The 63,476-nt window shown below is 41.8% G+C and overlaps 3 protein-coding genes across 6 annotated transcripts in view; 1 reads left to right on the forward strand and 2 right to left on the reverse strand.

The window, feature by feature from the left end:
* LOC125709950 (vimentin-like) overlaps positions 1–2,438 on the reverse strand; it is a 2,527-nt gene extending 89 nt beyond the window's left edge. The window contains exons 1-2 of the mRNA XM_048979041.1: positions 1,872–2,438; positions 1–1,320 (exon numbers count right to left, since the gene is read on the reverse strand). The exon at positions 1–1,320 is cut by the window's left edge and continues 89 nt beyond it. Coding sequence (XP_048834998.1) covers positions 644–1,320; positions 1,872–2,334 — 1,140 coding nt within the window. The 5' untranslated portion in view covers positions 2,335–2,438 and the 3' untranslated portion in view covers positions 1–643. The remainder of the gene's footprint in view (positions 1,321–1,871) is intronic.
* Positions 2,439–7,291: 4,853 nt separating this feature from the next.
* On the reverse strand, positions 7,292–29,436 carry LOC125710009 (alpha-synuclein-like). The gene is made up of 7 exons (XM_048979159.1): positions 29,329–29,436; positions 16,974–17,219; positions 16,408–16,553; positions 16,059–16,088; positions 14,003–14,145; positions 9,370–9,456; positions 7,292–7,857 (listed from the first exon to the last, which is right to left on the reverse strand). The coding sequence occupies exons 3-7, from the start codon at positions 16,526–16,528 to the stop codon at positions 7,831–7,833; spliced, it is 408 nt and encodes a 135-aa protein (XP_048835116.1). The 5' UTR covers positions 16,529–16,553; positions 16,974–17,219; positions 29,329–29,436; the 3' UTR covers positions 7,292–7,830.
* LOC125709911 (multimerin-1-like) lies at positions 22,299–30,633 on the forward strand. Of its 4 annotated transcripts, none has more exons than XM_048978908.1 (8): positions 22,299–22,774; positions 24,401–24,520; positions 24,624–24,730; positions 24,820–24,924; positions 25,255–25,428; positions 25,994–27,940; positions 28,688–28,834; positions 29,171–30,633. In XM_048978908.1, the coding sequence occupies exons 1-8, from the start codon at positions 22,317–22,319 to the stop codon at positions 29,581–29,583; spliced, it is 3,471 nt and encodes a 1,156-aa protein (XP_048834865.1). In that variant the 5' UTR covers positions 22,299–22,316; the 3' UTR covers positions 29,584–30,633. The 4 variants fall into 4 exon arrangements, with proteins under 4 accessions (XP_048834865.1, XP_048834874.1, XP_048834892.1 ...); XM_048978917.1 differs by having other exon boundaries at positions 28,691–28,834; XM_048978935.1 differs by having other exon boundaries at positions 25,327–25,428.
* The last annotated feature ends 32,843 nt before the right edge of the window (positions 30,634–63,476 follow it).

Genomic DNA, 63,476 nt, shown 5'->3' on the forward strand with positions numbered 1-63,476 from the left:
TTGGGAGTGATATCTCGCAGTTCACTGTCAGCTGTATGGACAGAAAAGCAGGATGAAATCTCTGTCCGACATGAAGAAGGATACAGTGGGCTGACGGCTAGTTGGCTTATAGGCAGTTCTTTCAGTGTTTGAGGGCTGGAGGGGTCTTCTCCACAGAAGAGTAGAAAATTACGTTTATTCTGCAAAGACTTCAGAAGAAAGGTTACACTCATGCTTTAAAAGCAGTGGGTACTTGCGGAAAATTGCGTGTAACTGGGGCACTGCGAATCATTTTCGACAATGTTCCAGGTTCCAGCTATTCTCTCAGAACAACATTTCCTTCTAATTCCTGGTCCTACACTGTTGAGATTCTCCAGCTGTCTGCACTGCTTCAGTTTTGGAGTTATTATGGAGTTATTAGCCAATCGGTAAAAGGACAATGTATATGCTCACGTACTTAGAGAGTTTGACCTTGAAATGGCGAGTTTTGGAGTAGCTTTCACTGTCATGTTTCGGATTAACCTTGCTAACTGGAATTTACGAGGCACACTTGCATTGAAAATGTGCTGCAAAAGCAAGACAAATATTGTCATAGCTGATAAAAAACACCTACGGCCAAACATAAATTTATAATGCAGTACCACAAAACCACCACAAAGGGGCACTATTCATTTGTTATTTTCTCTGAGGAAATCCCCAGCCGTTTCTCCTCGCTTTCCAGCAGCTTCTTGTACATGGCTATCTCTGCATCCAGCTTCAGCTTAATATTTAGTAGCTCCTTGTAATCCTGGAGGTACTTGCTCATCTCAATCTTGGTTTCGCAGATCTGGGTCTCAAGCTGGATAATAATATTCTGCAGATTGGATGCCTTGTCCAGGTGACTCGCTTCCATGTCCTCCAGCTGCTGTTCCAGAGCTGCATTGCGGGCTCGCATTGCATCGATTTGGTTCTGGAGGTCCATGATTTGGTTGTGGAAGGTGTGGATCTCTTCCTTCATCGATTGCACCTTTTCGTCACTCTTGCCGGCACGCTCTTTGAGTGTGTCAAACTTGCCCTTGTACCACTTCTCGGCCTCCTGCACGTTGCGTGCCGCCATCTGCTCAATCTCCGCCCGCACGTTGCGCAGGTAGCCAGCCAGGTTGGGCTGCTCCGAGTCCAGTTCTGTTGTTACCCTGGAGTCCTGAATCTGCTTCTTGAGGTCGGCCACCTCCTCATCATGCAGCTTCTTCAGGAACTCGATCTCTGCCACCAGCTCCTCCACGCGACTCTCCAGATCAGCCTTTTCCAGGGTGGCATTGTCCACGTCTCGATGGAACTCTTTGAGGATCCTTTCCGCTTCCTCTGACATTTCAGATCAGATCAGGGATTAGATCATATGCTAGAGCAAACTTCATTCAGTGCTGTTGTCTGAGTCTCACTAGTACTATTCAACCAAGGGACCCTAAAGCTATTATTTCAATCACTCCATTCTGTGCCGTAACAGATGCAAAGGAGGATTTCTTTAATAAATACCTTGTTGTTTTAAGTTGGGTTTGACTGTGCTTAATTAAATGATACTTGCCTGTGATAATGATGCGTATGTTCTACTAATTAAATTGAATGTAGTGTTTTTAAAATTCACTTCTTGTTGATGAATGCATATTTGCATAGATTTGTTTTAAAGATTATAACCAGAGGTGGAAAGTTAAGATGCAGTAACTACAAATCCAAGTTGAGGATTTTGTTTCAAGCAGCCAGTTGAGTAGTCTGTGAGTGTGGCTGTTTATACTCAACCTGTTGGATGAAACAAAACCTTGGTACTTTGTACTTTCTGGACCTGAACTTTCCACCTCTGATTATAACTTACTTTACTATGTTGCTTCTGAAGTAAAGGCACATTTCTGGTGGTTTACCTTTGAGGACCAGCTCCTCCTCAAGCTTCAGCCTCCACATCTCCACCTCCTCCTCATAGTAGCCCCTTTCGATATCTGCAGCCCCCTTTTCGCCGGTCAGGGTCTCAATCTGGGCTCTCATCTCGCTGAATTTGCGGTCATACTCTTGGCCGATGCCGGTGGGCGCCCCCTTCTGCTGGCCCCGCAGGGTGTCCAGCTGGGCGCGTAGAGATGCATTCCGCTGCTCCAGCAGTTGCACCTTCTCGATGTAGCCAGCGAAGCGAACGTTCAGCTCCTGCATCGCCTCTTTCTCATTGGTGCTGTGCCAGTGAATCTTGGTGCCCAACTCGACAGCGGCTCCCGGGCTGCCTGGGCGACCACGGGTGAACGAGGACGCCCTGCATCGGGCGGGTGAGGGGCTCTGCACACGCACCCTGCTAGTGCCGCCAACCGACATGCTCAGCCGTGTATGGGTGCTTCTCATGGTAGCGTGGAAATGTCTTGGTTAAGAGGTATTTGATGGAAGAAAAAGATGTGATGGTAAGATATTAAGCCTTTCTGTGCTCCCTGCCTGGCAGCCCAAGATGTGTGTCCCTGAAAATCGCTGCTGGTTCTTTATACTGGCAGCAGGGAATGTCGCGCGCATCCTCGAAAGTCTACCAGGTTTCAGACGTCTGTTAAATCTGAAATGTGACGGTTTGACTAGTATGACTAATAGGACTAATTAAATGCTGCAGCCTGGTTGCCTGAACTAGCTCTCTCACCTGAATGCCACATAGCTGGTGGCTGAATTATCTGGAAAAGTGAAGCCAGGCACTATGTAGGACACTCTTACAGGGAGTGAATGACCTCGCCGCGCCCACTGTGTTATGCTCACGGGGGAAACACCACGACAACTCAAGGAAAAGTTTTTCCATGTCACCCTTTTGTTTCTTTTTGTGTGTGGAGCAGCGTTCAGGCGTGAATCGAAATGTGACAAAGGGAAATGTCTCCAAAAATAGCAGGATGCTTCCTTTGAGGAGATATACTCCCGAGGACATAGACGAGGGCAGCACTGCAATCGTCAGCCTTTTTACTGCTGCAGCATAAAATAAGATAAGATAAAAATGACACGAAGCTCTCCTGCCGTTGTTTTAGATACTCAGCTCCTTTATATTTTCAAAAGCACTGTGCATCTTTATAAGGACAAATTAAACGTTTTGTTTTTCCATTTTCATGCAGGACAATAATAGCTACTTGTTGTAATACATGCGATAAAAGAAACTAGACTTATTATTATTGCAGTCGTTGTTAATTTTGTAAGGTGATTGGGTATAACACTTCTTTAGTCTAAACAATTATTGAAATGTAACCATTAATGAGGGCTTAACGGCGTTTCATTTGCAGTTTGCATGTTAAAATAAGGTACAATCCAGTGTGATCTGTGGTGTGAAGAGAAACCTATCAGGCAGTGCGATGCTCATAGCAGCAGGGATAGATAGGGCTGTGGTCCATCCTCAGTGTCGGGCTGCTGCCTTCTTTTAGCCAGATGCTAATTGACAAGTGGGCACTGAAGCCCCAGTAAGCTCAATCGGGCTGTGTGACATAAGCTTTTCCCCGGAGCTTTGGCCTGGGGCTACAGCCAGATTTGCAATAGATCCAACAGCATAATCATCAGCGGCCTGCTTGTACCAGTCGTGTCCATTGACAGGCAAGTGTTACAAAGCCAGTTTTACAGATGGCCGTCTCAGAGCAGCTTGTTGTACAATGACTGATGTGTTACAAATGAATGGTATGACAGATTAGACTTCGGGTCTAATCCGAGTGCCATAATCTATAGGGAATATAATTTGAAGTCAGTTGCGCCGTTCCGTCCTTACAAAGTGCAGAGGTCTGAACAAATAAATGTGCTGCTACCTTTTTTCATTGGTGCTTGTGGGATTATTTATGACATTTTGTAGCTACATCAGTCACCGAACAGTCACCAAAAATTGATTCTTCCAATCAATTTTGTCTGAGATGTAGTACAAAGAACACAAATGTTTCTGAATGAAGAGGGTTGAGGATAATGGTAGGTAGGTACAGTAGGTAGGCTGGTAGGTAGGTAGGTTGGTAGATATACATCTATGTTCTCAGGAGGGAAATCACTTTTCTGCAGTGAGCCTGAATACACACAACAGGTTTAACAATGACACAGCAGCAACACAATAAATACATACAGTGAAATCCAATAAATACAATATAAAAGATATGTAACTATATGAAAAATATAGCAATAAACTGGAATTAGTTGAATCAAATACGAAGACAATCAGTCAGAGAGGGGCATCATGAAGGTGGATAGCAATTGGCATGAAATAATGTCGATATCGATAATGTAACAGATCTTAACTTGGAAAGCAAATGTGGGAATGTTGGCGTGTATGTTTGTAGCAATGACATTGATTGGATGTCTTATAACTAGACCCATTGATGGCTTGTGATGTTCTCTTGTTGGTTGCCCATGGCTGCCCAATGTGAAATTAAAACATGTGCACGTTCCCCCTTTCCAGCATTAACCAACCCAGAGTTTTCAGTCAGGGCAACGAACTTGAAATATCTTTCACAGTCTATGTGGCGGCGTTGAGTATCATATTGGGAAATCTTTCGGAAGAGTGTTTCCCAAAGCTATCGCTAATGCCTGGTGTAGAAGCAGCTGCGTAGCTGAGCCCAGCGCCAACGCAGGGTCTGCTAGGTTAATATTTCCTGGCTGGGGGGCAAAAATAATGCAAGCGGGACCACTTACTCATTCATAGTCATGATTCTTTTCAAACTAATGAAAAGACATGGCTGTAGAAGTACAAAAAAGTATACTACCTATTACCCAGTTAGCCAGTGCAGAAAAATGCCATTACATTTGGTTTAAATTGGTTGTAAAGGATTTGTAAAATAGATCAATATAATTTTAGCATAAATGTTTCTGTATTTGGCCGTGGCATCCCTTCCTGGGTACACCTATGCCTTCTCTGCTCCTCAGCTTGAGATTGGGTCCAGGTCTCTCACAACCCCGACTGGGATAAACATCTGGAAAAGAGATGGATGGATTAGCTATTTCTGAAGGGCTGTGTTGTCTTGACTCAAGCTTACACAAAACAACTATCCAGGAAATTGAGATGTAAAAGAATGTGAGTATGATTTTCTTCATTTCAATCATACGAGACGTTAATGGTCAACATCACCACTGGTCAATGTCAAGGAGGTAATAAGTGACCCAACTTGCCGGAACCTCAAGGAGAGCAAATGCGGCTGTGATGTATCTTACCTTAATGGTTCCTGTGGAAACAGCTCTAAATGTAATGGAGAAGCCACATTGCAAAAACGCTGCAGTCCCAAGGTGGCGGTTTACGGGCACATTGATAGAGGAGAGAGATGTGACCGGATCACTGTGATTGAGCCTCTGACTGTTCATCATGCCTCACCGTTATAATCAAACATACCGAGAAAGACTCATAGTTTTGCTTGTTTGCTTGAAATTGTTCTCCTTATCTATAGCAAGAATTAGTATTAATATTAGTATTAATAGTATTAGTATGTAGTTCTTTTTCAACCAATCAACTATTGATTTTAATGAACAAAAGTTACGTTTACATTTTTATTAAGTTTTATATTATATTATATTTCTTTATGTTACTTTGTATATTATGGTACTTGATATGTTATTATGAAAGATTTCTAAATTTCTAAGTACCCTGAGGGTCCGTCCAAGGAATCCTGCAAACTCAAGAAACCTGTAGCATCTTGCGGTCCCTTAATAGCTTGTGATTCATTTCAAGCGAATGTAACTCATGCTAATTAGAGGATCCCCCAATATCGTGCAGAATTTTGCACAGCCGGTCAAACTTCTGTAGTGTTTGTTCGTGTCTTTGACACATTGATGTTACCTAAAGTGATTTTTTTCCCCCCGCAGGTCTCATATAAAATGTTTACACTGCAAGCTTTTCCTTCAGACCAAAACGAAAAGATGAACATGTGTCCTTTGGATCAGATGCTAACTTCCATGTCAAAATGCGATGTAGGCGTGGATAAATGAAGCCCTTCTTTTTTTATTTGGCTGAATATCTAAGTATTAATTTGACATCAAATGCTCTCTATACGTCTTTGTTCCTTTCTATTGCTGCCTGACAGAGAGTCACAATGACACTGCTATCATAACCAAATGGCAGCCCAAATTTTCCACGCAGTGCGTGACACACAACTGGGTCAAACAAACTACTTTCAAATTCATTCATGGACAAAAAACATGAATCAGTGAGCCAGTACTGGTTTTATGTTTGAATTTCCCTTTTTCCATATTTTCCGTGTCTTTCACAAAGCAGGACTGTGCTTTCAAGTGAGCCTTTCATTACTTTTGTATTGATTTAGGAGAATCCCAGCCTACCATGGACATCTGTGCAATGCCAGCGTCACACCAGCTGGCAACAAAACACATTTCATTATTGAAGCTTAGAAGAAGGCTTGTAATAATATTATGGCAGCCTTTTAATGAGCTAATCCATCTTTTTCTTCTGAGCATCTCTGTTTCTTGTCGTTCCTGTCTGGTAGCTGGCCCATGAATGTGGCCCTTGAATGTGGCCCCTGAATGCGCTGTGCCACTTGGACTTGGCCCTGTTCAATGTTCCTGATGAAAATCATGCAGGCCTCAAGTTCTCCCATTGTCTTTCTGAACATGTGCCTCCTTCATTTCCTCCTAAGACAGCAAACTACTGCAGCCGCAGGCATATTTGCCTGTGAAAAGGTGCTTTGTGATCCTGCATTTCTCCATAAGCATGCACTTATTGTCTCTTTCTCTCTCTCTCTCTCTCTCTCTCTCTCTCTCTCTCTCTCTCATGATTCAAAATTGGATTGTAAATGTACATTTTAGATGCGCACACCATTAATTAGTTTACACCTAATACATTGACTGAAATGCTTAAATTTAACACTAGAATAATATATATCAGTTCTTAGCTATTATTTTGTTTGGATGCGGAATGTTCCGAACAAGCGGGGCCAATGGTTGCCTCTCGGGTCAAAATCACATCCGAAAAGACCGGAACGCTGCAGTATTACAACCAGGGTTGTGGTTTGATTTTTATATATTTATATTCTACTGGAAAAACCTTACTGTTACATGGCCACAAAAAGTATTAAGGCATTTGTGTGCTGAGGGTGGACATTTTTAATCTTAATTGATCTCCAATGAAAATCCATTCTGAAATAGAAGTCCTTTGTCACAGAGAATCACGTGTGACTATCCGTGACAAATCTTAAGGCACTAGTGCATGCTTGGTCCTCTAAAGCTCTCACACTTACCCTGGGGTCAAATTGACCCCAAAGGCCCATGTCAGGTGACTTCTCATAGTAACGTAATTGTTGTAGGAGCATGTAGGAGTTAAACCACAGCTAAGAATATACTTGGCAAAAATGCAAACAGGTAAGTCGAATAGATTTAACACTTTATTTATAAACACTTAAAAACATAAAACAACTCCCCTGTCCCCATTTACTGCTCCATGTCAGTGATTTGAATACGCACACCACTCTGCATTTCAGTTTGCACATTTACCTGTCATTAATGTAGTGCTATTTCATTACATAAGTGCATTACATTGACATAAGTCACAGACGTAAAAATATAACCGATCTTGCATGAAATCAATAGACACTTAGGTTTCTGTTATTCGGATTAATTTTAAAGCCACGAATTCCCAAGGAACACGATTACCAACTTGCAGCCAGGCACTCACCTCAGTAGGAGGTAGGGGGCGCCAAACCAGCAGCAGGTCCACAAGGACGAACAGCATATACAGAGGGGAGACGTCAGTGCACGTACGGACGTGCACCGGAACATATACACACGCACGCCCACGCACACACAGTACACGCGGTACACTGGACTGGGACGAGGAGCGCGGCTGGGCGGAGCACGCTAGGCCGCCATAAAGTGGAATGTTTCTTGTGCCTGTTTGAGTTGCTGCTTGACCTAATCCTGGTAGCCCTGATAGCCCTCCTGAAAAAGGGAGAAAAATAAGCAAATCAGCATCGCACTTTATCCTGGGAATGTAAGCCTTCACACTAACTAAGCAGAAAAGCTTCAGTTATCCCGAGACATTGCGTAGCTGGTACAAAATAGACGAATGACTGTTTAAATATACAGGCAGTCCCTGGGGTAAGAAGGTGTGATGGACAAGTCGTACTTACAACCTAATAGCCGATTTTACTAAAAACTCAGGGCAAATACAAAGGTTCATGAAAACAAACGCACGATCTACTTCGTGATGCTCATGAAAACGTTGCACAGCTTCAGCGGGCTGTTGGCTCGAGATACAGTACAGCACTGCATATAGTTTTTTTTATTACTGTATTATTATGTAATGTATTATTACTGTTCCAACTTGCCTATAAATTCGACTTTAAGACCGTTTCAGGGAAAAGATCTCATTTGTATCTTGGAGACAGCTTGTCCTGTAACATTATAGATACAGGGCTACTGTCTGACTATCTGCTGAACTAACTTACCTTTAGGCACTGAGTTAAAATAGTGTAAAGATAATGACGTGAGTCAGATTTTCTTGGCTTCTTTTAGATGATAATCACCATTGCATTGTAACACTTCTGTTCGTTGGGTAACCATGTTCACTCACAGTTATGTCTTCAGATTTTTGCTTCTATATACTGGTCTTATAAGGCTTCTCACTCCCACAAAGAGGAACCGGTTCATAAACGCTACATTTGTAACAGGAAAGCCCATTTGAACGGCTTCCGGTTTTGGAAAGGGTACTTATTACAGAAGCAAATGTATTATTATATGGATACGATGGAATGCAGCCGTGGGAACTGCTTTGCCAATGGGGCACATCATGTGCAACGATAAGTAAGACATAGACTGCGTGTTTATGGTCTTGGTGGGGATTAACTCCATAAACACAGACCTCGGCAGGGCACTCGGCTGTCACTGACAAACTTCACAGCCTATTGCCTATGAAACCGGGCTTAGGGGTGCAACAATGGCATTGAAGAACAGCATGCAGATGAGCAATGCATTCCTGTTCATCACCCTGCTTTGGTTCTACAGGCAACTGTTCCAGTTTGTTGTACTCCTTGCAAGGGCGTTGGTTTGGTTTCTAACTTCAGTAGAGATCAAATCAGCACTAAATCCCCCTAAACACACACAGTATACTGTACCTATAGTACTGATAGAGACCAGAAATTGAAAGTTCTGGTTCAGAAAGTATAAATCCAGACCATGATCAGTTGAGTACCCTGTGCCTGTAACTCTTTATACTTTATTGGTTGAATGAAACATAATCTCGGTCTGGATTTGTATTTTCTGAACCTGAACTTTCTACCTGTGGTAGGGACATGAGCCTACTATCCAAACCCAAACCTATGCCCTCGTCTCCTTCTCATCAGAAGGCCAAGAGGACCATTTCTGATTTCTGAATTCAAAGCGGGGATGGAGTTGGTTGACGGAGTCGCATCTTCTATTTTACCTGCTGAGCCCACCTGAACTTAAGCTCACCTCAGGTACACCGCCATAGCTGTTGTCAGGATCCACCTGTAGCTCGCCTGTGTTCTCCACCAAGGCCTCCTCGGACATCATTTCATCCTGCCAAAAAAAAGCCAGGCAGGGCATAAGAAAAAGCACAGTGAACTATGTCACCTTATTGGGCAATAATCAATCCTGTCCCACAGATTGGCTGTTCCCCATTAACTTTTAGTACCTCTCATTCAACCAAATAAGAATTTCTCTCTTAAGTAAAAATAGTATTTGACTATCTATACTGATGAAAATGAAAAATATATGTGCATCATATTGGCATAAAAGTTTTGTGGTCGTTGTCTTTGTCGCTTATCTAGAAGGCTTATGGGGTCTCAACAGTTGGGTTCCTATGCTTGGTTCCTTGTGAAATAACCATGGAATCTGCAGGGGGCCTTTGACCTAGAGGAAAATACAATGGTGTGGAACATTTCTACAGTTAAAAAAAGAGTAACAGCCCAAAGGTCACGCAGTCGCTTCCTGGCTCTGCACCCTTGGTGGAAACAAGTGATATGGACAAAAACACATGCCTCCTTTCTGTCAGAACTGGAGATGTACAGAGGCTGTAACTAGGACAGGAGGACCCCAGAGAATCCCAGAGGTTCTCACTGCTGCCCTCGGCCTCACATAAGTTTCCAGGGGAAAGGGTAGTGAGTAACTGATTGGCCAAACCAAGGCCTGTCAGCATTCTTCATATTGTTGTACATATTTTTTTTTTGCCATTTTCTAATTCATCCAATTTCTGCAACCATTTGTCCCATTCAAGGCTGCAGGGGGTCCGGAGCTTATCCCAGAGGCTACACGCGCAAGGCAGGGAATAATCCAGGATGGGGCACCAACCTATTGCAGAGCACACCCACACACCATTCACTCACACATGCACACCTACAGGCAATTTGGTAACTCCAAAATATAGGACTCATGCAACTGAGTCCAGGTGAAAACTGAATTTTGGACAAACAAAAAAGCAATACAATACAATACTGTACCAGGCCTCTCGCCTTACTGTTGGCCCATACATGCTCCATAAAGGTTGAACTGTGTCATGATGTGGTCCTGGAGAGCAGTTAACCCTCCAAAGATATTCTTGCTCTGCAGTAGTTCTTTGTGTATTTACACAGAGCTTCCCAAACATGCCCTGAAAAGTCTCCCCTTGCCTGATGGTGGTTGGGGTTATTAAGAAAAATCAACCTTCAAAAATGCACTAAATGGCAGCTCTGAATGAATGTGCAATTTCAGGCATGGAAGCATCCACAGCTGTTACAAAGATGGTATTTGTATTAGTGATGGGCACCATTGCACACACCACCCAATGAAGATTTACGGTTAGTTTGTTATTCTGTTATGGTGCAAATTAGTTAGAATATGAATGAGAGCTGAGAAAATGTAAGAGTCATAAATTATACCGGGTGCTAATTATTTTATTTAACTATTTCTGTGGGCGTTTGCCCTCTTGCAATATGGTACATGAATATATAGATCTAGTCTGGCTATGGGTCTTTTACTGCTAGTGTTCAAACAACTTTGCCTGTAAATCCAAATCATTCAATATGTGCCGCGTCATGCTGGTAACTTAGGCTCTGTGGACAAACTGCAGATACTGTACACCCTAAAAAGAAAGGTATCCTATTTAAGGACACGTAAAATATTGAGCGGTTTCTCCATTTCAACACCGGAAAGGTAAGCAAACGAGGTCCGAGTCCAATTTTAGCTGTATGGATTTTTCTCGCTCGCTCCACGGGGATTGTTATTAGCAGAGAGTCATTTAAATGTCAGAGCACTCGATGACTTTCACTCCATCTTCAGAGTGAGATAATGGCACCCGGTGAAAGTGAACACCCAGCTCTTTGCACATGGGTGAGATTCCACACACACATATTTAAAGGCTGTAACTCATTATGCAGAGGTAAGTAAACAGGAATTTTCAGGCTGCTTAGAAGGGGACACAGACCCCACTGAGAAGAAGGCAGCATTTATTTAAATAAGTCATGCAGCCCCTGTGCTCACTTGCCTCACGTGAGATCTGGGTGTCCCCGATAATTCTGTGATACTGACAAAATTCGGTACTAATATGTGTAAGATCCAATTCGCATTTTTAACAGTAGTCGTATACAAGCATCTTTTTTGAAAGTTATTAAGGCGAGAAAGGACCAGAAAGGGAATTGTAATTTCATTGGGCAGTGGCCTGAAAAGGAGTAACCTGAGACTGACTTTGTGTGACACAGAACATCTGACTGCCTACTAAAGTGAGACCAATCTCAGAGGTCCTATAAGATACGGACAAGTCGCCAATTTCAAAGGTCCCATAAGAGACGGATAAGTGGCCGACTTCAGAGGTCCTATAAGAGGCAGACAAGTGGCCAATTTCAGAGGTCCTACAGAATATGGACAACTGGCCGATTTCAGAGGTCCAACAAGATATGGACAAGTGACCAATTTCAGAAGTCTTATAAGATACAAAAAAGTGGCTAATTTCAGAGGTCCTACAAGATATGGACAAGTGGCCGATTTCATAGGTCCTACAAGATATGGACAAGTGGCCGATTTCAGAGGTCCTATAAGAGACTGATTCTACAGAAATCCTATAAGAGGCCAATTCATCCATCCATCCATCCATCCATCCATCGATTTCCCAAACCGCTTATCCTACTGGGTCGCAGGGGGGTCCAGAGCCTATCCTGGAAGCAATGGGCACGAGGCAGGGAACAACCCAGGATGGGGGGCCAGCCCATCGCAGGGCACACTCACGCACCATTCACACACACGTGCACTCTTATGGCAATTTAGCAAGCCTCCGCATGTCTTTGGACTGACGGGGGGAAACCGGAATACTTGGAGGAAACCCCACGACGACATGGGGAGAACATGCAAACTCCGCACACATGTGACCCCGGTGGAGACTCAAACCTGGGTCTCAGAGGTGTGAGGCAACAGTGCTAACCACTGCACCACCATGCCACCCCCGAGGCTAATTCAGTAAAATGATAATATACAAATTGTTGATTGTCAGTTTTTCACTTACTTTTATTACTGTGGTTATGCTCAATATTAATCTGACTAAAACAACCACTTCAGCACCGCATCATGATAAAGGTTTAAATGATACGAGCTGAATGATGATTATTAAAAGTAATTAGTGCTGTGTACTTGTCATTGAGTGTATCCTTCATTGTTATGAAAGGTTTAGTGTACTATTTTCAAAGCCAATAGCTTGTTACCAATTTTTGAAACGGCTTTCATAGAGTTCGAAGGTGAAGGACTCAGTAACTCAGCTGGCTAAAGCTTCCTACTGATCAGCCTATGCTTGGAGTCCTGGTGATGAAACATGACTGACATCATAACTCCAAGGTCATGAGGATCTAACTCAGCCTGAGGTTCTCAGCTCGCTGACGTATAAGGTGGCTTTGTTGATCTGTTAGGTTGCAAGCTGCTGGTTATTGTTGATGTGGGGGGTGCCGTGCCCCCCTGCACGTCTGTGAAATTGATTCAAAGCATGAAGACAGGGTGGGGTGACAGTGGTGTGAATCCAAGAAGCTTAGCATAACCGTCATCTGTTTCCTAGCAGCTTGGAAGCTGAAGTAAATAAGTCATAGTAAATAATGAAAAACAACATTTTCAAATTGGCTGGACAAACCCTACTACCCTTTGGAGGCTCTTGTTCTACGTAGATAGTACCAACATTAATGTCACTGGACTCTTGTCTATATAGTCTGATACCTCTTGTAGAGGTTTATAAAACTTACAGAGGCTTATAGATCTAATAGCACTTTGCATTAAGAATTTAGAAGCAATGATTCCATATGTAAAGTTGTAAGCACAAGCAGCCGGATCTTACAGCGCCTTCGTACCCTAACAAGCTCCGTTAATATGGCGAAGATGTGCACCGCGATCCAACGTGAGGCAGCAGGGGCTGAGGATGCTGTGGAGATTCAGCACAGGGCCCATCTGTTTCTGTCAACATGTCAGTAGGACGACTCCAGCAACAGTCACCGCTCCATGCTCAAGAGCCCCGCTGGACGTCGCGTGGAAAAGTGCGGTGACGCACGAAGCGGGCAGTCAACATCCTCTCCGTCGAAGGTGTACGCATGCACACCGACACGCACACGCACACACACAGCGATCTTATTGGCTGTGAGGATCAGTAGGATTACTGAGGCTCTGCATCCTCTCGCGCAGGGGATGTTTTGCTTGGTCTGTGCCAACGATTAGCAACGTGAAGGATCTTTCTGCTTTTCGTTTCCGTGCTCACATAATGGTTGTTGAAACAATGCAAATATCCATATTTGTAAAAGAACTATTGTTGTATAGACACTACATAGATTATGGTGGTGTGCTAATATTTAATATTGGCCTACTGCCCCCTACTGGTTGGCCATTATTAAATAATATGGTGATGATCTGCAGTTTTGCGCTGCAACACATCATCATAGTCATGCAATATATATATATATATATATATATATATATATATATATATATATATATGCAATATAAATATAGTATAATAAAACGTTATGAAAAGGAAACCACATGTCGTATTGAAAAATGACCAGATGGTAGTATTCAATTTGTCTGTTTCAATGTAAGATACGCTGGTATGACGTTTCCACCTCACCTGCTTGTCCGCCTCCTTCTTCACTAAGCCAGTGGCCGCAGCAATGTTACCGGCTCCTTCCACGGTCTTATGGGCGACAGCTGTTACTCCGGTCACTACTGCCCCGCCCACCTGCGACACATGGGTCGCAGTCTTCTCTGCAACTGTCGAGGATCAACACACAACACACATAACAGGTTAGGCATTTCGGGGGAGAGAAAGCAAAATGGTGTTGCTGTCATTCAGAGGAGGAAACATAGCCTAAATGCTAGAGGCCATGAAGGATTCTAGACGGATCTGAAGTAAGTATCTGGCAACCTTGCACACCTTTCATGGAAGTAAAGAAGATTTATGACTATGAGAAAATCAATATCTGGTAGCAAAATCAACTGAACGAGGACAGTGTATTATTAAAATCGGTCTCCCTGGAGATTGCATGCCGAAAGAGGCGTTGCTGCTGTATATCCAATGCATGAAGTTGTTTTATTTGACGTACACGACAATTTGTCTTATTAATGGTGTATACAAACAGTTTAAGGGACAGTGACAAATTGCAAATAGTGATATAATTGCAGCGTTTTTTTAATACAGAGAAATCAATGATGGTCACACTGGATTATAAAGAGGTGTTCGAGAATTTCATGTGTAATGATCATTATACCATATTCAAATGTTTGCATGTATAAGTGTGGGGAATGAAAAAATAAAAAAATTAGCATACAAATTAAACGTTTTTACACCTCGTGCTCTTAAAAATAGGTGAGTAATAGGATAATCTTGGAGGTTCTCATCTTAGGTAGGAGTTTCTTTACTAGCAAGACACACTTCTAGAGTCATTCTGACAAATACCTGCACAGAGCTCTCCTATTCTCCCATAGTTTGGTTTTGATGGGCCTTGTCTATACAGGTTCTCGGTCCAGCTCATTCTCGTGGAAGTAAAGCATAATCGTGTTTGCTTAGATCGCAGTGCCAGACACTTGCCCTTGAAGTCCACAAAGACTGTTTGGTCTTGCTCAGCCTCAGATCCTAATTGTTTTCTCGAATATCCTTTTTGGACCATGAAGGAATCCAATGAGGAAATATGGAATTCAATATCCAGCAAAAGCTACAATGAACTGAATTTAAAAATAAAATACAGATATTTTGCAGATTTATCATAGTTATGATAAAAACCGGAAGGCAGGGACTTGCACACCTCAGTTACGCACCTGAGCACACGGGCCAGTTGCACAGTGGGAATTAAAATAAGAAAAAAACTGCTGATTTAGTGCTTCTGGCAGTTTTAACTGAGACATCATACCATGGCACTGACAGCTCAAGGTAATCACAGGAAGCACTTCTACACACCTAAGGATGTCTACGGCGCAGGCTGGGAGAAGGGGCCGCCTCTTTGTCCTTGGGATCCCGTGTTCATTAACACAACGGCCCACTGCAACTCAATTACACCTCGAGGAAACCGTTCCTGGTAACAGGGCCACGCCCCTCCCGAAAAGCTATTCCCTGACTGTGGCCGTCTTAAATGTCTGCCGCCTGCTAATCGGGAATTCAAAACCCCCGTCAAACACAGACAGCAGGCTCACCTTCAGACAGAGGTGGCCATGAGTGATTGACTCACCAGCGCGATGCACGCATGCGCTCGCTCCAGGCCAGCAAGGTCTGTTTTTGTCTGTAAGCTGTCTCACACCCACCTCGGGCCCTGATCATAGGACGTGTAGCGCATACAGAATTTTAATTCACCTAGCTAATTCCAGTGCTACCACATCCCTGACATATTTTAATGCAAACTCAATATTGTGCATTGATTTTGATTGATTCTGAAAAATACTGTTTGCAGCAGAGATCCAGAATTACAACCTTTTAAAAACATGCTTTCTATTATTTCCTGTGGTATTTAAATGAATGAATGGCTTCCTAGTACGCAAATCCGAAATGTACAATCATATTAGTACCTGTGTGTAAACCATCCACCTTCCATGCTGTCCAGTGCAGTGTTGCAGTGTGTATATATATGAGTATCACACATGTGGTGTGACAATAGATGAATGGATGGACAAATATGCACTCAAAATGTGTTTACCTGATGAAACTCCATCCTTTGTTTTGGTGCCTATGAATAAAAAGGAAATTAAGAATTAAGGAAAGATGAAAGATTATTGGCCATTCAAGTACTGTTTATCAATAAATATGAGAAATTAACATAAGGATCTCTCGGCGTGGGTTTTGAATCTGTAATGAATCCGGCTCAAGAGAAGCGAAATAATGATGTAAAGTGGCCAATTTGCTTTCTATTTAATCAAGGTAACGGAATATTGTGGAACAGGTATCGAGCAGTATTTTAAATATTTTTTTTTTCAGTGGATAGTAATATGGTTGATATCCGATAGCAATAGTTGGGTAAATAACAAATAGGACAATTAAGAACCTACCCACGAAAATTACCCCTTCTTTTGTCTTCTCAGCTGCCTCACTCACTCCCTGTTTCGTCTTTTCTGCGGCCGCCACAACCCCGTCCTTTGCTTTCGAGAACCCTTTCATTAGCGCGTCCATGTTGGTACAAATTGATCGGTAATTTCTGCGAAGAATGTTCGCTCACTGTTACAAGAGCCGTTATAATCATCCTCATGCTCTGCAAGAGTTACAGCTGGCCAAAATTTAGGCTCGGTTACACTACATATCCCAAATGCATCTAACAAGAAAAATATATTTACAGCTGACAATGTATCTCGCTGGGGGTACCGTATATACAAACACCTGTTAGCCAAGAAACGAGCGAGATTAGGTAACCGCATCATTTCATCAATAAAAATAAAATAGCAATTGCACAAATATTCATACTGCACATATGTCAGCAAACGCAGAATATAAGACAGATGTAATATTCAGTATGTTATGATAAGAATGGTTCAGTATCTAAATTATAAAAGTTACATGCGTTCAAGTAGGTTCTCTGTGACCTTAGATAATTTTAAACCTGTAGAGCATTTGCACACACCTGTTAGCCTCCCTGGTTTTCGCTTCTTTTCCAGAATCGACGAACTCACTGCAAATGTATGTAAATCCGAAAAGCTGTAAAGTGCGTCCAGGTTGTGCGTGCAGGACAGAGGCTGAGCTTGTGAGTCAGCTCGTGGTGCTGATGCTGGAGCAGGTCGAGGAGCTGGGCTGCATCACCGCGTGTCATCTTCTCCGCCGACCACGCCCACCGAACAAAACACGCTCCTGCCGACTGCGTGCCATTTGCCTTCAATTTAACAATTTTACACCTTCGTAAAATTCTCATATAAGAATACCAATGAAAGCAAATCGCAAGCATTGTTTGCAAGCCAAAACAGCTGTTAGAAAATATTTGTGGGGGGTTTTGCGTTTTCACAGACGACAAGACTTTATTATTAAAATCTTATTAGAATCTTTTATTATTAAGGTTTTATTATTTATTGCAGTGGGTAATTGTGGACCAAGAATCCGAAATCCATCAATGGCAAATCACGAACTTACATCAGTGTAAAATGGTGTATCGTTCCTTATTTTAGAATGCTATTTTCAGTCAAACATAATGGGTTAACCCGTGGCAATGCCTTTTTTGTTGATTTTTAGATCCCATATCGAGGCTTACACAAATGAGTCCACATTTCTACATGCACTGCCTAGGATCTGTTTGTTATTATTTACTTTGTTTAAAGTAAATGCCAAAAACCAGCCCTCACTGACCCTCATTGCAGGAAGCTTGTTGTGAATGATGCTTGGAATGATTGGTGCTTGAAAACACATACCTTCTCACGGGTGCGTTAAGATTACACCAAAAGCAAAAAATGCCGATAATTTTTTTCCTCATACATTTAAGATCCATTCATTCCTTCATCTTCCACACTGCTTAACAGTACAGTCATAAAGAACGTGGAGCTTAACACGGGGCACAATGATGCTATAAATAATTGATTATAACAGTTACAATGATGCAAGTCTTCCCCCCTAAAGGTTTAGAAAATTTGCATATATCATGGCAGAATTTCATATAAAAGTTTTCTAACAAAATCCAAATATTATGTATAATACAATCAGAACTCTTATTCAGAACTATTTCCCTACAACATTAAAAGTCTCATTATTATGTTTTTCTAATTAATTCAACCTCAAAAATTACTTTTCCCGTCTCCTCTGTGCTATGCCAAGTGAAAATTTCAATAATGAAAGTCTCATACACACATTTGAGTAAAGGAAGATGCATTGGCATTTTCTTGTGTCTGATTACGTGTTACGTTATTTTTTTAAATTTTTTTTATCAGAAGTCACCGTTTGCATTTTGAAAGGATTATAAGCCTTGGCCCAAAAGCATGCAGTTCCCACAGCGAGCCTTACACCTTCTCATAAAATATTCAGTCAGTAAGCTTTGACTGAACTGATACCTCTCCATTCCGAGCTACGCATGTTGGTCTCGCCACTGTTTGTCACTGAGTCAGCAGTGACGGCTACAACCAGAACGATCGGTCTGATCGCCACCTTCCCCCGCACGCCGAAAACACGCTATGCCATCTGCACTCTTCGAATAATACGTGAGATGTAATATAAGGCTGTTGCTCACTTCGTAGTTAACTCATTGTTGGCGGTTCTATGGTGATTGTACGTTAAATAGGCCTCATAATAGCTATTAAATAAATTATTAGCTAATTGTCTACAGTGAATGTAGACTGTCATTTAGAGAAATTGGTATTGGCATTCGGGAATTCATTTTTTATTTAGGTATCTATATGCATATTGGCAGAAAATGTTAGTGCTGTGCGTTTTATATTTTTAATCTGGTATATTATAAAATGAATGTGTGGACATAAAGCAAAAAAGTATGGAGTCTTTTAAAAGGTGGGGGTCTTTATTTTAACATTATAACAGCTGTTAAATATACAAATGTAATACTTTCTGCCTGCTATGTCTCCAGTGTTGATTCAGCCTCTGTACAGACATTCTTCTACAGATATTCCTTGTGTTTCTTTACCGGATTCAGTAAAATTCCTAGAAGGAAGTTAAGGTTAAACACTCTGTAGCTATGCATATAACCAAACAACTACGTAGTTAGTGTGTATTGGTCGAGTATTCTTCACATTGTCTGAAGGTTTAAAATCTATAGACTGGAGAGACGACAGAAGAAAGAGAAGTATATAAAAATAAATAAACATAAATATTATAAGTACAAAATAATTAAAGATGGATAGGGATGCATGGGCAGCAAATGCATTTCTCTTGTCATTATTGCTTTGCAATGCATAATAGGAATCTAGAATTCAGCGTCCACGCTGTAATGTTTAACAGAAACAAAACGAAGGCAGTTCTTTTTTTTAAACAGCTGACTGCAGGGTACCAGCAATGACAATGATGGCATGAAGCAGCTCTCCTTTGGCACCAGCTGCCAGTTTGGAGGAGGTGAGAGAGAGGAGTATTTCAGGCACGAGCACGATATTGACATGCAGGAAGGGCCACATGCTTCACATTCGCTTTATCATTTTAACAGTGATTGCAATGCCTTGAATGAGCTACATTTCTAAAATAGCTTAATGTTATTGATTTTTTTAAAAATAATTTAAAACTTACTATATTTACTTATATTAGCAGTTTGCTATTAAAATAAGGCTTACTTATGTAAGCAATTTGCTATTTTTTACACTAATATTACACTTATCATCATTAGGCCTGCTGGATGCATTCTCTCCGTAAATTGGCTCATGTAATGTTTAATGCTATGTCATGGTCTGATTATTTTATTGCCCTTCTACCTTCCATCTGCTTATTCTGGTTGGGTAGTCGGAAGGTTCTGGACCCTATTACGGGCAGCGAAGGGTACAAGGCTGGGGTGCACCTTGGATGGGAGGCCATTCCAACACAGTCCCTCACAGAGCACACATGCACAGACACATACACTATGGGCGACTGACAGACGCACGAGGAAGACATGCAAATTCCACACCAATGACGCAGCACTACACTATGCATCCCAGCACGTATATTATCACAGTGGATTAGCGCCTCCTGTAGGTGAGGCGAGATGATGCATGCAGTGAAAAAGAAAAGGCACTATCCAAAAATAGTAACATTACTGGTGTCAAATACAATAATTATCCAAGTTAATAATTTATGAGTTTATTTATTTAGTAGATACCATGCATTTCAGGGATGAGTCGCGGGTTGGGTTGGTCTGGATTATTGTTCTTTACACATAGAATCCGCCATCCAGGCCCACGCATATGGGACACAGCTGGTTGTCCTCTGGCTAATGAGACAACAGCTGGAAGACGAGGACCAGCTGGGTCTCCTGCAGAGACGTGTGGGGGGGGGGGGCAGTAGGACTGATTAGGCGCGGCCCCAGCTTCTGTATTTTTATTGACCCATTTCACTTGCCTTCAGGGCGGCTATGCGCATCTGTTTACCCACATATGCAAGGCTTAATTTTTATGGCCCAAATCAGGATTATTAGGGTTCTCAAATAATAATAAGAGCAGCACGGTCCTGCCTGGACCCCCACCAAAGTGACAATGTGAAGGGAGGCTGTGTTCAGTGTGTAATCTCGCTGTTTTTGGTGCGTGTGTGTGTGGGTCAGATATACAGTACATTGTGGGCACCAAATGTCCCCACAATGTGATAAAAACCCGTTATTTTGATATTGTGGGGACCATTTTCTCAGTCCCCCTCAAGGGGAAGTTCAATTATAATGACTGCAGTCCAAAAACTATAAATGCCAAAAGACTATGAAATATTTATTTGATAGCTTTTAATTAATTATGAAATATAATTGTTATGATTCCACTCTGTTTGTGTGTGTGTGGGAGGGGGGGGGGGGGGCTGTGCATACTGTATATTACATTGGTCCTCACAAGGAAAAATTCAAATTTATAAAAATCCCTGACTGCAATAAAAAAATCAATCAGTTTTGTGTTTTGTTTGGTTACTTGTGGTTGAGGTTAGGGCTGGGGGGGGGGGGGGGGGTTAAGGGTCATTGTTGGGATTAGGGTTTTGCCCATAGAAATGAATGGATGGTCCCCACAAAGATATGAAAGCAAATCTCATACACTAAAGCAATTTGGTGTGAGAGATCACACTATAACATCATAAATATTTCATCGGTCCTCATCATTTTATAGATCAATTACTGCATTTTGTAATAATATGGAACATATTTTCATTTAAAAATATTCCAATGAATATATTTATGACCCACTATTGTTCTGCATAGTTCTCCAGCAGAATAAATAACAAGTAGTTGCTAGGCAACAGAAAATCATTTTCAGTAACACTAGTTGGAGAACCTGGACCAGAACTATACTTGTTGGCTCCCTAAATGCACTTCACTGCCTCTAGCTATCTGACAGTTTTGTTATTTATTACAATTTATTTGGAAATATCTCATAATTTTGTAATTCTTAAAATATACAATTACTTTATGCTGGTAGTTTCACCTTCATACTGCATTTGGCCGGTGGAGTGTTTGTCAATGAAAATGTCAAGCCAAGAACATTTCTGCTCTCCCATCTGTGGCCTGCAGCTCTGTAGTGACTTCTCCGATGCATTCTCCCTTTGCCAATACTTCTGCATCTGGATGGAAGCAGACACTTGTATACATGCTGATCTCAGCGGCTTTGTATAACCGCGTCAAACATACAGTACTTCATTTTCCCCCTAAATATTCGCATGGACACTGACTGACTGGAAATTAAATGGCTTCCATAGACTGAGTGTGAGAAGAAGCTCCAGCATTTTCTGCTACATTCATGCCCTTACACTGGCCATGGGGGGGGAGGGGGTGCAGGAGGGGCAGTGCCCCCCCCCCTTTTACCTTAGTCGAAAATACAATTATTTGCCATGTTTTATGCTGCTACTTCGTACCTTTGCGTAAGCAGTTTGTTGGTACCCAATAGCCAGACAAAATAATAAGCTATGTGAGCATTTAATACATGCCCAAGCACAGGACATAAACAGGACACATTGTTTTACCATCCCACCCCCAAGTGGAAATATCAAACACTGCTTATGGTCCTGGGTCTTGCTGGGGTCAGCATGAACCTGGACCACCTGGACCTCAAAACGGAAAACTATAACTTCTGAAACTGCCAGTCAGGAAATAAATAGGAACCATATGTCCTGGCTTCGCTAATGTTTTTCACAAGCAATACCACTATTCCATTAATGCCAACTCCATAAGCCCTCATTCAAAGGTGTTGAAGTGACACCTTAGAAACAGGAAGCAGATTCTCCAGCACTTCCTAATGTGTCACGTCCCCTGGCACTTTCTGATCAGTCAAAACGCTCAGGTGTATTTAATAAAAGGACCATTAAAACTTTTAGTGTCTGCCGTCTCATGGTGAAGCTGAGCCCGGAGTGGAACATGAAGCGGGTTGTCCTGTTGTGCCTGCTCATATTTTTCAGACGCCTTTATGGTCTTGGCACAGACACATACAATGAAACATCTGAGCAGATGACCACCAGCAGCACAGCTACAAGCTTCATAAGCCAAAACGTCCACCATGAAAACGAGAGTCACGGTGGACCACGAGGTCTCACGCCCGTTAAAGAAGGACCTCAACTTACAAAAAGCAAGACGGCGGAGTTCAAGATATTATATGTAACCAACCGCAGCGCTGACTTCATAGAGCACGGCCAGGCGATGAAGGAAACAGCCGATATTTACGCCCCCCCCGGCCCCTCTCAGGACACCAAGGATCATAATGCATTTAGGGGGAAAAGTCTTTTAAGCAAAATTCCAGATCAGACCTACAACAGGAGAGGAGTGACCAGTTTTAAGACCTCGAGACCCAGGTAAGTGTACGACTCAATCAGATGTCACTCTAATAGTGCTTTGACATTACAGGAATCAATGTAAAGGAAGAGACGTCTTCCAATATTTTTTATTATGCAAATATGCTTGTAGCAGTTAGTCTAGCATTGTGGGTATTCAAGTATGTGGGAAAAAAAATCAAATCTGCAATCAATTTTACCATTATCAAACAATTTATTTTCCAGTGCATTTACTCATACACAGATACTTACATTTAACTTGATTACAGTAATTCACTCGTCGTGCATCAGAATGACCTCATGTATCAGTTTGCTGAATCCGGCCTTGCAAGCACGGCTGCGAAGAGATACCATAAAACTAATGTGTCTGTATCCACTGTGAAGCTCTACATCTGCACTGCCAGGTGCCATCTGAGGTGGAAAATAATAGCGATTAGTCACTTAAAGAAGGGGAAACCATGGGAGATATTCCTCTGACAGCTGGGAGCGGCAGGGATATGAGGCTGACGGGTGATTTGCATGCAGGACGCAGCCGGATTCATGCATCACTTGCGAGCCTGTAGGGTCAAATGAACCCCTGAGAAGGGGGTAAAAACTCAGCGGCTCTTTAGTGTCGTCGCTCTCAGCCCAGCACCTGCAACCCTTCCCAGGGCTAAGTACGAGGCTTCTCATACACACACACATAGTTGTGTAATCATATCTTTATGGGGACCGCTCATTCATTTAGACGGGAAAAATGCTAATGCTAACTATGACAGCCTCAACCCCTACCCAGTCCTAACCCTAACCATACTGTAAGTAACCACACAAAATACAAGAGTTTTTGCATTTTTTGTTTTTTCATTGCAATCACACGGGAAATTGGTCCCCATAAGGTAAAAAAGCAGGTATTCATCACGTCCTGGGGATATTTGGTCCCCACAAGTTAAGGTACAGCTGGACCCCCCCCCCCCTCCACACAGACACAGACACACACACATACAGACACACACACATGCACACACACACACACACACACATGCGCACACACACACACACACACACACACATGCACACACACACACATAGACTGCACGCACCTACTTAATATTTCATTCACTGTGAGTTACAAGGAACCTCAGGGGAGGATTGAATCCCCCGGCACGTGATGATGCAACTCATGAACCAAAACCTTCATCCCCACAGCGCCACCTCCTGGCAGTGGTGCAGAAGGAATGAGCAAAACAGCATGGAAAGCCAGTGGCACTAGAGGGCTGCTGTATCTCAGCAAACTCGCTAACGTTTGCCCAGGGGCCCACACAACCCATAATCCGTCCCTGCCTTTGTCCTGCTCAGTGCTTTCAGCTGGCAGGCATCTGAGGGAATTACAGTATGGCCTTCGTAGAGGGGCTGTGTGAGACGGACATTCCTAGATTCCCAGGGACTGATTGCTTTTTGGACTTTTTAACCAGAACAGATCGCTTGAAAAAAAGTAGATAATAAAAATTTTAGAGGAGAAGGATGGACTATTTAATGGAATTAGTGTCCAAACCGCTGCAACACTGCACAGGACAACTGGGTATGGCGAATGGATGAATAATATATATTAAATGATAAATGCTGTTATTATATGATTATATAAATTCCTATGTTATGTTCTTATTGTAGGAACTGGTGTGCTTACGTACACACGCGGTTATCTCCCACAGTGGTTGCTGATTCCATAGCTTCTTTATTTCCGATTGCCACTGATCCATGTTATCTGAGACAAGACGGTTGCCGCGAGAGGTCAGTAACGAAACAAAAACGGACGTTTCAATACCGGGCCCGCAGACCTGGAAGCAAGAACAATGGAGGGAATCGGAATATTGCAACTTTCCGAATCTCTTAGGTACCAGGCAGCGAGTCGTCCGATCTACAGAATGAGGAACCAGATCGTGACGTCTCTGGAGTGGAAGTGCTGCCCCGAATACCAGGGCCCGCAGTGCCAGCCAAGCCGTAAAGAAGCCGCGTAGACGCCCCCCCCTAGCCGTTTGACGAATTAGCAAACCTTCACTGGCACATAACAACATCATTTTCTGCCCCAGCAACAGATACGCCGACCCAACCTGAGCAGGCGGATGAGGCTGGAGGCCAGTCCCTGAATGACCTTGTTAAAGAAACAGCTCTGGGGGACAGGAAACAGATGACCGGTAAGAGCTGAATCCACAGAAGTTGGAAACACAGTGCAGAGACCGGAATGGCTAACAGACGCTGACCAGGTCGGCAATACTGGCTTTTGGGTAACTGTGCTGAAGGTGATTGTTTAGATAAACAAAAACAGTGTAAACAGTGTAAAAACAACCCCAAAACAATCTTGTTATATGTATTGTAATTAAATTCTATACTTAATTAAGGGTTATCCATATAATGATATATAACTGAAAAAAGAACTAAAAAATTTTCTACCATGAGATACATACCTACACACAGTACACACACCATTTCCATATATATAAATTTTTATACAATGTTTTTGTTAGTGATAAACAAAGAAATGGCTGATGTGAAACATCAAGGCGAAAAAATGCTCACGCTTCAGAAACCAATGGTAGGTATGAGCACAGAGATGGACAGTATGAAGAAGACACCTTCCGCATTTCAGCAAACAGCGAGACCAGGAGAAGAACATGATGTGTCACCGATCACCATGGAAAGTGAGTTATTAACTTTAATCTCACCTAAAAACACACTTTTATTCCTTAACTTTATATTCAGTTCGAGTTGTTTGATTATCAGTTGTGACTGTTTCTAAGTCTCTTATTGTTTTTGTTTATTGTTATTTCTTTTATTCTCTTTTAAATTCCTCTTGTTACATTGTTTTGTCATATTGGTTTTAATGGTATATCGTCTGCACGGCACTTTGGGTTCAACTACGGTTGTTTAAAAGTGCTCAATAAATAAATAAACACAAGCAAACAAACAAATAAATAAATACATTTAAATAGCAGTTGTACTAAATAGAGGGGAGAAGTTTCAAATGGTAAGTAAATTAACATATGTGCTTTTGGTTTTTAGCTAGTACTAACAGATAGATGCTCTTGTATATAATATTTCCTACAGTCTTATTTGAAATGACTTTTTCAAAACATTTAAATCATTACTACAGAAACTTCATTTCCCTAAGGAAGACTGAGAATGCTTTACCAAATAAACATATTCTTGTATAAAGGAAATGTTGAACAAAAATAATACTGTGCATGGTGGTGTTTTTAATTACAGCCCTGAAATCCGAAGCAATGCAAGAAATGTTCAAAGAGATTGTCCAGGAACAGATCCAAGCATATGAGAGTGCAATGCAAAAAAGCACTGCAAATATTTTTAAAACCATGTCACGTCTTTCACTGGATCTTATGGCCACAAAAGCAAACCTGGAGCAAATAAATGAAGCAATAACTAAATTACTATCTGCCCACAAAATCGGTGAGGAAAGGAACAAAAAGATTGCTAATGAAATTGACAGTCTTAGAGATCAAATATCTTCAATGGAGTACGATGCTGTCAATTGCACAAAAGAAACCAAAAAGATGTTTGACAAATGTACTTCCCTTGAGGATCAACTTCATCTCGAAAAGCAAAAAAGAATTTTTCTCTTCAACAGCCTAAATTATACACTTTCTCAGGTTAAAGAGATCCAGAGCAATAGCCTTATAAGAGATTCAGCAGTATCTGAAAGCCAGTGGGACAATAATTCCTGGACTCAGCCTACGTCCATCTTGGGTGATGTTGTGAGGAACCAAACCTTGTCAATTGTGCAGTTGCAGCAGGAACTCCAGAGACAAGAGATGAGGATTGAAAACATTACATCTATGGTTGGGCAGCAGAAACATCACGTTGATGCCACCTTTGAAACTCTGACAGTGCAACGCAAGCAAGACATGGGAGAGCTGGTCAGTCATATCAGATTGATCAACCAGACTCTGTGGGACAGGGTTAGACCCATAGATGTGGCAGTAAATGCCATAGAGGAGAAGGTCGGTCAAATGTCCAATGACCTGAAGGAGCTTGTGCCACTCACCGAGAAGCTAAATCTGACATGGGCTGCACAGAATGACAACAATGAAGTAACACCCATCGCGAAGCAGCTGGAGGACTTGACTGCTGCAGTCACTGTCTTGAACATGACTGTTACGAACTTGGAAAAGATGCAAGACGAGATGAGGAACCAGTCACAAGAGACAGAGGAAGAGGTGAAAGAGAAATTGAAAGGCTGCCAGGATGGAATTGAGGATGCACTCAACGACACCATGACAGTTATCAATAGTGCCATTGACTCCGTTAAAGATGATTACTACATTTTGCAGGGTAACATTGAAAACGCAAACGACAGACTGAGCAAGATTCATGAGGATTTCACTGAAAAATTCCAAAGTTTATTGGATTTACAAGTTGACATCGATTCTTTGAATACTTCTGTCCTTTCCATGCAAATACAAATGGAGAAGTCTGACGCTGCTTCAAATGTCTCCAATATGTTTTTATATCCTGCCTTAAAGGGTGATGAAAGTAACAAGGCAGAAAATCTCACTCATCTATCCCATAAATTGCATGATGTATTTTCCAAGCTTGAAAACCACCAAACAGCCATTAGTCATCTGCAAAAGGCTAATTCCTCCATTGAGTTTGGAGAATGCAGGATGCGTCTGAGGAGCCTTGAAGTCATGATGAATGCTCTGGGCAGCAACATAACCTCAGTTATGAAACCAAAGAAGAAACCAGCACTGGAGCCTGGTCTGGCCTGGAAATACAAAGATCTGAGTAAACAAGTGCAAGACCTTGATACCAAGACCTTCAACCTGAGCCATGAAGTTTTGTGGCTAAAAGGGAGTACTTCACAAGCATGGCTGACCTGCAGAAATGTGTCTGCCGCTTTGGACTTGATGCACATTTACATTCCTCAGATTTTTCAAGAGCACATTAACCTCAGTCTTCTTCACCGCAGCTTAAGCGAGGTCTTACATCCTGAGAGCCAGGATCTGAATAATTCTGCCCTTGGGTCCAATCCCACAGCTTTTTTAACCTCCACACTGACCTACATTCTCCAGAATATTTCTCTGCTTCAAAGGCATGCCCAGGAGTTGGACAGAAGGATGGAGACTATATTTGTACCAAATTCTACAGTTTCATTGGGAAGGAATCAGCAGGACACTGATACCACTCTCAGTCAGGGTAAGACACACTTTCAAGGTAAAAATTACTGGTTGTACTTGTTTAATTTTTAAAAACTGTCATTTAGCATCAAACAAGCCAGAGGGAAGCTGGAAATGAACAAATGCACTTCCTAGACAAACATGATCTTTGGGGTGTCTTAGTTAATGTCTTTATTTATCTTAACCTTAAATCAAAGTTTGGTGTTTTAACGACTCCTTGGATAGGAACACAGGCTCCAGCCTTGTACATATCACTTTTTTTTGTTATTAATGGCACCCAGCTGGCCGTCGTTAAACTGACTAAAGGTATGGCAGCCAAATGGACTTAGGACAAGGGAGAAGAATGCACAAGGAAGACCGAATCTCCTCGTGGGACATCAGTGTTTCTGACCACAAACGCAGAGCTTGTTTTGTTTTGTGCATATTTCATTTCCAAATCCAAGTTTATATTTGCTTGAAGTCAAACCTCCCTTAATATATTCCCTTTCTGTAATAAAAAGACCATTACTCTTTACCCTGTACACTAAACAGAGTTGGTTGTATCCATGGTAACAACCTCTCCTCAACAAATCGACTACAAATCTAAAACTACTTAAATCTAATATGTGAGCTCATATAAGTACATAGTTTTTATGTAAAGACTGCTGTGCCTTTGTAGGACCTGTAGAAGGTTCTAGCAGATTCTATTTCAAAACTTTAATATATCTTTAAATAGTTCCTCTTATGTTTATATTTTCAAAGAAGGTGTTGCCTCTTGTTATGTTAGCAGAAGCCACCGGGTGCCACAGTACCCGCTGTCAGAATGGAGGCACGTGCATTGAAGTGCAGGCCGGCTCCGTTTGTGCCTGTCGATTCCCATTCAGTGGCATGGACTGCACCCTGAAACTGGCGGACAGTGAAGCCCCTGCCCCAGGTAAGATATTACCCTTACACAACATGCTGACGCATCGAAATAATACATTCCCAGTAATTCCCATGAATTCCCATTTTGTCCTGTGTTACAGATTCCTCTAAGCCCATTCCCATGAATTCCCATTTTGTCCCGTGTTACAGATTCCTCTAAGCCCATTCCCATGAATTCCCGTTCTGTCCCGTGTTACAGATTCCTCTAAGCCCATTCCCATGAATTCCCGTTCTGTCCCGTGTTACAGATTCCTCTAAGCCCATTCCCATGAATTCCCGTTCTGTCCCGTGTTACAGATTCCTCTAAGCCCATTCCCATGAATTCCTGTTCTGTTCTGTGTTACAGATTTCTCTAAAGGCTCCTACCGCTACACCCCAATGGTCACTTTCTTCGCCGCACACACTTACGCCATGACTTCTCCTGGTCAAATCCGGTTCAACCACCTGTATGTGAACTACGGCACGTCCTTCTCACCTGGCAGTGGCATGTTTGCTATCCCTTACCTGGGGGTCTACGTCTTCAAGTACACGGTCGAGTCCAGTGGTCCAGACCTCTCGGGGTACCTGGTGGTTGATGAGGAGGACAAACTGTCATTCCGAGCACAGTGTTCCAGTGCAGGCAGCTGTGTCACCACTGGAGACGCTGTCCTGGAACTCAATTTAGGTCAGAGGGTTTGGTTAAAGCTGGAGACCGGGAGCATCCCGGCCAGGTATCCTCCAGTCACAACATTTGGGGGCTATTTACTGTACCGTACCTAAGGATTTCCATAGTCCGCACAATATACTGCTGCTTCTTGAGTTTTTGCAAAGCCTGTCATTTTGCTGCTGCACATAATGATTTGCTTGATAATTACTAAAATAGCTTTAGCTGTTTTGCATTTGTGTGCTCAAGTTCTAGTACTGTCTCCTGTTTTAATGAAAGCCATGCTTCTCTGGGGTGGCAAGAAGAACTACGAGTATGTGTGAGTTACAAAGCAAACCTCGGAAGGTGAAAGGGCTAGACCAGCATTTTGTTTTGCTGTGGGTCCCTCAGGATGCCATCGCTGAATCTCTTGTTAGACTCGTCAGTTTGATCACCGTAGCCTCTTCACTTGGCGCAATATCTGTTTCCCAAGAACACTTCTTAGGACCATTGTAATTTTGGATTTTATTTTTTAATTCAATTTGCTACAGTTAAATGGTCAGGGTGTACAGCTCTGTAGTTGCTATTGACTCGCCCTGCCAGACCCTCTCGTAACATCAGGAACGCATGAAGGCTCATCCTACGCAGTCACTTGTTTTTGTCATGTTTCTCCGTTTTCGCATTTACTGGTTATGCGCTGTGCTTCTCGGGAAAATGGAAACGTCATGATGTAAGAGGCCATAAGATCACCACTGGCTCCCAAACAGATGATTTTTAAAAAGTGTGTAAAATGTCTGGTAACATGACAAAAGTAAAAGCAATGGATGCAAAATACTGTGGGAAGACAAAAAAAAAACTCAAAGAACGATGATGGCAATTTAGTACAGCGACATATAAAAATCTTGTTATAAATCTCATGCTGATGATGATTCTTGGTAAGTGATTTAACACATTGGATAGGCATACTGCCATACCTTTATTCAGAAAATATTCTGATTTTAAGAAAAATGTTTGCACAAATAAGGAGCTTATGAAAAAGCTTAACATTACTTAGTACAACATATATAGTATAACATCTCACCATCACATCTATGAAATATTTATTTGATAGCTTTTAATTAATTATGACATAATTGTTATGATTCCACTCTGTTTGTGTGTGTGTGTGTGTGGGGGGGGGGGGGTTGTGCATACTGTATATTACATTGGTCCCTACAAGGAAAAACTCAAATTTATACAAATCTGCGACTGCAATAAATAACTAAAACTGTCAAAAGTTTTGTATTCTGCTTGGTTACTTATGGTTGAGGTTAGGGCTGGGTGGGGGTTAAGGGTGTCATTGTTGGGAATAGAGTTTTCCCCATAGAAATGAATGGAGAGTATAGATATACTGTAAATGCAGGTCTGTGTGTGTCTCTGTGTGTGCGTGTGTGTATGTGTGTGGAATTGGCGTGTTCTTCCTGTATCATACATGTTTACTCCAGTCTCCACCCGCAGTCCAATGATGAGCCGCTAGGCTTTGTGGTGTCTCCATATCCCATAGTGTATGACAGTGTGAGTGTATGTATGCCCCATCATGGTTTATCAGCACATCCAATGGGCTCCAGACCCCATGACCCTGACCAAGACAAGCAGTTAAAATATGGATGGAAGGATCAATTGATGGATTACAATTGGTATATAAAAAACTAAATTAAAAAATTAAATTAGCAAAACATGTCAGTTTTTAAGTATTGCATCTCGTGCATGTATTTGTGTCTGTGTGAGATTGAATTTGAATGTGAATGCATGTTTTAAGACAATTTCAAGCAATCCACAATATACTGTATTTAAAACGCTCTTTTCTGACAATCCCTTTTATCCGAACACGATCCTTTCAACGTTTCTGCTTTTCACTAGGATTCAGCTTCCCTGTAAACATGCCATCAATGGTACAAGTGTGAAAATGCGGCGATGGGGATCCTGCCAGCCTTCGTCCTGATCAGCCAGGCAGTGCATCGCACTGGCCCTCATTAAATGTCACCACATACCATTGCTCTTCATAAGAGCATCTGACGTCCAGTCACCCGGGGGCAGCTGCTACGCAGAGATGCCAGCCCTGGGTTACCCTTAAAGGCCATTCATTTTTAAATGCTGCCGAAAATAGTTTTTAATGCTAAAATAATAATTACTCTCACTAGACACAACCTTGAATCAGAAACATGGTCTGCAAATTAAAAACTGTTTTAGAGAAAAAAATGATTGGTAACACTTTATTGTGAGGGCACAAGTAACTTAGTAATTTATATAACTCAGTTACTACTGAGGTACAAACCATGCATGACTGGCACTTAGTTTCTGGTTAATAAATACATTAAGTTAGAGTGCACTACTGCATTAGTTGTGCCCCTTTGAGTAAAGTGTTCCCAATCTATTTTACTTTTATGTATTTCGAAGAACCTCTAGTTTACCGCGGTATAAAACCCTTCTGTTCTTGTGGAGCAGCGTTTCACACTTTACCTGGGCCGCATGGTGTGGAAATAACTGGAGGTTAAACTGCGGTAATAATTGCTTCAGTTGCTTTATTTGTTATTTTATGAATTGTTTTTAATTTACCTGGGTATCATACACTACCTAGCACTAGTCTAATTGTATTCTTTTGTACCATTTTGTCAGAACTAATCATTCAGACTATTGTTTTATATCTGCAACTTTTCATATATAGATTTCAGATTTTTAATGTTTGCAAAAAAGATAATGGGAAATAAAATATTAATTAATAACAAATGTGTAAACAGGTCAGACTTTGTGGAGTACAAATCAGTGGTAATAAAACTGAATCCTTTCACCACCAGGGGGCAGACTAAGGCCACTGAGGCCTGAATTCATACCTGTACTACATTGGTTCGTGATGAATGTTCAGTTATCATAAGGTCATTCCACACCTTTGAATCATAGGGAGATAGGCATCTTCCCAGCCAGTGGACTTATTGTGTATGCTGTTTTGATTCTAACAGACCGAATCAGGATTCCATCTTAAAATTCTTGTAATTTAATTTATTGTTCACCTGAAAACATTCTCACTAAAGCAGAAATTTCCAGACAGACTAGGACAGTGGAATCATGTTCAACCTTTGAAAATCATTAATATTATATCTTTTAAAAATACATTTATGCTGCATTATATCTTATGCATTTTATATTTAATTTATTAATGAATGAATGGTTTTTATTTTCATATAAAAATTTCAGCCGCCCATGCCGTAACACTCCAAGACAGCATGCATTGTAATATGGGGAGATATTCACGAGTTATAAATTCCTTCTAGAAAACTCCCTTGGTTTATTAATAAATGGCCTGGAGACTCACAGTGCAGGCTGGCTTTTACTCTAGCCCAAAACCTTTCATTGTTGTTGAGCTTTTCACTGGATAAATGGCATAATCTAAACTGCATAAAACCTAACAGGTGTCTGGCCCCTGAACAAATGAGGGGGAGCTTGATTAAGCTGAACTTTAAGTCCAAACCCCTCAGGGTGTGTTTTGCAACGCATAATATTGTGAAGAGGAAACATATTTTAAAGCATAATTTTATACAACACAACCTTTCTTTAACAAAACTTTCTCTTTAACAAAAAAAGCAATCAGTAAATCATAATATTTTCATAAGGGATGCCCTTAATTATAATATTTTAAATCAGAATTTTTAATTAGGAATTCATTCATCATTTGGAAATTCACGCAAATCCTCAAATTCATTTCGATCAGTTTTTGAATCCTACCTATTCAATCACACATTTAGCATCTGTGAGCCATCAGACCTACAAGACATTATACATTCAGGGCTTCCTCACACAGAAAGCTACTCGTCCTCTAGATTTATTCACATCTGGCAATTTACATCACATTCATTGCTAAGAAACTATTTGCCGATTTTATTATGTCCCTGCTACACACCACAGGGCTGATCTGATGTACAATGTGACCCTGTGCAGGACATTCTGCCGTAATCGACGGAATAAAACGCAAATTTTATGCTAGCATGTCAATGTTCTGTGGTTCCCAAGATCTATATTTAAGGGCATCTTGCACCAATTAACTCTGAATATTCAAAATAAAACCTTGGATGCACCATGTTAAATTGTTATTTTAACGACAATGTAAAAGTATAGGGTGAAAACAGAATTAGACAGAAACAGAAAACAGAATTAGAGTTTTGATGCAATGATTACTTTTCTCCTAGTAACTTTTAGATGAACTATATGTCATGAAGAAGGTGAAGAAGCTTTATTATAACACTTATCTGAGCCTCCAGGATTCTCCAAGGTCTTCTACTGCAATTGGAATAAAACATGCATCTAAATGTTTACTAGTGCAAAATTTTCATGCAAAATGTAAACAGGAAATACTGCACAGCTAATTTGATGCGGGCATTCTTTATCAAACGAAAATGCATTATTTGAATCCAATTCATTTGCATTTTGTTTATCCAGCACCACTCCAAAACACCATCGGTGTGCCCTGCAGTAGGAAGGTTGTGGCATATTAATTGTGCCAACTGTCACTCAAGAATGTATCTATCAATACTCTTGCAGGAACAGACTAAATCCAACAAGTCCCGATTCAGGGGAGAGGTGAGATTCTTTGGTTACTTGGAGAGAGAGAGAGAGTCATGCAAAAAGCCGACTAAGCACAAAATAATTCGGTTTCGTTGTATTTCTTTGAAAAACACTGATGGCACTGCAGCGAGATCTTCATGGGATACCAGGTTGTATTTATAGAATCACTGAAACGCAGGATGATTTTGGGTGCCTGTTTCACAATAAGCTAGATAGACCATTTTTCTGCCATTGGCAGTTAATTATGAACTTATTACGCAACTGTAAAAAAAATTATAAATCATGCAGAATGATAGTAGCCTTATAACAGTGACAGAATAGTTTGCATTTTCCCCACATATGCAAACACACAACTCACAACAAATGGTGAAAAATGAGCTGCAGGATGTACCTCACGGTAACATAATAACTGATGGCGCCTAACAAATGCCATCAAAGCAACAGGATCCGGCACACGAAGAGTTAACAGGGCACAGTATTGCAGCACCAACAACCAGCGATCCCAGCCTGGGATTTAGCTACCTGACATTTGCCGATTCTAGGGTAGTAGCTGAGGCAATAAAACACAGAAACTAATCCCCCTCTCACCCCCCCCCCCGCTCTTGGTAAGGCCCAAGTCAAATAAGAAGGTGGCGAAAAGTAAACCCACACCCAATGCATGTAGCGATTACACAGGTGTGCAAAGTCACAGATGCTCCAGTGTTTGACCCGCTGACAGCAGACGCATTTCCAGAACATGAGGACATTCTGTGCACCTGAGTCAGACTGAAACCGTTTGATTCGTGTCGGTGAATGAAACACGTTCCAGAAAAAAAGAAAAAGGGGAACATGAGTCTCTCTCACGTGTACGTAATTTCGGGTAATGCGGGTATCGCTTCACTCATCCTGTCCAACGCTTTTGACGGGACTGACAGATCTGCACAGATGCCAAAGGAAACTTCCGGAGGGGCATGAGTACCATCAGCCAAGCATTTCAAGCAGCGTGCAGGTGAGCGGGGACCCTTACGCGCAAACACCGATGCTGGCGAAGACGGGAGCACCATGCCAAGGCAGGGAGCAGAGGGCGGAGACTTCGCTACAGCCGCGGGCGCTCTCACCCCCCCCCCCCCCCCCACCCTCAACCCACTGTCCTTCTTACAAAAGCAGACCTGCAAAGTGTCACAGCTCTCCCGCTAGGCTAACCTCTCTATACGCTTCAGTAAATCTCACAGTTTCCGCACGGATTTCTGAGCTAACTCATAACATGCAACCCCCCCACCCCCCCCCCCCCCCGAAAATTCCCACTATAAATAAATATGAGCCCATGTCTGCGTGGGGACATCGAACTATATCCATATCAACACAACTTTTTTTGGAGCTTTAAAGCCATTGTAGCATTTTTGCATCTACAGCTGTTCCTCGTACAGCGACCCGAAGTGGTGAGGAGGATTTTCCTCAGAAAATGCATCAGCAAAACCATAATTAATTACAATGTTATAAACTACGATCCTGTCCTGGATCAGCGGTCATGGTGTACTATTTATAAGTTTTCTAGCTAGCCACATGCTGATGCATTCTGGTGAGGGCATTTTCAGGTGTGCAAAGCATGCCTAATCGGATGATGATGATAGCAGAGCTCTCACAGAACTTGTGTAACAATACAAAGAATGCCTTTGATGTACCCTGCAAAGAATCAAACTGTACAGCAATCCAAAGGAATGCATCAGCCAATCCACAATGTAACCCGCCCCCCCCAACGAAGCTGACTTCCTTCCCAATGCCTGCCCCCCCTGAGAGTCTCATCATGGGGATTCCCCTCACCATTTAGCACAAGATAAGGAATGATCTCCTCCCGGAATAACAAACAGCGTAACATTTGAGACTTAATATCATATAATGACCCTGGAAATAAATAAAAGTCCATAGGAAATGAAAGGCCTGGGCCTCATTGATTCCCTGACCCTCAGCCACACAGTCCTGGAGCAGAGTAATTCCTGGGGGGGGAGAAAGCGCAGCAAAAAGCAAATAAAGTGAATTATCAAACCGATGGGCTCAATGAGAATGTCCTTGTTTCTATAGGGTGAAATATGCAGAAACGCGCAATGTATGAGCGCTCATGTTACTGGGGTTTGATGGCAGGCAGATGTTGAGTCACTGCAGGCTCATGTGGGTCCTTTTGTGCTTCATGTTACCAGCTTTACAAAAACTAGTGAAGATGGTTTCAGCACCACAAACATTCACACCAAAAAAAAAATACTTCCAATAAACGCTTTTACATTTTCTCACAATTCTTTTGTTTACACAGTAATATAAAATATTGAAAAGAAATATGTTTAGGTTTAGTATTTCCAGCTTTGTTTATATATATATATATATATATATATACACTCTGCAAGTCAACATACAAAACCGAATGCATTAGTACTTCTTGCCACAGCTCCATATTTCAATGCCTGGTGTGCAGTCATTTACAAAAAATAATCAGTTAGCTTCAGAGGAACGTCTACCTGGGGCGAACTTCAGTCAAATACACACACAAGTGTAATCTGACTCATCTGTATTCCCTCTTTCCTGCTCCTTCATCGGAGGAGAAAAAAAAAACTGTCTGATTTTTTTGTTTTCTTTGGTATTAAAGCACTGAGTACGTCGACGTGTCGTCTTCCCTGTTTGCTTTGGTTACAGTCTGGAGGATGATAAAACAAAGCCTACTGCTTCCTGTGTGCTCCAGCCAAGGATCGGAGGGCTCTTCTCTATTCCTATTGCATCACTATATCCTTATTGTTCATCTCTGTGTTAACTGATGTTCAATCAGCATTCAGTACAAAATGCAGGTACGGTTCTGTGTAGTAGTAGGCAGCCAGATGAAATTGTGCTTAAATGATCTTAATGCTGGTGCAAAGTTACGAGTTTATGTCTGTCGATGTGTGTCAGGCGTGCCATTTAAACATCTCTCTTAAAATGATCTGCTCCAGTATCTGCAGCAATCTTCCAGTACACCTCACTGTGTCTGGCTAATCAATACCTCATTCAGGTTTTTAACAAATGAAGTTAATTAATGAAGTGATCTCATGGTGAAATTTAACATACACATGGAATGGCTGGGCTGCCCCTGAGGAGAGGTTTGGGAACTGAAGCGGTGCTCCAACCATCCAACAAGACATCAGTAACTTCTTGGAGAGCAGAAAAAATACTATAATGTAATATCCCTTGGCTGCTTAAGACGTCATTCATTCATTCATTCACTCATTCATTCATTCAGTCAGTTCTTTATTGTCATTGTACATGACAGTACAACAAGATTGGGAGATTTTGCACAGTACTGCATGCATTTATGTGATTATACAAGTTATAGAAAGATGCACGATAATTAAGGCACTGTTTAATATGCAGAATTGTTTTTCACTGGGCAAATTGCCTTATATATGATGGTTTATGGACTGTGCATTAGTTAAGTCTAATTCGTAACTGACAACACAACTGAAATGAATGATGTTGTCTTTTGTAAATATAGAAAACTGGCTGGATTAAAAATACATTTATATATTAAGTCATTTGTAAACAAAATTATTCATAAATATCTACAGTACTTAACTGTGAAATATATACAGTACATAACTCTGCAGAACCTCATGAAAAATGGAACCGTGGTTATCTTCGGTTTCTTAAAAGGTAGGTCTTCAAGAGAAAATCCCAACCCATATAAACCAGCTCATAGATTCCCATCCATTTTCCAAATGCATATCCTATCTGGGAACCATCCCAGGCAGCATAGGGCACAAGGCAGGGGTACACCATGAACGGGATGCCAACCCATCACATGGCACACCCTGCAGGCAACATAGACATGCCAATTAGCCTAACTGCACGTCTTTGGACTGCGACAGGAAACCCCCATGATGCAGGAAGAACATGCAAGCTCCACCCACACAGCGCGGAGTCAGGAGTCAAACCTCCAACCTTGAAGCTGTGAGGAAACGCTGCGATCCAATGAGCTGCCATATTGCAGACTTCCTTAAATTTGCTGGCAATGGTTATTTTTTTAAGTATAAGTTGCTCTCTTGAACTTCCAACCAAAACCGCTAATAGGCCTCAACAGGTTTTCTGCAGAGGGATTTTAGTCTGGCTGTGGTTCAGTGTGCGTTTAAATAACTTTGCGGCTTTGTGAAATAAGCTTCATCATTTTAACCTTAATTACCTTATCTATCCTTTCATTTTGCACCGAGGACCAAAGGGGATAAGGATGTGAACTGGTAATAAAAAGACTACTTGGACTAATTCCCAGAAATGTACTTGTGTTTAAATAAAGAAATAAAAGCCAGAAGATGAAACTGTGGGAGCGGCCGCGTCCAAAGAACACGCTTTGGGCGAGATGCGCGGCTGGGGATGAGAATGAGCGAGCAGCAGCGTGGGAGGGATGCCTCGTCCTGCTGTGTTACTACATCACAGGATATCAACAAGCGTCAGCCGCACGGACTGGGCTCATGACAGAGTGGCTGGCAGCTCTTCCCCTGCGAGGAACCTTCCTTTAATAATCCGCCAATAAAGTATTCCGTAATAATATTCGGTAGTTTAGTATAACCTCGTGTGAATTTGGCGAAAAACATCCATTAGTCACTTATTAGAGGCGCTGAGAAATACTAAATCTAAATAACTTAAAAGAAATGCCTCATATCACATTTATATTTGTGCGATTTTCAGGTTGGAGAGAAAAGCACTGCACAAAACACAACATGATATGGTCTTAGAGAAACACTAACGCACGCAAAAACAGCACTCCAAGTGAACGATAGTGATTCGTGAACCAATCCTACTTTTTAACTCTTTTCGTTGAATCGGTTGAATCGGTTTTCAAATATAAAACTCTTAGATTCTGAAAATCTGAAATTTTAACCCGCTTACATTTGTCTTTCATACACTGTCTGTAGCCATGTTGTCTTCAGTGCTCCTCTGCATACCGCAATCCGTTGTATTTCTGCTGTGTGCACATGCCCGGCCGTGGCTCACGTCCCCCAGCTAATAGTGGCCAAAACGACACATCATGAACCATTTTCTGCATTTTCGACTGCACTAGTTGGTGCTCTCTGTTAAAAAAAGGGCTTAAAGCAGGTCCCAAAGTTAATAGAGCACCATCTAGTGGGGTCAGAAAATACAGCAAATGGTTCATGAAGCATTTTTACTCTTGACTCTCAGCAATCGACAATTTAGCCAGCTTTGCACTGATTGAAACGGTTACTAAGCAATTCTCGTGAGACTCATATAAGACCCATAGCAGGTGTTTGTGATATAAATTATTAATGTATTATTTTTTTTAATTTATTTAAAATGCATGTAATCACATTACTGCCCACTGGTATCACTGTTTTTATTTTTGTCTGACGTAAGTTACTATATTTTGGAGTCGCCTTGCGATAACCGCATTTTCCCCATTGGATCATGTATTTACTCTGTTTTAGTGAATGCAAGGTTTTTCAGAAGTGTATTGGTCGTGTTGTATCAGGAATGACTTATAATAGGAATAGGAATTTAGTAAAACTAAACAAGTTTAGTGCATATAGCATTAAAAAATTCTTAAGTAGCTAATTAGAACAATACAAGTACCATCTGATAGTATGTACTGGATATAATCAGCTAACGCAAAATGAGGCCTTATTAGCTATGAAGAAATGAATCCCTTGTGTTGTGCTCTGTTGAAATGCTTCTTCCATGAGGATTATTCATATACATCTTAGCAGGCCCTAAGCATGCACATTAACTCTTTGACATTCTGACACACTAATGAAGGTGGTTAAAAACATCCACCATAACCAATCTGCCTGTTGGATAAGAGATCACTTTGCAGCAACATTTCAGTGTTTCCTGTCTGGAAATGGTGTGGACAGCTCACCTTTATCATCAGTGAGGACTTCTGTACTTTCAGATCCCTTGGAGAATATATATTCTCTGTGGCTCTTTGAATTAATGACTCAAATGAATACAGACCCTTGGTAATACGTTTCACAATGCCGTATACCTTCATACCATAGTATTATGAGTATTACCATAGCATAGTATTCTGCTAATCTGATGTAAAATCGAATTGCATAAATCTGCATATTCACAAATGCTTAAAAAAGGGAACCCTACTGATTTTGACAGAGATTTGGGGCATCCTATGGGGGGGGGGGGGGGGGGGGGGCAGCAACGTACTTGATTTTACCGTTAGGAAAAATAACAACCAAACACCCAAAATGGCCTGAAGGAAATACCTTCATATGACAACCGATGACTTGAGCGGTTTGTTACACACACGCATGGTTCTCATGTAGTTAAAAAATTCCAGTGGAAATGAATTAAGAGTTTTTCTGCCTCTGGCCCCAACAAGCCGACAGGTCTGACCGGCAGTGCAAGGCTGTGGTTACCGGCTGAGCGAGGTGTGAAGTTCCTGCAGTACCACCCAATATCTTCCTACCAGAATGATGATTACACACACTAGGGGGTTGGAATTAGCCTAACATGTGTCTTTTCGAAGTCATGTGACACATCACTGGGGCGGGGCCAACACTGAGACAATGTCTAAATTGTCTTTCAAAAAAATGTTACAAAAATATTTACAGTATGTCGCACCAAATTAACTTTGGTATTATTAGTATTAGATAGCATAACACATGACATAAGATGCCAGTAAAGAGAACAAGTCAGAGAGCTTATTGTAGGTTGTTATTAAGAGTTGTTCCAATGAATACATTAACAATTGCGGCAATATGGTAGATAGGGTTTCAGTAAGAAATTAGAGAAAATGAAGGTGAAGTGGAGAAATTCCTGCAGATGAGGAAAGTATCAAGTAACAGATCTGTTGAACTCGAAGAACGTGCAATGAACAAGGATTAAATCAGAATTAGTTCATCTGGGCAGCAGGCAGCAATGAAGTACTTGATGTACAAGACGCAAAGGTGAAGGTACTTGATGCATTTAGACAATCGGCGATGGACCTGCACCTCACAGCTGTCACATCTGATACCGCTGTACTTCTGGGAATTTTAAATAAATGTCCGCCTGACTGCTAATTACATTACCACCACGGAAGGATTATGCTAGAGAGTGGCATTTCTAAAAGTTTAATGATGCCCAGAAATGTAGCCAGGCTGTCATTTTGGTTTTCTACATGAAAAGCAATAAACGGAAGCCCCGTCACACTCAAAACAGTGGTATGAAATTTTAAACACAATCTCGTCCTTCGCTTCTGCCCTGTTCCTTTAACCTCCTGCCATGGGCATGTGTGTTTCTGCTCAATCAGAAGAAACCATCCAGGAGGATAAACACTATGGTTTCATGATTGCCTCTTCCTTCAGCATAATTTAAAAGCCTTATTTTTGGAAACCACACGGAACCATGGGAAAGGAATTCCACAGAGAGCAGAAAATCCCCGCTTGTTAAACACAAGGGGTAAAGGTTCGAGAGAACGCATCAAGACACAGTAATACTGCTCAATGGATGATGGTGTAGAGATGATCATCTTTCCAAAATAAATCAGGAAAGTACTTTTAGTTTACTTAAATTTCCATTTAAATATTTTAAATAACCCGCGACCCAATAGGATAAGCGGTTTGGAAAATGGATGGATGGATGGTTTAAATAATGCTATTGATTTTGTAGATCACGCTATACAACTGTGCAAAAACATGTAGCTAAATCGCCAATACGTTCATTTGCAGTTGTACATGGCACTGAAAAGTACTGACTGACATGTCACTGAAGCTTTAAGCCATTGCTGAGATTAGAACTGCTGCTTAAAATAACAGTGCAATCACAGTAAAATACAGACCATCTGTTCCCTGTCCCCACAGACAGCCTGCGAGTCTCTGGTTTAGGAAGCTGACCAATCAGCCGTCCGCAGCGGCTTCACGCTTCATTGGCACATTAGAGCCAATGGCCACCTTAGGTCTGAAACCTCCAGAAATTCCGTCGTCAGTATACAGTCATCCTGCTTTGTGTGGAAGCAGTGGAGGGCGACGGACAGTAACATAAGGACCTTCGATCACCTTCGTGGGTTTATGTGACAATAAATCCATAAGCTGAAACCTCCAGACAACCACAAACTGTATTTTCACTATAGATTAAAAATGAATATATTATTAACTGCAAAATATGTACAGTTAGCATTTTTTTTTTTTAAATCTCTTCATCCTTGCATGCACTCAGTTAAACACATACATTTTTGCTATAGTATGGTGCTTTCATCATGTTCCATATTAAATGACTAGGAAAAACCAAAGATAAATAACTATCGTACTTTTCTGGACATTTTACCTGTGTGTGCTGCAGTTCTGAATGCTGTACTTTAATAAATTTTACCATTATTTGTATATAAAGATTTCGTAGAAGCATTTTATAGCCGCTATCCCTTTAGATAGAAAGATTTTAGAAAATTATATGCAGTTTTAATAACCTGTGAGCTGTGAGCAAAATTATTACATAATTATCATCAGCATCCATGGTGAAAATTCCAGCATATCTTACACGTATCAAACATGGCTACCTGCTACTGCTTTAGATCCGTTAGCTATTTCTATGCAGGAAAACATAAACGAACCTGAAACTACAAATTATCCTGATTAAAGACAATCACGTATGACATCATTGATTTGCAACTTAAAATGAGCCATTATAACAGCAGTACATTAGCTTCTATGACGACAGTCTTTTTGTTTTCCGTCTGAGATTGTCTGATTTGTATCTGGTCTACGTTGCTCAAAACCTGACATATTAATTAATTTGAATATCTTGCAGGTATAAAGTAAACCGGCCTCCTGTCCATGGTGTCCTATGCTTCCTGTGACAGGATCGCAGCTCACGGCAAACCCTGTTCTAAACACACAGCCATGGACGGTGGGTGAACGATCTTCAGTGAGCTGCTTAAATCGTGAAAATAAATGCAGAGCCCTTCCTCAGATTTCAACCTGCATGCTTCAGTCAACAGGCCCAGTTCCTCAAGCGTTAGACCTGCAATTGCCACTAACTTGCATTTGTTGCTTGTCGTGTGTCACTTGTTCCCCTGGGAAGAATTTTAGAGGATGGGCGTCCCAGGAAGGGAATTGGAGTGTAAATGGTAAATAAGTGGAAGGGTACGTGACGACCAGGACTCCTCAGAGGATTCTGCAGTTTTATGGCTGGTGTAGCTATTCAGTAAAGCCCTTCCTCATTCTGGTCAGAAGCTCGCAGTGATCACTGTGATTAAGGCTGCGTTTCAGCCTATATTTTATTGCTCAGACTAACAAAGGCTAGCTTCCATAGCCCGCAGTCTTGAGGGACTGAAAGGATAACCCTCATTTAGACTTGCCAAAAAAGCATATGGAAAATTGGTAGGGTTGTTTGGGCAGCGCCGGTCTGTCCCCGGTAGTTATCTGTGGCCGTTAGTATTGATGAGTCTTTGGCTCATGGGAAAAACCTCCTGCAATCTAAGGACACATATTATTGCAAAATGAAGGTGCTGGAGAGTCGATCAGAGTTTCCATTTCAGGGGTAAAACGATGTTCTGTTGAAGATATCTCATACTCTTCAGATCAGGGTTTAATTGTGTATTTTTTTTTTTGATACTTGCTGATGAGAAGCTATGGGCACAAGGCGGGGAGCAACCCAGGATGGGGGGCCAGCCCATCGCAGGGCACACTCACACACCATGCACTCTCGCATGCACACCTACGGGCAATTTAGTAACTCCAATTAGCTTCAGCATGTCTTTGGACTGTGGGGGAAACCCCACACACTTGTGACCCAGGAGGAGACTCGAACCCGGGTCCCAGAAGAATGAGGCAACGGTGCTAAACACGTCCCACCATACCACCCTTTTATCTTATTTTGTTTATTTTATTTTATGCTGTTTTATTCTATTTTTGCATTTTATTCTATTCAATATGAAGGGTACAGGCTGGGAGCTATTTTTGGTTTATCGCAATAACATTCAATCAGTTCAACTTAATTGTAATATTGGTATTTTGCATTTAATACATTTATTGCTTACTCTTTCTGTTTTTAAGCAGATACTTTTGTCCAAATAGTCCTAGACAATCCACATAAATTACAATAATTTGATATCATTTTTAAAAGATTGGTATGTTTTACTTAAAGAAATGTGGATTAATATTGATATTGATTTCAATCTAGAGCAAAGGCAAACATGATAAACTCTCCAGGATCATGGCCAAGTGGTGGTTCCTCTGAGAGGAACATTCCTCTAAATTGGCACAGCTTTCAAGCAATGCAGCAGCATTTGAACTTATTTAGACACAAAGGCAAATAGGCTAGAATTCAAGATTGATGGATTGGATTTCGATGTTGAGGAAGTCTTGGTGTGAATGTATGAATTAATGCTTATAATGTCAAAAAAATCTTAAACACAATAAATGATAAATTAAATTGGAATTGAATTAACTAACTTAATCACTTTTTTATAACCACTTGGGCCTATCCCAAGCAGGGGAACACCCTATGGGACACAGGGCATACCAACACGCAATGAGAAATGTATAGACACCGATTCAGCTGACCACCTGTCTTTGGACTTCAGAAGGAAACTGTAGGACCTGAAGGAAAGCCTCAGTGCTTGGGGCAGATTGAATCCCCCCAACCCTGGAGGTATGAGGACAGAGTGCCACCCACAGAACCAACAGACCAGTCCAAACCAGGTCAATCAAAAAGAAACTAGCAGTGCATATCTATTTTCATGAAAAGTGTTTTCTGAATCTGCCTATTATTAGTGGATGGGATATAGAAAGGGCTGTTCCCCTTCCCAGTTCTCATATATGATGTGGTCCCCAGTGTTCCCAGAGTGTGCACGGTTCCCAGCGCGAGCTCAAAGGGGCTGTGATTAATGCCCGGCACTCCAGTAGGAAGGTCTCCAGTAAGATTACAGTTTAGCTTGTTGGTTAAAGGCAGATAATTGTGTTAGGGGGCGGTCGTGCTGCTTTAAGTTATGCCACGTTTGAATTATAATGACTAACTCCTGACTAAGTCAAGCTAAATTGCAATTCGGAGTTGCAATAACCGGCCCAGCTGGCGAACGTAACTGGGAACATCTTTTATTTTCTTATTATGTACGAAGCCCTGTGTATGTGTGTGACTGCCAAATTAATTGCCAAATTAATGAGTGATATATCACAAGTTTTGTTTAGCTGGAATGACTGCAATGATTATTTACGCCCCACGCATGCTCATCTCCAGTGCATCGCACTACTGCTCCACCAGAGGAATGGAATACCTACACTTCCCCATGACCATTTGAGTACCTATACTTTCCCAATGACCATCTGAGTACCTACACTTCCCCATGACCATTTGAGCACCTATACTTCCCCAATGACCATCTGAGTACCTACACTTCCCCATGACCATTTGAGTACCTATACTTCCCCAATGACCATCTGAGTACCTACACTTCCCCATGACCATTTGAGCACCTATACTTCCCCAATGACCATCTGAGTACCTACACTTCCCCATGACCATTTGAGCACCTATACTTCCCCAATGACCATCTGAGTACCTACACTTCCCCATGACCATTTGAGTACCTATACTTCCCCAATGACCATCTGAGTACCTACACTTCCCCAATGACCATTTGAGCACCTATAATTCCCCAATGACCATTTGAGTACCTACACTTCCCCATGACCATTTGAGCACCTATACTTCCCCAATGACCATCTGAGTACCTACACTTCCCCATGACCATTTGAGTACCTATACTTCCCCAATGACCATCTGAGTACCTACACTTCCCCAATGACCATTTGAGCACCTATAATTCCCCAATGACCATTTGAGCACCTATACTTCCCCAATGACCATTTGTGTTCCTGCCACTAAAGAGGAGTATTAATATTAGAAGAGCACAAAAATCCTCTAAACCCATGAACCCTTGGTTGGGCAACTGGACTGTAATTTACAATTTCACAAGTAAGCGCCTGGTATTTACCCCATTAGGTATATATTGAGGTGAAGCACATACACAAAGACTAAAAGAGCAATTCTTTAGATGTTCAACCTGCCCTCTATCCAGTCTCAATCATTCACTACTTCGCCAGGAAAGGGTTTCAAACAAACGCAGCCTCTGGACACGGGCTTGTTTACCGCTTGTGACGGAGACAAAAAAAAAATGTGTGTTGGGAAAGGTGCGCAGAAACTGCAATAATAGGAGACAATCCAATATAATAAGCAGCGCAGTACGCCCTGTTCCCCAGCTTGCAAGGCTGCCAATAGGAGATTAGTCAACTTCAGAGTAACACCTTATGTTTCACAAGAATGTAGGTATGAGCTCTGCGCAAAAACGCTGCGATGCTACATCCCGTCCCCGAGACTGACATGTTTTTGTGGAGCGGGACATGAGGCGCCACACCTCAACCGTAGCAGCTTTCAAGATCATCCGGAAAGTTCCTGGAGCGGAGCGGAGCATATGACACGCTGGGATGCGCCTCGCCATTGAGGGAACTCGGCAATGGCATACTGCCATGGCACAGAGGCCACCGAACTCCATGGCCCCAGCGACGGTTATGAGTTTTTATGGCGCTATGCCATGAAATGCAAAAATTGTACTAAAATGAATCCGATTTTTTTTTTCTATCTTTGCAGATTCTTATTACAAGATGTTCTTGATTGTGCTGTCAGGGAAGATAGCTGGAGGTCTTGGTTGTGATTCTCAATTCTTGGACTGATTATTTTAAAAAACTCTTTTGTAAGACTGCCACCCACATCAACACTTTTACGACTGTGTCACATGTCAGTAAAACTTTTATTATCCTACATATTTTAAGGGCTGAAAAAAATTCCTAGGCCTCTCTGCACTTCTTTTTTTGTGTTCATTTATGTTTTTAGTAGTAGATTACGTAAAGCATGCCTAAATAGATATCTGAACACAATGAAGTATTTTCACAGATTGTAATTGTCAGAAACAATACACTTTTGGAAAATACTCAAAACCTTCAAATTTATCAACACGCTTGTAGCTTTCAATGGCTAGTATTTATTTTGGGGTGTGCCTTTGAATTTCACTTTTAAGTTAAAAAAAAAAACAGTGTAGGAAGTGAGTTATGTTATTAAACACACGGAAACAGGCACAATCGCACAATGACTTTGTGTGTGATGACAGTTTTTGATCACATGGGCTCTGTATCTTAGGAAATGACTTAGCCTCTAAGTCGATTTTGATTGAAATTTATTTGTGGTTTTCACAGGCTCCAGATAGTCTTAAGCATGGTAAAGGCATTACAACTCATCAGCAAGTATCAAATAAAAAAATACCAAGCCTGCCAGAAGCTATTGTGAAAGTACAGAAAGATTCTTTCAGTGTACTTTTTTCATTTTTGTAATTTATTCCTTGCCACTATAATTATATAAACTATTGTACATATTGTAGACATTTTTGAATACTTAAGGCCAGTTTTTGGGGCAATAAGGCAGGCGTGGGAAGGTCATACACATCTATCTATCTATCTATCTATCTATCTATCTATCTATCTATCTATCTATCTATCTGTCTGTCTGTCTGTCTGTCTGTCTGTCTGTCTGTCTGTCTGTCTGTCTGTCTGTCGCTTTTATCAGAACATTTCTCTTACTGAACCCGACATGGCTGTGGATGGAAGTTAGGTGGATTAAAATGATTTGCATTTTCTATTGACAATCTCACATTTTGAGACCATTGTGTCTAATAATAGCAATCTCTGTTGAATTTTAATTTCTTCTACAGAATTCTGACTTTGCATGAGTCTCTCGGATTCAAATGCAGCTGTGGAACCAAGAACATCAGCAGTTTGAAAAGTCATTATATAAGAGACATATGAGCCCCTAATGAGGTCAGCGCTGTTGCTGGGGGTAGCGACCCCACCCGCTGTGTGTGTGGAGCTTGCATGCTCTCCTGGAGTTGTTTGGGTTTCCTCTACATACTTCTGCAGTCCAAGAACCTACATTGCGCAGTGTATATGTGTTTGTGTGTCTGTGTGTGTCTGTGTGTGTGTACCCTGTGATGGACTGGCATCCCAGTTAGCATGCTCCTCTGCCTTGTGCCCATTGGTTCCTAGGTCAAGCACCAGGCTCTCCATGAGCCTGTACTGGGTAAGTGGTTGGAGGATGGATGGATGGATGGATGGATGGATGGATGGATGGATGGATGGATGGATGGATGGATATTTTCTTATTTAAAACATAAACATATTTCATGGGCATTAACACGGCCAGAGACCCCTGTGCTTTTGAGTTCTGAGAATCCCCTCTATTATTTTCTACCATGGTGAAGTTGTTGACCAAAGGGGGAGGGGTGGTGACCGGGGAGTGCGGGGTAAAATGTTATTATATAAGGTTGGCTGAAGCCCCTCTTTAGCTCGAGCCCCTGGGCTTCAGTCTGTATAAGGCCATACATTAAAGCGCCCCTATTATGGGGAAAAAATGACAATTCATTTATGGGAATTTAAATATATGTATGTATGTGTGACTAGTGCAATACACCAACCTTTAAGTTACTAAATGAACTCACAGTTCTCTGAAGAATACATCATCGACATATGTGAATGACATTGTACTGCGCTTAGCTTTTTTTTGTAACTTTTTTTTAATATCAAAATGGCTGTTCACATAAGTCACATTATAATGGTGACAATTACGTGGTTTATAATTTGGCAAACTTAGGCTCTCAGAGGTTTTGGCGCACAGGAGGGAGGATCGCGCTGGATTTGCTGAGACGTCTCGTCCGAGCTGCTGTCTCTCTCAGGCTGGCTCCACTCTCAAATAGCTGAGGCTGGTTGCCAGTACAGCATCCACCGTGCGCCTCCTCGCATGTGTCCCGTATCAGACCATACAGATGGATGCTGGGCCAGAAAAAGCAGGATGCCCTGGCTGTAGGGGAGGGGGGACCAAGGTGGCCTGAGATAGGTAATTAACATCCGGCTATGAGGAAATCCTTTCAGAGCTGCTAGAACAGCCTGTGCTCAGAGTTAAAATGCTCACGTGATCATAACTGTTGAATATGAGCCAATAGGCTGCAGGGTGATTCTAAGAATTGAGAGCCAGAGAGTACGCTGATATATGTTAACACTGAGCTCTTTACCTTTTAATTACCTTTTATTAAACTGAATTGCTAATGAAAACTATATTTTCTTATTTGTGATGCCAGAATTTGTTTGAGGAATACATTTACTCATAACTGCTCCTCCTGGCTAGGGTCACGGGCGGGGTAGGTTATCCCAGGCAGCAAATGGCAGAGAGAATGCCACTGGGGGGGCACAAACATGCACACGGCACAGGCCACTTAGGGGGGCCAGTTGGCCGAACTGCATCTTTTTGGACAGCAGGAGGGAGCCCGTGCAACACGGAGAGAACGTGCTAACTGTATATAACACATGTATGTGTGCATGGGCGTGGAGGTTCCAGGGTGGGGCCGAGTCAGGGTGGGGCCGAGTCAGGTGTTGAGCTTTTCATTCATCTGGCTTTGTGTGCCTCCTTTTCTCCCCCCAGCCTTTCTCCTACACCCATTTTCCACAGACTGTTCCCAAACGGTTCCTCACTGCCGTCCCCATGGATACCTGTTTAATCTAAATTTGTTTGTATTTCAGTACAAATCAAAGAAATATATGCATATTTAATCTGGTCAATTGGGAGTTTTTTTTTGTTTCTTTTCCCTTTGAATTTTAATTAAGAACCAAACAGGTAGAAAAACCAGCATATCCTCAGGACTGGGTGGACTGGAAATACGCACCCCTTATTTAGAACATGTAATCCAGGGAACAATTGTCACTTAATTTACTTATTTAAATAATATAAGAATGGGCACACAGTTCTCTAGATGAAATCAGAGGACTCATAGGAACCCATCAATGCTTTGCGTTATGTATTTCGGTGGAACCGGAAGTGAGCTTGACCTACTTTTGCAGCTGCTAACACTGATTTAATCACTTAATTCACTAACTTTATTGTGAAATGGCCTTTGCGTCACTGGCAGCATCTGTAAATGAATTTAATCTGCCAGTATTATGATGTAAAAGAGCAATCCTCCTTAAATGCACACATCCAAGTCGTCAACACCGATTTAAATGGATATGGGTAGAAAAGAACTTGTTAACTGTGGTTATCAGATCCCTGCCCCAGAACATGCTACGGGACCCATGCAGCGGCGAGGGAGCCTGAACATTATAGACGTGGTACAGTGCGAGGGCTGTCGGGGCCCTGGCTGGCGAGGGGCCACTGAGGTTTTGAGACTGGCGTATGAAAGCAGAACCAGCTGGATTGGAGATCGCTCAATGTCTCCAGCCCTGGAGGGGAATCAGGCAAAAGAATGCCTCTTACTGAAAGTCCCTGTCGCACTTCATTAAGAACTGGATCGTTCACACCGCCGCCGTATCTTTTAAAGTTGCGTGATGCTCACTTATTTGGTATGGATGACATAAATATGGCAATAAATCTTATGGACTGGCAGGTCGACGGACCTATGAGTTATTGCCTTTATCTGGCTGAGTTTTATAAACAAGAAGACTTCTTTATATTCTTTTAAATTTCCAATAAGTATGTTATTTATCTCTCTTAAATATACACTGTCAACTAAATGAAGTTAAGCTGACTAAGATCTAGGGGCAAATAAATACTGAAAAACAATCGCTTCCTCTGGGTATAATGCAGACCGCGGTGGTCTTTGTTTAATCTCACCGTTCCACTGTGGGACTCAGTTTGTTATCTGGCCGGCATTTAATCTCACGCTGGGTTTCAGGTGTGAACCAATCACTAATTTTATAGCTCGGCAGGACCGCGCATTGGAATTGTGCAGCCGTGGTCCACAGATTCATGCTTGATTGCTCATGCATCCCTTAGCAGCAGATTTGTTGCGAGTGCATGCATAAATTTCTCCATTACCATTTTGTTTTACTCTGAGGTGTAAGAATTTGACTCCTGATATGACGATCGCCAGCGTCAATGGGTCGTTTCCTTCAGCAGCACACGTGTTTGCTCTCTGCTGGGACAGTATGCCCAAATATGACAGGAAGTCTATCATATCGCCATTCACCCATCCGTCCATCTTCAATTTCTATTTTTCCTGGCTCAGAATATGGGGGGGGGGGGGGGGGGGAAGGCTGAAAAGAAGAATTGATTGGTAGGGGGTAATTCAAAAGTAGGGTTCAAAAATGCTGAAAAACCCATCAGGGAGTATTATCTTTGAAGGTAAAATGAAGTAATTCAAGTCAATAGCACAGGAGGTAAATATACACACAGTCAACTCTTCCTCATCTCAGGGATTAGGGGTGCAGGCCCCCCCGCAATCTGGGAAAACCACGGAAAATTTTTGGTTCCCTTGGCAAGCGAAGAAAGCATGCAAGTGAAGCAATGTGAAGCAAAAAGATTCAAGAAAAGTGAAATACAAAGATCGCTCTTCCATTATGGGAGAAAGCCGTAAACATATGCTTGGCTTTGTACATAGATTTCATCTGATGCTAAACTTTTTGTGTATCGTCTGCTGACCTTGGTGTATCACTGGCGGCTTTCACTCCCAATAACTCCCATAAACTTGTCATTTAATTTCTTCCGCTGACCGCACTATATATCGAAACCACAATGGGGAAAGTCACAATGCTGAAGGGTTGACTGTATATGCATTTATTTATTTCCCACATTTTGGTTTCCTGTGTTGATAGTGATAATGAGATTTCATGCTGCATCCACTGCCTCAATCATATCAGAAAATCAGTAAAGCTCTAATATACACAAAATACACAAACTAAAACTGCAGACCTTGTCATCTAGGTCAGTGTTTCCAAATCCGGTCTTCGGGGGACCACAGACAGTCCACATTTTTGCTCATAATATGGACGGACTGTGGGTCCCTGAGAACCGGATTGGGAAACACTGATGTAGGCTTTTACAGGACAGGCTTGCATCTCTCACCTGAAGCAACAGTGACCCCTGTGTGAATCATCTGTGCACGATGACTGCAGGATGCCGGCAGTCCTGTTTCTGATGATCAAGCTCCATTTTTGGTCTCCAGCAGGTCATGAAGGGATGGTAGACGCTGGATGTGAGCCACGCTCCCTGCGGTTGCTGGTGAGAAGGCCAAACTGTTGGGGAGACCAAACTAGGGCAACATGCAGGCCCAACATGGCAGGCGACAACCAATTAGTGAGGAGAATGTAGCTCCTTCTCAGAGATAAGGAACAGCTCAGTGACAAGGCAGAACTTGCCATTTGTAAGCATAGCCACAATATCTCAGTCTCTCTAATGGACCCCTGCTGAGCCACATGATCACTCTGAGCTGCTTACAACCAACCCTCTGACAGCAAGGACCTGTGACACCTTCTGCTTTAACACTTCACTGTTCTCAGCTGGCGTTTTATTCCAGACTGACTCACATGGCTGTGTGCATCACATGCCGACTTAGTTTATGCTGGAGAGAAATAAAAGAAGGGTTAGGATTAGGATTAGGGTTAGGGTTAGGATTAGGGTTGGGGTTAGGATTAGGGTTAGGATTTTGCTGCTCTTCCTGGAATACATTAGGCAAGAGCAAGAGAAATGCCTCTTTTACATTTGTGACACAATTGACTATCATCCTAATTGCTGTATTCTCATCATAAAGTCACTTCTTAATGTTCCATATGATAAGGGAACGATTAAGAAATAGATTCTTTCCAAAGAATTAGGGGTTCGTACTCTTCCGAGGTCAGGATATTACATTTTCCAGGTACAGTTCAGAAAACTATATGCTTCAGTAAGGGTTGGTAGACTGAGGACAGTTAGTGACATTGTAAACAGTGACTGAAGGTCATTTTACCATCTGGTCTATTAAAATCACCAAGGTCAAAATCTGACGACGCCCGAATACATTGTATTAGTACATCAGATGCACATACATTTTCTGCCTTCATCAACACTGCAGATCTGTTACCTACATCGAGTATCAAGCCTTGCGTTCAACTTTTGTCGCGCTCCGTCATTTATAAGGGAGTCTGCGATTTGTGCCTTAGAAAGAGAAACCAGGTAGAGAGGTCTTACTCAACAAGAATCACCACGTGTGGAAACGCAAACACGGATACAAGAAAACCAGTTTGACTATTTGTCATCAAAGAAGAAAATGGAGCGGGAATGGTACACAGACTGTTCAAGTTATGGAAATACGACACAATGCAAATACAAAATGCAACACATCATCATGTGTCTTAAATGCTTTCATCACCAAAACGCTTTGTTATTGGTTGTTGTGTTATCCATGCTTTCAGAGGATTCTTTATCTGAAATGTTGAAAAGACAGCGCCATTTAAGGACGGTAGCCCTGTGTTCAGGCACCCATATAGAATTCATCTCAACTGCTAGGGAGGGATGGGCATCTCGGAATCACAAAGGTCATTAGACACAACGACGTTCCCAGACACTCTGCCCGCTTACAGTCTGAGCCAGTTTCCTCTCCTCAACTGCATGCGAAGACAACACCTTAACGTAGGCTGAGCTCTCTGTGTGGAAAATAAAAGCTGTTCTGCGCCATAGGATCGGTCCCCTAGGGTGGTTACCTCCGAGCGCAACAGCAAAATCTCAGCTGTGATGCGCGCCATCGTTTGTCTGATCCTGCTTCCCTCCGACTCCTCTGAAGTCTCTCGCAATTAAGCCAAAAGGTCGTCAAACTGGAAGGTGCGGATGATACATTTGCTGTATTTTTTTAACGATAAGCTGCATAAGGATTTTATGTTTAGCTGCTAGCATGCTATCTGCCCCTTTGTTTTTTGAAAAAATGACGGCTGACTGGTGTAACTGAAAGCACAGTTTGGTTGGGATGTTCATGATTACGGCTATAATGATTGTAATGACCTCTTAATGATTCAAGGAAATACTCTGGATCACAACAAGAGGAAACATACTTTCTTCCTCTTTTCTCTCCTCCCCTCCTATCAATTTGCACAGCCTTATGTGCCAACAGCAGTAACACGGAACAGTGAACAGTTCCAAACTGGGCCTCGCTGGGTACTTTCCATGCTATCACCGTGTCGTTTCGAAAAACACAAAGTTTATGCTTGATGTAATCTTGGTAACTGAATCTGTGCTCTCCTTAGTTAATCGCATGAAGTTCCTTTGCTTTAAGGCAATTGTGTCAGTATGCTGGTGGTGATCCCACTTGTAGTTCCAGCACCACCGGAACCAGTTACTTTCCAGTAGCTCTGCATGTTCTTTGATCGTTAAACCATGCAGCTACATGAATTTCCCAAATTGTGTGAGCATGTGCATTATGATGGACTGCCTCCCATGTGTGGGCGTTCCCTACGGTGCCCTGTAAATCCTAGGAGATTCCCCAGGCTCACACTCGGAGGCGGTGGTGCTACAGAAAATGGATGGAACAGATAGAGAACTATGCTTGCTGCACCAGCGTGGAAAGTTTGCAGCTGCGAGAAACTTTTATACTTTGTTATATCCCAGGTGGGGCGGCATGGTGGTGCAGTGGTTAGCACTGTAGCCTCACACTTCTGGGACCCGGGTTGGAGTCTCTGCCTGGGTTGAATGTGTGTGGAGTTTGCATGTTCATCCCAAGTAGTCGTGGGGTTTCCTCCGTGTTCTCCAGTTTCTCCCCACAGTCCAAAGCCATGCTGAGGCTAATTGCAGTTACTCAATTGCCCGTAGGAGTAAGTGTGCCCTGTGATGGGCTGCCCCCCCCCCATCCTGGGTTGTTCCCTACCTTGTGCCCATAGCTTCTGGGATAGGCTCTGGACCCCCTGTAACCCAGAAGGATTAGTGGGTTAGAAAATGGATGGTTGGATGGATGGATGGATGGATGGATGGATGGATATCCCAGGTCTTACTCAATTGATGACATACTCTGGAGGGATCTACTGAAAAACCCTCATATCGCAGCAAAACTGAGCATGAGCTGTATTCTAAAACAGAAATCATCCATAGCACACTGTCACACATTTCTAAGCCTATAACAAATTTATATTAAATTAGGCATATGTTACAGAGCTTGTGATCTATCAGATCATTACTTCCTACAAGAGTTAAAATACCAGATTCCAGACTTGTAGGTCATGTGTATTTAATGAGCTTTGAACCTGAAATGTTATTTTCATTTATTAGGACCGGCAAAATTAATTAAATGTGCTGCCTTCAGGTGCATTGATATATTTTTGTATGCAACATGGTATTTCATTAGTGATAATTAACCACAAAGAAATTGCTGGGTGCCCCCCCCCATTCATGTGGTGTCTCTCGATGTTGCAATTATCTATCGTTAACTCAGTTTTGAGAGAGTATGCAGTAGATCATCTTAGCTTACTGGTACCCATGGAACAAGACGAACCACTGACACTCCTAGAAGGGGATTTGCTTAAATGGCCTCATTTGTGAACGACTGAAAACTTGAAATGAAATTATGCACCGTAAGTATTGTCAGCCACCTTGTCTGGGGAAACTTGACTGTGCAGACGGAAGTTAACATTCCTCTGTATAGCTTAAGTCGCAGTGTTTCCAAAGGGGCACTGCAAGCCCATGCATTAGTTTCCATTCAGATGTATGTTTTTCTATCAGCGAATGGTTTGCATTAAGGCAGTTAACAGTGGTGCAGAAACTCACATTTGATCAATAGAGCAAAGGCAGGGAGCCAAACCAAGTCATTACCCTCCTATTAATTTTGGCACTGGTGTCGGCCACATTATGATCAGAGTGGTTTCTAAAGATGTGTTTACCAAACAACAGGCTCCACTCGAATTTAGTGGTTTGAGGCCTCTGCAGTGACGTCGGTCCCATGGCAACTTCGTTTATATAGGCCGTTTGTGAGATCACATTCTGGAACTTTATAAGAACTCTGATTAATCCATCCACCAGCAAATGTGTGGACCTTTAAAATATGTAGTGTTGGCATCATAAAAGGGACAATGTAATATTCTACAGCTGGGCTTTTCTTTACAATTGTCAATCACACTGAAAATGCCATGCGGTGAAATGTATGTAAGAGAACTTCCCTATATTGAGGTAAATTATACGAATGATACACTCCTCTTTGCCTGCTGCATGCTGCTCTACAGTCACTCCACATGGACTGTTTCACATTTTAGATTTTTCACATTCTAATTAAAATTTTGATAATACACCACACAAAAGCATACTGGTTAAGTGAAAAATTCACGAATAATAGACCGTGTAACGCGTTAGTGTCGAGGAAAACCTTGCTGAAGGGCTTTGCAAGCATTTTGATAGACTCCGTGTAAAGTTAAATACGACACGTAACGAGAAAGCAGGCTTTCATAGTATTTTCTTTTGTTTACATGATTACATCATTCCTTCAGATGTTATAATGTTGTCAAATGTTGTCATTTAAGGTTTTTTTTTTTATTTCGCGGAAGATGTAGGTCATGCTGACTGTGGTTGCTAATGGTACAAACATGACATCATTGAAAAATCTATGCCTGCGCTTCCACATAAGTTGTTTGACAGGCGCGCTCCATCGAATAATGGAAGGCCGACACCCAGCACCCGGAATCCTGCTGTCCACCATGCCAGTGTTTCCCAAACCCTACCAGGAGCTGGGAGGGAGCAAAAATGTGGACTGTCTGGCAGGAAGCTCGGAGAGAGCAAAAACATGGACCGGCTGTTGGTTCCCAAGGACCGGATTGGGATACACTGTACTGTGCTGACTAGCTTAAAGCCAGCTGAAATACTACTCAGGCATGGCCTGCTGCACTTGGGTGTGCTTATTCCAGTTGGCACGTTGTGTGCCAACTGCTACTAACCGAGGGCAGGGTCCTGTTCTCATATCATAGTGTTGGTAACACACCATTAGTAAAGAGGCACTTCATTAGAGACACAATACAGAAGAGAACGGCTCTGGCAACCCACAGGAGGACATTAATAACACTGAAGAATAATGCTAACATAGCAAAACACACCATCGATTACACAGAACAGCAGATCATTAGTGGTCTGTCGAATGCTGGAGTGCAGGTCATGTGGCTCTCCAAGTGTAGGACCGCCCATCCCTGCATTACGTAGGAAGAAAATTGTGTTAGAATGGATGACAATGAAATAGGAGTGTTGATAGTGGCATATAATACAGGAAGCACTGACAGCCTCAAGGAAGCTGAGAAAAATTCCCAGTTTATGGGACCACATGGAATGAAACTCTTGTTCCATTCAACAACATAAGCATATTGTCACGTGCGGCTTTAAATTAAATCGGCATTTTTTTCTTGGGTCATTAATTTGTCAGCAAATAGTCTATTTTTTTGTCTGATTCACTTAAAGGTGTATAAAACCTACCAGTGTAATGGTAAGTCAGTCACTGCTTTTGTGGAGAGGCCTCCAATCATTCTTGACTTGAAAAGCCAGAATTCCCCAAAATGGGAGTTTATGCGCTTTAAGCAGGAGTTGTGAGTCAAAGCAAAACAACAAGATAGCAGGTTGGGTAATCAGTAAGGAGGTTAGCTTCTAACATGGGTTCGGCTTATGGTTAGGGTTAAGTGTCATTTTAATCATGGCATTCTCTCTGGATATGTGTGCCAAGCCTATAAATATAAAAAACTGACTAAAATACATGTCAAGCCACATCACCATATAGGTAGTACTGAAGGTTCTATCCAGGGTCTGGCCACTGACAAAATATAACGGATTGTCTAGGCAGTTGAAGAGTTGCATGAATCGAAATTAAACAGGGTCAATAAAAGGGGTCTGTAAAAGACTTTTGTAAAATGGATAATAAAAGCACTTATAATGTTTCTACATCTGCTTTCATTTAGCTGGAAATCTGTAGCGCCGCTTCATCCATTGGAGAACAGTTTACCCCACACTATCCATGTTTAATTGGCTGCGATTTACTAGCGGCAGCCCTCGGAGGTGCACTCACAATAACAAGGCCTGGCAACAGTCTCTGAAAGCCTAGGAAACTTTCTGCTGGGCTAAAATCATATTTTTAAAATAAAGCTTTAACTCCACTAAGACCAGTGCTCTGCTGCATCATATTATTCCTCTAAAAGTACCAAGAAAAACGTATTCAAAGTCAATGAGCTATTAAATATAAAGCATTGATTTCTATACGGTCCACACAGTGCACGTCCATTAACATGTCCCTGTGGTTTTCCTGCTTATCAGGGTTACCGACAGAGATTTTGGGCCCATCGCAGGCTTATCCTACCGGGCCCCAAATTTTGAGGGCTCCTGCACGGCGCCCCTGCCTGCTCCCTACTTCCACATTAAAGTTCAACCATAAAGCATCAGAATTCAGGATGATTTTGCTGAGTAGAATAAAACCACAATGGAAGAATGCAGCTGTATTGAGGAAACTGGTAACACAAGCAGAGAAATCAGAAATCGCCTTTTTTCTTTACAAACATTTGTAGCATCATTGTTTTACCCACAAGAAAATATCGCAAACAGTACAAAACACCTACAGAAAAATACATAATGTCTAATAGATTTATACTAACATATATAAACGGATGTTCTGAATGAATCTTTCTACTATGAATTCGCAAGGTGCAGGACTAGACCTAATAGCATTTCATTTTCTTCAGTCGGAGCCAGGACCTACCCATTCCTAATCCTTGCCCAAGTATCATTCCACCCACCTGTGCCCAATCGTGTGCCTTCACATCATTTTTCCATCACATGATTGTTTCGGCTGTGCCCAAAGCGAGACAGCTTATTGGTGCATTTCCCGTTGTCTTTCCATCATGTGATTATTTCAGCTGAGCCCAAACCGAGCCGGTTCATTGGTGCATTTCACATTGTCTTCACATCGCCCACTCATTTCTGCTGCCTTCCATTAAGCCGCAGGGTTGGGGCAGAGACCCCGGTCACCTTAATGCCTGTCCAGGGAAATGTGTGCTTTTATACATTTTTCGTTAAGCTAATATTCAGCCTCATGTTCCTCCACAGAGCACAAGGGAGGCGCCTGCCGCCGTGCGACTTCTGACATGAGCCACTGAGACACACTGACGAGTCCCAGTAATTTGAGTCACCAGACACCCACAGGCTGACGTCACTTTGCACGCTCGTTATGCTTAATGGATTTGTTACATGGATTGAGTGTTCTACCTGACAGTGAATTATGAACACATTTATTAACCAGGATTGTGAAAATCATGACACAACTATGTCATGGGAACGTTTTTTAGCACACAAAACACAAAATGTCTTAATGTTGCCCAGATCGGCTCATTCAAATTAATCCTGCGTCTTTTTCCCTTGCTGTAGTGCACAGGGCAGAGGTGCCTGTTCCTGACAGCCTTTCGGATGATGTAGCTGCTGTGTGAATCAGAACCGCCATGGCTGAGGTGACGTAATCCGAACAGACCCGCCACATGATCACACCGCTGGTCCCTGTTGCTCAGACAGGCCTGTTTGCAGTAGGGAAGGTACCTTAGCCCATTCTAAGTGCCAAATTTTGAACCAAATATTACTAACATTATTCATCTTCATGTTCTGTGAGAAAGGACTGGATTCTCCCACGAGGTTTTAAATACAAATATTTAATATAAATGGATTAATTCACCTGTGATTTGGTAACCACAACCGTTTAATGCATGAATGTACTTCAAAAGGTGGTGCTGTTTCCTGTTCTTTTATTATTGTTTAAAAGGGGAATATGCTGGCAGGCACCTTAAGCGTGTTCTCTGATGTCCTCGGTGGAACTACCTATAGTTAAAGTTTATTGTTTACAGCTATAGCAGCAAGAACAGTCATTGACATGGTATGTCATAAAACAATGGCTCAAATATTATCAGCTTGTCAGCCTAATCAAAATGGCATTTTTAACTCTTACACCCAGTTCTGCAACACAAAAAAATGTATATACTACAGTACCTTTTGCTGTTAGTCAGCTAGCTAATGACCAGGGACATTTATTCACGCCTTCTTTATAAATTAGTTCCACCTGCCAATTAATGCCCAAACGCAACTGAAATTCTTGGTGTTAATAGAGGGAATTATTTTCCTTTTGTCTGTATTTATAAGTAAACTGGCAGCCAGGACTAATTTTCCAAAGCATTTAGCTTCAGGTATCGTGGAAAATTCCCAAATATGTTTTTTTTCCCCACCAGTCAGTGCCTCATTTTAACCTTCTCCATGAGAAAGTTATGAAACATGCAGTGCAACAATCAGTATTATGTACTATGTGCGATATAATGAGAAGTATGTAGTATATTCATAATCAATAAGAAGCTGTATAAAGAGCGGCCATTACGGAAAAGGCCTCAGTCCCCAGATTCACTCAGGAATGCCTCTGCTCAGCACTCCCTCCCTTTCAGCCTTCCTCATCTCTATCTTCATTTCATTTGCCCCAGCAAAACGCTCTGCTGTTTGACCCAACACGAATTACGAGTGACGTTCACTGCGTAGCACTGAAATCTAACCCAGATGGGTTTCCAGTTTTTTTTTTTTTCACTGGAATTCCTTTTCACTGGTGGCATGACGTTTGTGGCGGATACTGGTCGGTGACAACACTGGGAGTGGACAGTTGAACCGTCGCCGGGGAATTTACAGGAAGTGTACAGCCGGCCGTCCTCTGGAATGTTTGTTCTGAGGTGTGACGCTTTCCGACCGGATATGTCAGCAGTTAACTTAAGAAAGTGCTGTGAAAACGATAGCTTTTACTTGCCCCTCAGTGACTTGAATTAAAAAAAAAAAAAAACAAAGAATATGTGGTCTATTGTTCTTCTGGAGTAAGACTGAGAGTTTTGCCTGTAGTATTCTCACTGTTTAGTACAACTACTGCTACGGTCTTCATGAGACGTATTTTCATTCAGCTGTATGACTAGTCATCCGCCGGCCACAATTGCTCCTCTTATTGAATGTAGACCAATGAGAATATTTTAGGTCTAGACCACAGTAACCGTTCCTGCTGTACACAGTGCACCTGAGCGTATACAGCCTGGCTTTTCCTCATACAGACCCAGCAGCCAGTTGATGCATCTTCTCCCGCAACCACAACAAGCTTCTGAGTCCTCTGTCTTTGTCGCCTGGCTTTTAATATTCTAAAATATTGAAGATATTGAAGTCTGGTCTTTTATTACAATTTTTGTGCTTTGAGGCAAATATGCTGAGAGGGCCAGCATATGAAAAATAATAGAATAAAATTCTTAGATTTTATTACCTGTATAAATTCCGCTGTACTGTCCTCTGTAATGATTCTACTTAAGAGTTTGTTTTTTTGGAATTTTTATACTTTCATTCCCATTTCCAGACGACTTACTTATGATGCTCACAAAAATGCTGCAAACTGTCACTTCGGACTTTCCAGTGATTCTTTACTTCCCAATAATTTTTCCCTTTAAAGCCCAATAACATCTTACAGTGCAGAATTGCCTTTTGGATGCTACATGGAGTCTTGCCACATAATGGACCAATGCAGGGTTTGACTACCTGCCTTATTAGGAACTGGATTCTTGATATATGACTCTTTCCTCCTGAGTACATTCTTAATGGTAAGTGCAGCAAAGCTAATGCTCGTGTAACCGGGTTGCGTACTGATTCAGTAAATATTTAATTCTAAGCGATTGCTGCAAACATACGATAATCACATTTCCTCATTCTCCTGTCACATTCGCCCTGGGACAAGGCACAGACAACATTTTTGTCTCGCTGTTTATTTCCGAAACATCTCATTAACTCTGTGGGTTGTCTGATGTCCAAAACAGTCCTTGGTTGAACCATCATCCTCACTGTCATGCTTCTGTGCGCGGGCAGTTACACAACTACAGCCATCGTTTGCAAGGGAGGTAGTAACCATAACATGATGCACCATGTCTCCTAGGTGCACCAGAAGACCCAGCCAGAGGATCTGGTCCAAATATAATGAGCTTGTGGCAGATTATCTGCTGAAGAAAGACAAGTAAAGAAAAAGGATATAGAGACAATGTTTGAGGAGACATCATTATGAATATTGGGCCATCCCTACTATGTAGGTGTGTTCGGGTGTGGACCTGGGCGTGTGCTGGTATGTGGCTATTTGTATGTGCTTGGGTGTGGATGCGGGAGTGTGTGCGTGTGGGTGATGTTACATACCACTGACTGCCTGAGGACAGTGTCCCTATAAATACAACACTTTGAGGCAGGCAGAAATCGTAACATTTTTACAACTTAAGACATGGTATGGACCAAATATTCAAAACAATATTAATACTTAGCATGTGATGATCCCAGTTACAATCTCGCGTGGCAAATCTCATAAGTCAGTTCCTTTGAAATATTTTTACAATGAATGATCACTTCTTACTACCTGTTTATTTGATTAGCATAAATAGTAACTGGTACTGAAAGGGCTGAAATCCATCCACTTTTCTGTTATTTATAATTAATAAGTGCAACCTTATTTTACATACAACATAGTACAAAATAATCTTATGCACATCAAGTTACAATAAAGGCAAATGAGCAAACAGCATTATACATCGTTAGCGTAACCACCACGATACTTAACATAGCTCTGAGTTTAAGAAAAATACTGATTAATAAACGTACAATTAATATTATAGCCACCTAAATGTAGATCATGCTCATTTTAAACAGCATGGTTTCTTTTAAATCTCTTGCAGTTCTCAAACTAATATCTAAGATTCTTTAAGAAAGATATTTCCTCCTTTGCATGGAATATTACAGTTACAGAGAATGATTTTCACAGTTTTGTCTTTAAAAGATAAGAAAAATGTATGGGAATGAAAAATACCTGTGGCTCATTTTATGTTTTTTATGTTATACATTTTAAAGTCTTTTTGGATATAAATGGTGGCATTTTCCAGAACGTGACATTTCTGCTGTTATACACCAGTCAGAAACATGTGTGCTGAACCTATTTTTGAATGGATCATCTTGAAATATTATGTCAAAGAGCATCTATCTTTAAGGAAATGGCTTGACTGTGTTCTTGGCAGGGGGACCCTGAGCACTTGGCAAACGACAGGACTGAACTGCAGCTCCCAAAGCAGGCTTTTCATTTCAGGCAGTCGGAGGTCTGAACCACCCCCCCGGGCCACGTCCCCCCAGGCCACATCACCTCACTTGCCCCCGTGCAAAGTGTGTCAAAGGCACAACAAATGGCCACAATTCTAGGAGTCGCACAACAATAATAGACAGTATAAATACAACTATTAGCATAGGATAGATTAATCAATCAAAATCCCACAAGATCCGCAAAAAAGAATGCTTGATGTTCTCAAAAATATTTGTCTAATAACTCCTTTTATGTAGCAAGTCTTTTGTGTCTTGAGTTTTAGCTTATTTTGGACTGTGATCTCGTGTGTTTCAGAACTTTCTGAAAGGTTTGAAATATGGCTCTAAGAGCAGCGTCGTCGCAGCAAATGCAGAAAATTTCCTTCAGTCACGAATCACTCTTACTATTAGACAAGTGCATTGTCAGTCATGCTGTGGAACCTGTTTCTGTAAAATGTGCAACAATGAGTCTATGGGAGTGCATCGTGGGATTTCTTCCGAATACACAAAAGAGAGTCAACCAAAACTCACCTCTGCTGGACTACAAAGGATG

This window comes from Brienomyrus brachyistius, chromosome 2 (genome assembly GCF_023856365.1).
Source record: "Brienomyrus brachyistius isolate T26 chromosome 2, BBRACH_0.4, whole genome shotgun sequence".
NCBI lineage: Eukaryota > Metazoa > Chordata > Actinopteri > Osteoglossiformes > Mormyridae > Brienomyrus > Brienomyrus brachyistius.

Coding starts and splice junctions, on each gene's coding strand:
- LOC125709911 (XM_048978908.1), top strand. CDS start 22,317: ATGGTGAAGCTGAGCCCGGAGTGGAACATGAAGCGGGTTGTCCTGTTG. Junction 24,521..24,623: donor CAAGACGGTTGCCGCGAGAG/GTCAGTAACGAA, acceptor CGAATCTCTTAG/GTACCAGGCAGCGAGTCGTC. Junction 24,731..24,819: donor CCCGCAGTGCCAGCCAAGCC/GTAAAGAAGCCG, acceptor TTTCTGCCCCAG/CAACAGATACGCCGACCCAA.
- LOC125710009 (XM_048979159.1), bottom strand. CDS start 16,528: ATGGACGCGCTAATGAAAGGGTTCTCGAAAGCAAAGGACGGGGTTGTG. Junction 16,089..16,407: donor AGAAGGGGTAATTTTCGTGG/GTAGGTTCTTAA, acceptor TTTTATTCATAG/GCACCAAAACAAAGGATGGA. Junction 14,146..16,058: donor AAAGGATGGAGTTTCATCAG/GTAAACACATTT, acceptor GATCCTCGACAG/TTGCAGAGAAGACTGCGACC.